General features: G+C 36.6%; 1 protein-coding gene across 1 annotated transcript; it reads left to right on the top strand.

Annotated features, from left to right (window-relative positions):
• The first annotated feature begins 55,796 nt into the window (after positions 1–55,796).
• On the top strand, positions 55,797–59,899 carry LOC132606668 (NAC domain-containing protein 6). Its single transcript, XM_060320263.1, has 3 exons — positions 55,797–56,046; positions 56,316–56,584; positions 59,102–59,899. Exons 1-3 carry the CDS (start codon positions 55,899–55,901, stop codon positions 59,537–59,539), a joined length of 855 nt encoding a protein of 284 aa, XP_060176246.1. The 5' UTR covers positions 55,797–55,898; the 3' UTR covers positions 59,540–59,899.
• Positions 59,900–60,948: the final 1,049 nt, after the last annotated feature.

Genomic DNA, 60,948 nt, shown 5'->3' on the forward strand with positions numbered 1-60,948 from the left:
CGCCGAATTGGATTAAAATTCTACAACACACAGTGATATGTATATAGGAACGATTTCCATATTAAATTTTAAGGCCTTTAACATTAAATTTATTATATTTTAAAAATTACCTTTTTTATCCCAATTTATGTGATATACTTTCCTTTATAGACTGTCTAAAAAAGAATGATACATTTCTATATTTAAAAATAATTTAAATTAAAACTTTCTCTTTTACCATTAATGAAACGATTTATAACCACACAAATATCTATGACTTATTTTAGATCACAAGTTTCAAAAGCCATCATTTTTTTCTTAACCTCCGTATTTAATTATATTATATCACATAAATTGAGACAGAGGAAGTAGTACATTACAAATTTAATGTATCTACACATAAATGTTTATACGTTAAAAATACTAAGTTCAAATAAATAGTTGACATAATTGATGGTGCGTCTACCTCTGGTGACAAGGGGGCTAAACGACGTTTGCAGAATGACATAAGCAGAATGACATAAGCAGAATGGAAACTTCGAAATCTCACTGACCTTGAATAACAAATGATTATTGACATATTTTTATTGGAAAGTTATTCTTAAGAGCTGTTTGAACATGATTTGAAATCATGATTTCAAGCCATGATTTGAAATTGTGTTTGAACGTGTAATTTGAATAGCTTAATTTGTATTTTCTTTTATAGGCATAAAAACCCCACAAGTTGTGAAAATCATCAAAATATTCTCAATTTTTTTACAATCTTACCAAATGAGCAAGTCATAGTTTATAACAAAATTAATACGTTACTAGAAGGCCTTTCTAAAAAATATAACATCAATTGATCAAACTTAAGTTTAATAAAAACGAAAATTTAAGATGAATAGTAATGTAACTACACTTTAATATAATCCTCCCCACATGATAAATATAAATAAAAGTTGGTGGAAGTTAATGAGGTTGGTAAATGTTTGGTGGAAGTAATTGTTAAAAATATTTATCAACTTATGGGTCTTTTTTTATAAAATATAAACTTATGGGTCAAATTTTATATTTAAAATTTTTAAAACCCCAAATCATGTCTTTTTGATGATTTGGGGAATCAAACCATGATTTAAAATCATGAAATGAAATGCATGTCCAAACGTTTGATCTCATAATTTCAAATCATAGTTTCAAATGCATGTCCAAGCGCCTACTTAAACTTATTGATCGGCCCTAACGTAAGACATTATTATAATGAAACTCATAATATTTCTCTTATTATTTTTAAAAGAACTAAAACGATGTGATTGTGATGTATAAATTATTGGCAAAAGGGTGGCTTATGGTGAAAAGGATAAACAAAAACATTACGCGTCAACCAGTTATTTAAATGCACTGACAGTTGTAACAAAAGCATACGTTCTCCGAATCCGCAACTGAAGTAGTACAAAAAATAAAAAGTTGAACCAAACTAGTACAAAAAAAAAAAGAACATTAGTAGTATTCACGCACGAAATTCGTGCGTGAAAGGACCAATCTGCAAAATTGCACTTTGGGCCTTTCACGCACGAATTTTGTGCGTTAATGATGCGACTTTTTTTTTTTTTTTTTTTGCGTTACCTTTTCAATCACGTTTTTTTCCATACGTTGGGCAAAGATTAGTCATGTTTTAAAATCCCAAAATATCAATATTTTATATAAAACTTAATATCTTTTTTTGCGTATAATAATGTCGGCTCATTACATCAAGTCCACCTAAACGTTTGGATCGTCGTTTTAGGGGTTCTAAAGTGCCCCGAAGCAAGTTTTGAAACTTGTAATATTTACAGGGTTTTGATTTAAGTGTTTTATTATATTTGAATGTACAAATTTAAATATTTGATTTAATAATAATTCATCCAATACGAGAGGTCTATACTAATTAAAAAATAATTCATTCCATTTAATTACAATACTAATTCAAAGCAATACAATAATAAATTACAATAACAATACAATCTTCAAGTTCTAGAGGCTCGATTACTTCGAGACGTGCTTGTACTACCACGGCCTTGTTGCCCACACGAACGATTGTCATGGCCATATTGCTTACATATAGAGCACTTGCGAGAGTAAGTTCTTTCACTAACATCCATTTGATTGGGTCTACGACTCCGTGAGTTAATGCCCAATTTTCTAATGTAATCCTTGTTAGCAATCATCGAAAACTGCTCGTTTGGCCAATAAGCTTCATTACCAAGTGGGTGGAATTGGCCGAAATATGCTCTAAGGTAACTGTGGACCTTGTATTCCCCCGCCACATAATTTGTTACCGTTTTTCTCATTCTCTCGAAGCACTTGACAGCATGAGAACACGACATGTGGTACGTTTGCCACTTACCACAAGTGCATGTTCTTGTTGCCTCATAAACGGTATGCACGTTTCCACCCTTACCATTGTAATAACCCATCCTAACTTCATACACATGTTGAATTGGGTCATACTCGGTCATTTGGTGACGCTCACATTTTTTCCTATAATGCTCCATAGTTTTGAAGGGCTTTGGCATCCATGTCCCGCCGTCAGCTAATATCGCTCTGGCCTGCCTTGTCCTAACAACAAATCGCTCCACCACCTGCTTGAAAGTCATTCTCACCATTGCGGTGACAGGTAGTCCTCGAGCAGATTTCAGCAAGCCATTGAAAGACTCTGAGCTGTTTGTTGTGAGCATGTCCCATATTTTTCCTCCATCAGCATGAAGCGTCCATTTTTCAACATCGAGCTTCATCAACCAAACGTATGCGGGTTCACTCACTGACCTGATCAGATCCATTTTTGCAGCCCATTTTCGTTGTTGATGCTCCATCGCAGCCCCCCACATCAATTTGTTTAGAGTGCCGTTGTGAAACGTTGATTGCAAATTTGCCTTCCAAGTGTCTTAAACAATAGCGATGGTAAACAAAGGGAGGCTGCCACCCCGGTAAATTATCCATATTGTGAAATATGCCTTTATGACGATCAGACAGCACGCATATGCCGGTACGATCCTTAATAACATGAGTTTTCAAATGGGTCAAAAAGATCCCCCATGTGTCGTTGCTCTCGTTAGCGGCAATTGCGAAAGCAAGAGGAAATATTGACCCATTGGCATCCATTCCTATTGCAATTAGGAGTTTGATGTCGTAGGCACCATATACATGCGTACCATCTATGGATATCACTGGTCGGCAGTGAGCAAAACCATCAATGCATGGTTTGAATGTCCAAAATACGAAGTTGAAGATTTTACCCTCTATAAGTCGCCACTCTACAACAGTACCATGATTAAAATGTTGTAGAGCTGCCATATACCTTGGCAGCGATCGAAAAGAAGTATGCCAATTTCCAAAGACCATCTCAAAAGCGCGTCTACGCCCGAGAAATCCCTTTCTGTTGCTTATAGTTTTACTATATACGGCTTGAACGTTTCGAATACAATCTTTGATGGGGAACCTGCACAAGTTTAAACAAACAACATTTAGTCATGATCTTTCAATTAATATAAGACATATAATGTATTAGGTAGGATAAGTTACCTTGGCGTTTCGGCAATGTCTTTAAGTAACACTTGAGCAATCATGTTTGTATCTAAATTATAATGATCTGCTCGATTTTCTTCCATATCACAAGTGTGTCTTTCGCGAAATTTTGTGATAGCCCACATACCATTAGGCTTAACAATTCGGGAATAGGATGGCCCCGAATATGATTAGTAGGTATAGACGCGCACGTCGATTAACATCAGCCTGAGGCGTGTCCTCTCCAATCGGATGCTGCATGTCTGTGAGGCACAAGTGAGCGTAAAGGGCCAACAACAAAAGTCGACTCTGGCCGGAAATATGACCATCCAGAGCCGCGAAACCGGTGAGCCTAATCAACTCACCCCGGTAAAGCGGCAGCAAAGGAGGCTCCTCAATATACACTGGGCGTCCATCAACCTGTAGCTCATAAATGACCTCCACATCCTGGAGGGTAATGGTAGCCTCACCGGTGCGGAGATGAAATGTGTGCGTCTCCGGTCGCCACCTCTCAATCAATGCCGTCACTAGTGACCTATCGTGTTGTACCCGACCAACTTCCACGCATCGGTAGATACCGCCCCGACGTAGTATATCCAGGACACGAGGATGTGGGGGGCGAGCAGCTAAGATCTCCCATGCTGAGTCCCCTAACCGGGTACGGACCTGAGACTTAGGCTGCAGGTCGGATGTCCATATATGTTGCGACCTATTCTCGGGCTGAAGATACGGTAACTCTCGGTCGAAGGGCCCCGGATCAAGAGGGTGGTGATCCATCTATTTTACGCATTTTAAATAAATCATTAACAAGTAGTATTAGTATTAGTTATGTAATCTTTTATCGAATATTTTATTAAAGATTGTGGTGACCCATCTGTTTTACGTATTTTAAATAAATCATTAACAAGTAATATTAGTTATGTAATCTTTTATAGAAAATTATATTAAGGGTTTTCAATCCTAAGCTACGAGTTAAGAATCTTAAACTAAGGGTTTTCATTCCTAAAATATAAAGATAAGTCAAATAATTAACAATTAGTTAGCATACAATTAGTATAAATAATTAATAAATAAACAAATAACTAACTAATCAAATAATTAACAAGTTATTATCATATATTTAATAAATAAACAATTAAGTAACTAATCAAAAAATTAATAAATTATTATCGTATATTTGACAAATAAACAATTAATTAACTAATGAAACAATTAAGAAATTATTAACAAATAAACAATTGGCTTAACAAAAACAAAAGAAATAATTAGCCAGTCTAACAATTGAAATAGCTAGTCTAACAATTAATAAATACTTAAGTCGCTAATCCAACAATTAACAAATACTAAATAAACAAGCAATAAATAATTAACTAATTAACAATAGATAAACAAATAATAAAAAAAAATGAAAAAATGGGCAGTCCCAACAGTGCACGGACTGCCCAAAAACGCAAAAGAAAAAAAAAAAGCAAAACAAGTAATCCACCACAGTTATACAATGATCATGCTTAGGGTAATGATATATTTAACAATGTAATAGAAAATTCATAGTGAAATACCTAGATTGAAGCTTTTTTTGAGTTTTTGAAATGTGCTATACGCCGCTCTATTCCGAAATCCAACCTTAGAAACTTGTTCCTACACTTCAATATACCAAGAATATTGAGTTTTGAATTGAAAAATAACACGAAATTACCGTTTTAAGGGGGGTGGGACCACTAGAACGGGCTTTAATGGCGGTGGGGAAGGGAGCAGGTCGGGTCAGGTGGGGAAGATGGGGTCAATATATGATGACCCCATTCACGCACAAAATTCGTGCGTGAAAGGCTAAAACTATGTTTTTGCAGTTTGGTCCTTTCACGCACGAATTTCGTGCGTGAATACTACTTATGTTTTTTTTTTTTTTTTTGTACTAGTTTGATTTAACTTCTTTTTTTTGTGCTATTTTAAGTCGCGGATTCTACGTTCTCCTGATTACCTCAATTATACCACTTCATTTAGCTCCAATATAATAACTGACCGATGCAAAATTAGCATATAATGATTCATGGAGACACAACTCATTAATGAAATTGATCCCACAAGCAATCCAAAAAGATTTATTTTGAACTATTGAAAGTTAACTTTTGTTAATCGAGATCCGAGTCAATTAATTTGTTAATCACAGTTCAAATACTGACGTGAGTAGTGTTTATATAAGCAATGTTTTAAAAGACAGTTTTGGGACTCGATTCGGGGCAGATCACTGTCAAAACGTCTCGGGGCTCAGGTGTGATACTTAGTTCTGTAAGGCTTACGCCACATTTTTTTGCGTGGATTGCCCTTCTTTAATTTTGGGGTGGTCTTAATTTTTGCCCATCAAATTGGTGGTCTTTAATATTTGCCCTTCGTTTAACACCCAGAGGTCCTGAGTTCGAACCCAGGCTCAGTAAAAAAAAAAAATCACAAGCCATAAGTTGGGATTTGTAGGGCAGAAGTTGGGATTCGCAAGGCGTTGGACCCAACTTAGGTCTTAAGGCCGAAGTTTGCCTTAAGACAAACTATTACCCAGAATTAGGCCTTAAGGGAAACCTCTGCCTTAAGGCTTAACTTTTGCCCAAAGTTAGACCTTAAGGCAGAGGTTTGCAAAATTCCAGCAATTTTTTTTTATTTTTTTTTGCCTTAAGGCAGAGTTTGAAACCCAAGAGGTTTTTTGCCTTGCGATTTTTTAATTATTTTTTTTGACTGGGCGGGGATTCGAACCTGGAACCAAGAGGCTTGTAGCGAAGGGCAAAAATTAAAGACCATTGATTTAAGGGGCAAAAATTAAAGACAACCCCCAGCGAAGGGAAATCCTGCAAATTCCCCTTACGCCCTAAGCGTCCGACTGTACGCCCTAAACATGCCTAATGTTCGACGCTCGGGGCTCACCTAACAGTTCTTACACAATTATGTGTCAAATTTCTTAGTAAACACTGTCGACCCTCGTAATACTTCAATAAATGAATGATGTTTAATACTAGTTTTTTTATCTATGAAAATAAGAAGATTGAGAGCAACTAAAATAACAAGTCATAACTCATACTATTGCATATTTAGTATTTGAGAACACCGTGAGGTGGATATCACCTAATATTTCTTTAAAAATACATAGCAGAATTTTACATATTTACTTGTCACTGGTCATCATATTTTTGTCATATGCCTCAAAATTATCATATTTTATTATTTCACAATTTGAAAGTAATTTTATTTTCATGAAGAAATAATGTTTTGATTATAACACTGAAAAAAGCTTATTAACTATTTTCTTTTAGGAGGTAAATTGGACCATATAATAGTATTTAAGAAATTGTGAGTTTTTTATTATTTGAAAGTTAAGATGTTATAGTTGATTTGGTTTCATCATAGCTTTTATATCATTGCATTATTTATACTTGTAAAATCATGTTAGAAGTTATGTTTCTGTGAGTTTCTTTAGTCATGTTTGTAATTTTTTAAAACTAATAATGTAATTTATTATAATTTTTGTGTTATTATACTATTTTACTACATAATCAATTTAAAATTAAAATATTCATGGGGCTTACGCCTCACTCCGGACTAAATCAGACGCCTCGCCTCATGCTCCGGTCTTTTAAAAATTGGTGTTAAGATATAGAAGTAATTTATTAAAGGCGAAGTGTTTGCGTTTAAGAATATACAGGTTAGATGAAGTTCAAATTTACTTTGGATGCAAATTTATTGATCTTTTGATTGTTAGCAATTCCAAAAAAAAAAAAAAAAAAAAAAAAAAAAAAGGCAATTCCTGGAGGAAAGTCCAGATGGGTATTCCTCAGAATTATTTCCGTGTTTGTTACATTCTCTAATCCATATGCCATCAAATTAAAGAACACAAAACTATTACATATGGATTAAAAAGTTCCTTATTTGATAGTATTATTATGTTTCCGATATAGTTATCAAATAATATTAAATATTTCCTTGACATTGATTTAGTAAGTGTGACCCCTCAGGGTTAATGTTAAGTAGGTAAAAAACTAGTCACACAATCTTATGAGATCTACTAATTTGTATACAATAGAAAGCACCTCATACATATCGATCCATTCAAGTCATTAATGTTCTATTCTTAATCATCCTATTACAATAACAATTAAGGTATCAAAGACTTGATTCTCATCATTATTGAGCATTAATTTCTCTGCCGCGTGAAGTTTTGAGAATTTAATCAAACTTATTATATAAAAGATATCCTTATTTTTACATATAAGAGATCTTTGCATGAATTATTATCTTCTATTCAAATTATATAAAGGGCCATGTCCGCTCATTTCCTCTATATTAATATATAAAATAAATATGATATTATTAAAAAACTAATGCCATATGTTAATAAAAATAAAAATAGAAACTGTTGATTTGGGTGTGTTTAAACCATTACATGATTAGATTGGATCTTAGGCATATCTTGAATACAATCAGCTTTCCCATTCAACAATTTTCCCACAACAGTTGAATTAAAAGTTTCTGATGCCAGTCGATGCTGGCATAAAAAAAAATTACTAGTATACGGGGAGGATATACTAGTCAAAACTGGATCGGAGGTCGCTGTCATAATTATAGTAGTTGCCACAATAGCAAACGTGAAACAGAGTTTTTTTTTTTCTTTTCTTTTTCAAATCATACTTAGGTCAAGTTACACGTTCTAGTCGAGATACACACACATTGTGGTTGAACCAATCTTTATGACTTCACATGCAATATGTGATCTTTTTAGTAGGAGATTGGGGAACAGATCATATACTATTGTTGTAGGTTTTTTTTTTTTTCAATAGTCAAATTATAACAGATCATTTCCACGAGAAAAACGGAAGGCTACGACACATGAATTATGGTTGGAATGGTGAGGCTAAATTCATATTCAGCCTAGGTACGATATTTAGGCTGGTAGAAAATGAATTTAGGTCTCATTTGTTTTTATTAAGATTAAAATATTTAAATCGGAATATTAATATGTGTATGATTAAGACGTTTGAATTTGTATATACACCTAAATATTAAGACAATTTATTTTTCAACATCTAAATGTATATACAACTTGTCTTTGTTTAAAATGTAATAAAATTGTAATTAATCTAATACTTATCCAAGACCACCACCATCACCTAATACGATTCCCAATCGACACCCACAACCTCTATCGCTGGCCATCAAATCTATTAAGATATTAAATGGTCGTAACATAAAAAATAAAAAATAAAAAACGACTTGATGATTAGAATTTGAATGTTTAAGATTCAAATCTTAAAAAAAAAAAAATAATGATTGAGATTTGAATAATTTAGATTAAGACTCTTATTAAGTGCAAATAAGGTCTTTACTAATGAAAATGCTACTCTCCGACTATCCATTTCTGATACAATGTTATGGTACAGTTCAACCGCGAAGTCAAGAACCATTCATTACATCCATTACACTTTTGTAACAATAGTGCGCATATAACGTAAATATATGTGAATTTTCAATAAAAAAATCTCAACAAAATATAGAAAGTTCCATTTAATAGTGGATACACCCACGCCAAGTACTTTACACGTACGTTTGTCCCTTGTCTAATGATGCCCAAGTGGAAAAGGAGTCACTATGGAAGAATTGAGTGTTTAATTCAAAGCATGATCAAGAGGATGAACGAAGCAATACATGAGATCGTTATAAAATCTTTTGCACAATTGATATGTGATATATTTGTTATACAATGGTGGTTTATAGATCATACAGTGCTTACAATTTTCAAAAGAGTACTATAAAATCAAATTATAATTTTGAATCTTCCGATCTTTAACCACGCCTGAGTATCTTGATCAATATATTATGCTCGGAAATAGATCCATAATGGAGCTACTTTTTTTCTGGCGATAACAAACATTAAATAGTCTCATAGTGGCCAAGTTTGAATAATTACAAAAGGTAAAGTTGGACAAAAATAATTGCAATAAAATTATGAATATTTTAGTACATATGAGATAAAACATACTATGTAAGCGTCGTCATGTTCATAAAAGAGATTATTTGTACTATCGCTATAACTATTTTCTATAATGCAGAAGTTTACAAAGTTATTTTTTGCCGAATCCAACTCTATTTTCTTATCAGCTGAGCTTGATCAGAGAAAAAAGTTCAATTATTATATACAAAACGAGAATTTAACACATTGAACACCTGAACTAAACATAATAAAATTTAAGTTCATGTATCCAATAGATAAACCTTTTAATTCAAGTATCTAAATAAAAATATTGGGTAGGTTTCAGGTGTCGTATATGTATTCAGCCCTTTTGTTTCATGCTAGAAGCAATGTCATGATGTAAAAGAGGGAAATTCTTCACCAACTTAGTGCTATAGTAACATCTGTCTAAAGATCTTTCTAAAGCTGTAGTACCTCCTTTTCCTTTGTGTTAAGAGTAGCGATGATGATTCCCAGACACACCTAATTCATCCATTTCATCAATGGTAACAGGTAAGTACCCACCCACCAAAAGTCTTCAAAAGTATTAAAAGTAAAACTAGAAGAAAAAAAGAATGATAGTTTCAAGTTTGCCTTCTATGCTCATACTATTTCTTTTGTTTTTAGCAGTAGAAAAATGAAGTGTTAGGCGAAGCTAATTTGAGACCATCCACAAGATTGCCACCAACTTAGTACTTCTTCCTTCCTCCCCTTTGGACAATATGGGTTTGTGTGGGTTGGTGAATAAGTTTGGGGAATCAATGGGATTTGGGTAACCGTTGGGACAATACGCACGAATGCCCTATCTTGGGGTGATTTTTGATTTTTGTCCCTCAAATCGCTGTTGTTTAATTTTTGTCTTTCGGCACTTTAAGTAACAAAAAATTGGTTGAAAATACCCTGACAATGCAAAAACGAAAAAATAAAATCGGATCTATGACCAAAGTTTCATAAGTTACATAGAAATTATGTCTTATCCAGCATAGTTCTGTTATCCGACATAACTTCATTTTACGGAACATGTGTCGGACAAGGGTGAATGTATGCCGGACAAAAGCAAAGTTTTTATAAACTTATGCCGAGCAAATTAGTTACTACACAACTTATGCTAGATTACTTCATTTCTATGGAACTATGTTTCTATGTAACTTTGCCCGACTTGCGAAATACCTTCTTTGTGTTTTTTTTTTTTATTATTCTGTTGGGGATCGAACCCAGAATCTCTGGTTTTATAGACTAGCGAATAAGAGCACTTTGGTCCACAAATTTTCATTAAATAAGAAGTAGGGACAAAGATTAAAGCCCAACGATTTGAGGGGTAAACATTAAAGACCAGTCTGTATGAGGTACAATCCGCGCAAAAATTGCAACCGTTGGCTTAGGTAGTTTAGTTGGTTGGAGCAATGGTGTTCAGTGGGTTGGGTTTTCTTTATGGGATTTGTACCGTTCACAAAAATAGTAGCCGCACAATATATATTTCTTATATCTAATATGTAATATACATATTTTATACATAATTAGTTTAAATTTTTATATATTGAGTTAGTAATTATAATTATTTTTAGCCGAGCGGCCAAGTATGTTAAAAGTCTTTTTTTATTTATAGGCTTCTGTGCTCCTAGTGGGTTTGGGCCCATCGTGGGCTTTGCGAATTTAGGAGAGATTTGGTAAAGATCTTATGGGTGCCCCATTTGGTTTTGGCAAACTTATAGATATAACTACCTTATATGATGCTCTTACTATACGTAGCTAGCATTTGCCAAATTACAATTTATAGCTAATGTATTTGACTTGGCTAAATACACTCATCTCATATTTATTTGGCTCATATGTATTTGAGCAAGCCAAATACACTCATCTGATATGTATTTGGCTCATATACATTCAGAGACAAGACACTCAGGCCAAATACATATGAGATATAATATGAGTCAAATACATATGACGAAAAATACATTCAAATACAAAGAGAAGAAGCTAGGAAAAATATGTAAGAAAAATAATGTTGTTGGCTGGCTAAGTTCGAACCTGGGTGGGAAGGGGCAGAGCCATGCCCAATAACCACTTCATCCACTCCAACTTGATGATACATATGACGGAATACACTTAAATACACTCAAAATATAAGGAGAAGAAGTTAGGAAAAATATATAAGAAAAGTAATGTGGTTGGCTAGGTTCGAACCTGTGTTAAACCACTCCAACTTGATGTATTTTAATATAGCTACGAATGATAATTTACAAAATCATTATAGATACTAAATATAAATAAATTAAAAGATAGTTATTATCAATAATTACCTCTTAGAAGAAACTACACTAAGTAAAAATTCCTTTGGTGGTGATGGCTTTTTGTTATGACTTTCTTTCTTCTCTTTTCTTGATCGTATTTATAATTCCACCATTACATTGTAAATAATAATAATAATAATAATAATAATAATAATAATAATAATAATAATAATAATAATAATAATAATAATAATAATAATAATAAAGTAAATCATGAATAACTTGGGCCATCAGACTTGGACAAACTTGGGCTTCTTTATAATTGAACGTCTGTTCTGTTTATTGTAAAATTAATTGGGCCGGGTTGTACCTTTATGCCAAATTTTCTTGGGTCAATCGCACAAATGGCCCATTTCGGGGTGGTCTCTAATTTTTGGCCCCTCAAATTTGTGATCTTTAATTTTTTTTCTCTTCAGTATTTTTGGCACGGCATACCCTTAGATTTTGCTAGGCAAAGTTTACATTTTGCTTGGCATATGAATCATAACACCTCACAAGCTATGCTGGAGACGGCAAAACTTTCAACACTCAATACAATCTGAAAAATACTAGACAACTTATGTTGCATAATTTAATTCCTACAGAACTAGTGTCAAGCGAGGCAAAATTTCAATTTTCAAATCTAAATGTTACAGAACTTATGTCGAGCGAAACATATTGAATATTTTTATTAGATAAGCAGTAGGGACAAAATTTAAAGACCACTGATATGAGGAACAAAAATTAAAAACCCATGTGTTTGAAGGATAATCCGAGCAAAAACTTCATTTCTCTTGTAAAAATAATAGAGAAAGTAAATCATAAACAAATTGGGCCATCAGACTTTGACAAGACTTATAATGTCTCTTTACGGTGGCTTAAAAGCCTGCTCTGCTTTGGGGTACGAGGACTAAATTTCTCATTTAATTTCAATCGAGCATTATTGTTTCAATCTTTTAAGTATAAAGGTTTAAAATTAGAACGTAGATAAAATACTATATCTGCAATTTGAACATATTTTTAAGAGTCTTGTTCGACGAAAAAGTTATTTAACTCCTCAAAATAGTAGTAATAGTATGATCATATAAAAATGGAACAGAGAGTCTACACTCACCAACACTACAACTAAATACACAAACAAATACACATACATATATAATAGTAGTAGTTTGGGTGTACGCGCTTTGCGCGTGATCAAAGCCTGTACCTTATTTGACAATTAACACTACGTAAAAAAAAATTGGACTTAGTATGGACTTTGTCGTTGACCATTGCTAAATCGCTCGTAGCTAAAAAAAAATTATAATTCATTACTACTCTGTCGCTAAATAGGATTAACGGTCAATTTTACTATCTAACTTTCCATCGATAATTCATTTTTGTTTAGTAGTGAAACAACATAATATATATTAGGAAAATAATTAAATGACAATTTTGTCCAAGATGAAATCTGTTTTCGAAGGATAAAAAAGCGAACAACATTTCGTTAAGGGGCTTTGTGCCTTTTAATATACATGAATAAGATGTCTTAACTTTTTTTAGTTAAATTAAAAGTTTAATTTTGTTCTAGAACAACAATAATTATTTTTAATTTGAAAAAAAAAAAACTGTTCTAAAAAAGGTGTTATCAAAATTAATTCTAAAAAATAAAAAATATTAACTTTCGGTTACTTAAAGGCTCATAAAGTGACATTAATAGCTGGGTTTTATTTTTTCCTCTGTATCCAAAAGTAATTCTGGTAAAACAAAAAATCCTAAACCTAAATGACAATAGTTGCCGGGTTTTTTCCGTTTGTATGATACGGCCATTTGGTAAAAGAAATCCAAAGTGAAAGTGATATGAAAGAATCCGATCTTTTTGCATTATTTTCACAATTTTGTTTTTCCAAAATGAACAAATTTAATTTGTAGTGGAGTTTCCTTGTCCTAATAAACTTGATAATGCTCAAAATGCAAATATGCTAAAATATCATAGAAAGAAAAAGGAGTCCTAAATCTAACAATTATTTTGAAAGTGGGAAAAATAAAAAAGGACCCAATTTAATTTGTTAAACTTTTTCATATATATTTAAACTTTGTTTAAAAAAAAACCTTTTTGAAAGAAAAAATGCCTGTAAAAATATATCTACTTATATTTTTTATAGAAAAAATATATATTATCATGTTAAAATTTTAGTTTGAATCATAAAATAAAAGTTTAGATTATTGAAAATGATCATTATTGATCATAAAAAGTTAATTCAATGAAGAAAGAAACTACAAATTAACTTTTTAGTCATTAATTATTATATTCTACGTACAATTTTTTCTAGTAATTTAGCCAAAATAAAGAATTGTGCCAACTAAAAATTTATGGTTATATAATCACCAATTAGTAGATGAAATAACATAGAGTAGCATGGCGGCATAGACTAAAAATAAAATACATAGAAGAAATCAGATCGATTAAAGAGACTTACTGCACTGTACTTCTTCTTGCTATTCATAATAGTTTTTGACCTATTAATTCCACAAAAACATAAAAGATAGATTTGATCATTTATGTATCATAATAACTGCATACACACATAAAGGGGTTAGATAGAAACATAAGTTAATGAAGAAATTTTCCGTGAATGGATGAAACAAAATTAGTTTCAAAGATGTTACTAACCCTCATCTCATTAGTATTTGCCATGACAAGACAAATTCTGCTAACAAAAAAGATAAAGCAAAGGCAAAAAATAATATGATATTTTATTTTCATGAACACAAACTGATTAAAAGCTTCATGTTTGGACAACAAACCAACATAAGAGAGGCAGCGATGATCTAATTCAACACATATATCTTATGATATTACCTAAAAAATAAGGAAAGAAATAAAAGATCAAGGTATATTTAAGAACGCAAATTGTTTCTATTGTTCCACACCAAGACCGATCTTTGCTATCAACTCCTTGATCAACGGAACTTGCGAACAAATTAGTTTAAAACTCTTTTGCTGAAATTTTTCTCAAAAATCCCAACTCACAACAAACGAACTCTTGATTTGGTCTAATACTCACACACTTTCAATAAAGTGTTTTTCTCAAATAATAATTAATTATTGACGAATATAGTAAATGACGATTTTGTCTATTCTAGATTCTTTTAATGAAGGGTAAAAAGTTCAATCAACATTTCTAAGACCCTTTGTGCTTTTAATATAGTATAGATTACTACTAATAATAATGGTCAAATAGCAATATGCCCCATTGGTAATCTATATAAAATAGGAGAGGCAAAACGCTCTGAGAATGCCAAGTGTAATCACATTATGATACCAAGTGTTAACAATTATTTAAAAAAAAAAAAAAAAACTCCCGATTAAAAATTGCCAATGTGTGATTACAACAAAAACCGAAATTAAAAAAATTAAAAACTGCCAATTAAAAAACTGTCTGTGTAATCAGCATTAAAAACGTAACTAAAAAAAATAAAAAGTAAAAACTGCAAATTTGATAACTGCCAAAGCGTAATCACCATTCACCATAATAAAAAGCCACATGATTTTCATTTCTAAAAGGAAAAATAAAAAAGAAAAGGATTAAAAAAGACCAAAGAAAAATTAACTAACCCAAAGCCCTTGCCACCTATGTTACCATCCCCAGGCAGTTTTTTAAGAAATAAAATACGTATGGATCTGTTCATTTTTCTTGATCCTTTTCTTTTTGCACCCAAGTAAGTGAGAATCTTCTTCATTGTTCTTAATATCTTTTTTATGCATATAATTACTTCATGAACTTGTGCTTTCCAACATGGGCAAACATGCATGAGGGATCCTCTCAAGCAGATACTAATTGGGGAAGACGTTGTACAGGTTAGATCTGAAGCTATTTGTTATGACATTATCTTTCGTTTTTTTTTTTTTTAAATTCTGGTAGTAAACAAATTAAATACCCAAACATACATTTAAAGGGGTAAAGGAAAACGGAAAAAAATAGAGAGACATATAATATAACATTAAATGAAAAATCATATTTGATAAATTTAAATAACAAAGAGAGTGTGAGGGTATTTATACTTTAACTTAATTTTTTCAAATAAAATAAACAATAATAATAAAAAATATAATTGATAAATTAAAGCAATGAAATAATTTCGAGCAATAGAGTAAAAGCCGACAAGAAAAGTCATACTAGGTAATAAGATCACGGAAAAATTATTAGATAAAGCTAAAATTGGGACGTAAAGAGTAAGAGATAAACCTAAAATACAAATAAAAAGAAATTGAACATTGGAAGAATTCTACATAACAAGTTAAAATATAAAATTGAAACTCTCGTGTACGTAAATTTAATAATTAAAATTAAGAATCAAAATTATACGTTAATACTAAAGAGAATGAAAATGTAATTGCTTATTACACGTAATGCTAAATGATCAATTATTTGGCTATGTAGAAGGATTAACACTTATTACAATTCACAATGAAAATTGGTTGATTGTTTTTGAATTATGGTGACAAAAGTCATACAATAAATAATATCATGTAACTAAAATCTTAATAGATAATGAAATATTTCCAAACAATGGAATAAAATTTAACATATAGCATAAAATAAAAATAAAAATTATTTAGAATATTAGTAAATTAACAAATTATTAAAAATACTTCTCTCCTAGGAGGAATTAAAAGTCACTTTTAGTATTAAATACATTATATTGTAATATATATTAAATACTAAATGAGAAAAGCTATTGAAAATGTCACAGTAGAAAAAAGGTACGGGGCGGGGGTGGGGGAGGGAACTGAGATAATTTAAGATTTTTAAAATTAGAAAAATAAAATATAAGGATAGAATTATTTAAATTTATGATGTAAAACATTTTTGACTTATAATGATAAAGGCCATATTATGAATAATATATAGAGAAAGTAAATATGAAAAAGAAATTAACAATGAAAAACTTCCAGCAACATATGTAGATAACGAGTTCCTATTCATTATCAATTAATATACTTTCTCGATTCACGTACGTGCATCGCGCGAATATTAATACTAGTATTAATAATAGCGACGAAAACAACAACAAAACTAAAAGTATATGAGATAAAATAGCTAAGTGAAAAGAGGAATGCCAAAAATTACGCCATTTACAGTATATAGGCATATAATTTTATAATTCTAATTTGTATTTGTAAACATAGAAATTTAGAAATATCCGTGGCTCGATCCAAGTCAGTTTTGTACCCAAAAGAACAAAAAGAAGACAAATTAACTACTCAGTTTGCGTAATCATAAATCAATCAAACTATAGGTAGAGTGTTATGAAATAATAAGTGTGGATGTCCACCACTCTAAAAATAAATCCCCACCTTCTCCATGATCTCGAAGGGTTAAATGTGCTGTACATTCTCATATGTTGAATGTCATATTTATGGCTATCCTTTTATATGCCTCTATGCACCACTATAAATAGAGGCATATGAATTCATATTGTACACACTTGAACAACACTTGAAACACATTTGGATGAATAAGAAATCTCTTCTCTCTTGTCTCTCCATTTATGTTGTTTACATCCTTTAATTTGTTACTCTTTTAGCTTAATTTTACAACACGTTATCAGCACAAGTTTCTAATCAACTGCGTTTGTATATATTCCTCTTCAAAAGTTTCTGTTAAAGAAGTAAGAAGAGATGGTCGCATTGGCTAACTCAATATTGGAGTTATAGCTTGTTGCGAGATACATCCATGTGTTAACCAGTCCACTTCTATTGTCCAGAGAGTGATTTTTCCTATGCATTCTAATTTTAACTTATGTTGAGATTCAAAGCTTGGTATAGTTCATATTACATAATAATACAATTATATTTCTGCAGGAATATGAACCGATTAAATCAAGAATGACCATATTTCGTTTCTTCCTCAATTGGGAAATGTTCAAGAAGGATCGTGAGTTCTGTTTTTCGTATGGCAAACCAGAAGGTGGGTTTTAATGGTAAGCACAAATGACCATTAAAATATATTACATACTTAGTATTAGTATGTTCATATGATATGAGTATGAATAAATAATGGCAATCATATGGGATACATGGTCACGTTCATTTACACAACTGTATGAGTATGAATAAAAAACGGCAATCATATGGGATACATGGTCACGTTCATTTACACAACTGCAAAGCAGACACAAATTAAATATGCTCACAATTTATGGTTTCTGCACTATTTACTGTAGATTTTCTTTCCACACTTTTTATTATGGAATTTGCTTATTGACAGTGATGTTATAACCATCAGATGAGATATGAAAAGACGTTTTACATGTCAAATAGACTAGTGTATAATAAAACTTATAAAGGAAACTGCCTATGATTAATAATTAAATAATTGATAAAATTTGAGGGGTTATGATTTTAGATGTATTGCAGATTTGAATGAGTTTTATTTCCCAAGAATAGTAAGCAGTGCTTGTAAGTAAGATGCTACTATGATGTCTAAGCTAATCACAAAATGTCCCTCCTAAGTTTGATTTTTTATCTGCTTGCTTGCATTAAAGGTTTACCATATTCACAATCTGTTTTTTGTGAAAAGTGAATGAGCATGTTTTTATTTTTATTTTTTATTCTTACAATCCTATCAGTTGTTTATGAATTATTAGATCAACTGTAAGCACTAACCGCAGTTTGGCAATATATGAAAATTTTGAATGCGTATAATTAATTGTTGTCAATATGGCTATAAAGATAACGAAAGAAAATCTATAGGGATTTAAATTGGTCTGAAGCATATAATTAGGTTTACGGAAATAAAGCTTCAGCAAATCTTTATATGGTACGATTTCATTGAGTACCCCGATGGTTGTGATGTCGCTAGATATAATAATAATAATTTAGACCTCATGAAAATGATGGGTATTGAATCATGATCGATTATATACTACAAAAGAAATTATTGATATAGATTTGTTTATCCTCACAAATATTATCGAGGTTTTGTTGGTTATGTAAATTACATGAAATTTGTCCTTCAAGCAAGTTACCAATTTTTATGTAAGGATATTGCCATATTATGACGTTTTATATGACAGTCAATTATTAATACTTATTCAAGTCCTGCCAAGATTAGGGGTGTACATGGACCGGGTTGGTTCGGATTTTTTAAACATTAAACCAAACCAATTGTTTCGGATTTTAAAATTTATACACCAAACCAACCCAATAAAATTCGGGTTTTTCGATTTTTTTCTTCGGAATAGTGTTGATACAAAACACATATGTTTTTACTTCAAATATTTCTTTAGTCCTAGTAAGATACAACTATATGATTAAGGTGTTTCTTAAGAAAATAACATAAAATATGAGAAGAGTGATGACATTGTATTAAAATATTCAACAAAAGATAATAAAATCGGTTAAAATAAATATTTGATAATTAATAAGCCATAAAGAAAATGACCATAATCTAAAAATACTAAGTCTTGCTAAAATAAGTGCGGCTAACAAGTATTAGTTACATGACAAAGAAAAAAAAAACTTAAGTTATGTATTTTCACTCTCTAAACCAATTATGCAAAACTAAATAATAGATATCCAACATCATTGTCATTCTTAATGATAAATTGAATTTCTTTTGTTAGCATTAGTGTTGAGTTGGATTTGGTTTGGACTTTATTTGAGTTACTAACATCCATAGGATATAAAACTTATTGACATTCAAAATTCTAAGTTCAAGTTTGAATAATATGATAATAGATAAAAAAGTTATGAAAAAATTTAAGAAATATTTATAAATTACATTACAAATAAATATTTTTATGTATAAAATATTTTTAAAAAATTGAATACATGTAATGTCGGATTGGTTTGGTTCGGTTTGACATTTTTTAGATAAAACCAAACCAAATTAATTATGGTCCCTTTTTTTTTCCAACACCAAACCAAGCTAAACCAAACCACTAGTCGGGTTTTTTTCTCGGTTTGACTCGGTTTATCAGTTTAGTGCGGTTTATCGGTTTACTTTGTACACTCCTAGCCAAGATGATAGCTACTTATAAAGCAAATTGGGAATGTGTCTGGCTCAGATCAATAACTCAACACATTTTGCAATAGTATGGTGTTTATTTGAAGAAGAAATTTTCAACAATATTGTATGAAACTTGCATAGCTCAACTGAAAGAAGGGTATATCAAAGGAAACAAAATAAAACACATTTCGCCAAAAATCTTTTCCAGACAGAAAAGTGACATAGATGTTCAACAAACAACACTTGATACTTGGAAGAAATAAGAAATGGTCTCTTCTCTTGTCTCTTTGTCTGTTTATTGTTCTCGCTTTCATCTTTTGATATATTATACTAACTTTTTTAGATTGATTTTACAACACGTTATCAGCATGAACCTGTTGAGACCGGCATGGGCCACTAAGTCTCAAACCTGTTGAGTTGCATACGTCTATGAAATTGTTCTACATCGAACTGTTTTTCTCAAAGCTATGATTCGCTCCTTCATCTGGTGCGTAAGTCTAATTTTAAATTTGTCATGCCAGTTCTAATTTGATGCAAAACTCTTTTGCTATTCTGTGCCTAACTATTTGTTAGTTTAAATCTACCTTTTGTGCTATTAATTTTAAAGTTCTTATAACCACTGTTTGTAACCACAAGTTTTTAAGGATCGAATAAAAATTTTGTTTCAAAATTAAAAGAAAAACGTGACACATATATGGATGCGTTATCATTTCTTTTACATGATTGTCCGGTAGAAATTCCATATATTCTAATATTGATGATATTCTATTCTTTAAGGGCCTGTTTGGAAAGCCACCCAGGTAATTGGAATTGGGTGTAATTGGGTGTAATTACACAGTTTGGCCTGTTTGTTTGACCAAGTAATTACACAATTAGGTGGGAATTGAGTGTAATTGACAGGGTGTAATTGCACTCTCCAATTCTCAAGGGGGGGCTGAGAATTGAGTGTAATTACACCCTGTAATTACAGGGTTACTTTTTAGTTTGTTTATTTTTTCACTTTAATTTATTTTTATTTTTAATTTATTTTATTTCTATTATTTTAATTTTTTTGATTTTTAATATTTTTTTATTTCTATTATTTTAATTTATTTTTTATTTTTACTTTTTTATTATTTTTATTTTTTAAAATGTATTTTTCTTTTTATATTATTTATTTTTCACTTTCTTTCTTTTCATTCCCAACCTTTACTTCTTGTGATTCCATGTAATTGCTCGTATTTTTTTATTTTTTTATTTTATTCATTTAGCATAACCGTGTTATTATTCTAATATTTAAAACTACACCTCTTAATATTGGAAAGAATGAGTTATTAACAAACTTGACATATAACGGGTGACGTTATTAAAGTAGAATTTCATTGTGAATGGGGTTATAGACTTATATTTTCCCTTTCTTTTGAATTATTTACTTAAGTTACGTTGGAACTTACTTATGTAATGTTGGAATTTGACATAAGAGTATTATGTTGAACTTTTTCTTTTGGCTTTTGAATTTAGGTTATATTTTCAATTTTAAATTATTTGCTCTCACACTGCATGTTGTTTATTTTTCACTTACATTTGATGGATTTTTTGTGTCAAACATTTGAATAATGTTATGGCATTATATTTATAAATATTATTTTTTTGTCAAACATCCAATCCATGATGTTCTCACAAAAAAAAAAGTCTTCTTTTAAGTTTTATAATTAATTAAATATTAATTTGAAAAATATATATCAATTATTTTTGTTACAATATTAGTTACAAATATATGATTATTAATTAATATATTTTCAAGAAACAATGTGTTATTAAATAACTAATTTAATATCATTTATAAAGGCAATATTTTTTAAATATTAATTTTAATTTTTTTGTAATTAAATTTTATTTTTAAATTAAACTGACTGTGTAATTACACTTGTGCAACCAAACAGCACGCTTGTAATTACACTGTAATTACGTTATGACAAACAAACAGGTCGTTGTAATTACACTACTGTGTAATTACCACCCTAGTAATTACACCAATTTCAATTACCAGGTGGCTTTCCAAACAGGCCCTAAGGCGATTCTGGCTTATAAACTAAGCAGAAACCATGACACTATGATGTCCCATACATATATGTTAGTAAGTACTCATCTAAAAGATTCTACTTTTATGACAATTATCAACCACAATTTGACAAGTTATCAGGCTATATAATAGGTAGATTGTTTATTAAACGTTTGGTTGCTTTTATTTTCCCTGTCTGCTTGGCCCTTTGTCAACATATGCACATTACAATGATTTAGGATTGTTAAGTGGCAGTAGATTATATAATCTATGGAAAGAATTCTTTATTAGTTATGTTTATTAACTTTTTGTCGATTACACAGTTGATATTTAATTGGTATACCTGGTAATGTAAATATTACTCTGCTTATGATTAAAAAAATTCGTTAATAAATTTTCTCTCTGGTTGGTTGATATAATTGAGACTGCTTATATAATCTATGAGTAATAAGTTTTCTAATAATTGAGACTGCATAAGTTACAATATTGATATCCAAAGGATGCTATAACATCAAGATGATGAGTAAGTGCGAGATTGAGAGGTATGTTAATATCCACTATTTCCAATTAAATGCCTTTTACGTGTTGGTTTTCCCATCGAGAAAAAAAAAATTGTTACTGACACTTTTTGATGAATAATTTACTGATCTTGAAGTTCCATATTTTAGTACAATTTGTGGACATATGAGCATGACAATTTGTATAGATCCTTGTGTATGGATAATCTTCCCTTCCGAAGAACTTATTAGTAACTCTTCAAATAGTCAATTAGATGTGTTAAATATTTTGTTTGTTGGTACAAATGTAAATGGTTATATATTTATTAACTTTGTTTATGTTTATAATCGCAAAGTTGTAATATTTTTTAAAATGTTGGAGAGTGATCTCATCGTATTTTGGCCTATTATGCCATTAGTTTAGGGCAGGACAGTGCATTCAAGTCTCATCGCACCAAGAGAGTAAGACATCGGGTTTGAGTCCTGGTGCACTATGATGATAAGATGTTGGGTTCAAGTCCCATCGTATTATGTCCTAACACGACTTATATGGATAAGACGTTGGGTTTGATTCCCGATGCACTACATTGATGATATAATGATGATTAAGGTAAAATAATGTGTATTTGATGAAAAACGTGAAGCCCCTCCCACTTGATATGCTCCATTCTGTGAGGGGTGTTGACACGCAATTTTGTCCCATCTTTTCTTCAATTAATTTATCTGCGTTTCTTGATCGTTAATAAATTTGGACGAATTATTTCAAATTTACTTAACAACGCACTATATTAATACTTTCAAATATTTATTGCACGGTTATTTATTTGAATAAGAAGTTGTATTATATATTTGAAAGTGATTAATTCTAGTCCAAACTATTAAGATGAAGATGTCCAAATAAATTAATTAAAGGAGGAAAAGGACCAAAATTCAGATCCCACCAGCCCACAGTTTACCTCAAAATGAGCCCTTACTTTCGGACCAACTGAGCCCATTATAATTAGCCCACTACCCGTTTTAATTAATCCGACCCGGCCCGTTTCGCGTCTTATTCACCTCAGACCTAAAGTGAACCCTAAACGGCGCCTCTCTCTTTCTCTCTTCCTCTCTTCTCCCTCTCTCTTCACCCATTCTCTCCCTCCGACGAAAATAGTAAATTCACAGTAAGCTTTCGTTGAATACAGGTCATGCATGGCCATTTGAGGAATAGGAATTAATTATCCCAATGTTTCTCCTTCAGAATGGCAGCCTTGAAAGGTTTGTTTTTGTTTTCTTCCCCTCTTCTCTGATTGCGATCTGAAACAAGTTTTAATGTATTTAGTCCATTTCTCCATTTTCTGATCGAGTAGGTTGAAATACACATGAAAAATCCTTTTCTCCTCTGAACTTTGACCACAAAAAATAAAGCTTTACCAATTTGTTCAAACCCGTGACACCCTTTTTGACATTTTCGAATTTGAAATTTGAATACCCAAACCCTAGCCTTTATCTCCTATAAATACTATCTTACGTCCTTAGCCGAGGAGGAGATTTTTTTTGTATCCGTAGCTTACCCCTAAAATTTCATACTACTTGATAAGTCACTCTGATTTGCTCTTTAACACTTCTCTAGATAAGAATTTCTGGGTTTTGTTTCAATCCGAGATTCGAAATTATTTGTGAGTAAGAGAGTGGATTCGACGCCGACGACCCCTGTTCACTGTACCTAAGAAAGGTAATCTTTCTTCCTTTAAGTTCTTTTAGCGTGTATTTAGTTCAGGATCATTTGTTTTTTTTTTTTTTTTTTGTGTTTGTGTTTGTGCTTAGGTTAAATTTGGTGTCATTATCTTTTCCTATTGTGATTATTAGTAGTTTAGCATGTCTATCTATGCTTTACTTGTTAATTAATAGGGTACGTGACGATAGTAGTTTATCTGTCCCGTTAGTAGAATGTTCAACCTTGTTTAAGTGTTGTAGTTAGATTAGGCATGACTGATGGGTAGACCTTTGTCTAATCTCTGTTTGCTCATGGTTATGTTAGTGAGGAATATTTCTATAATGTTGTTTAACGTAGTTTAGTGATGGCACAGTAACATGGATTGCTGAGATTATAGCATAGTGAAGGCATATTCAGTTTGTTATTGTGATAACAATATGGTTCTGGTTTGTTTTTGTCTTGAGGAAGGCCAAAGCTGGAATTTGTTGAAGTTATGAATGAGTCCTTTAAAAATCTGGCCTAGTGTCATAAGTAAAGCTATAAACTAAAAATGGATAGCGTAAGAGACTCTTGACCTTTTTGGCTTTTGAAACTGTAAAGATCAACCTTATCTTGGGATTGTCTTATAAAACAACAAAGCAACTGTGTTTTAAAGGATTAAAAATGACAAGTATAATTTATGCAATTTACTTGTGTGAAGAGTGTCGTTTGAGTTTCTTTTACTGCATTACAGATTAAGCATACAGTTTCAAAATGCCTCTAAATACACCTCTTCTCTGTATGGATTATAAGTCTGAATGTTGAAAGTGTCAATACAGCTTAAGTGTAGATGAGAAATGGTTGTTTGCGCCATGGTCCTCTTTATTCCCTTTCCTCTCAAGGTGTTTGTGTTATCTGTACTTGATATATAAGAATGGGTCTGAACTTTTGACACAATACCTTCCTGTATTACAGTTTACTTGATCATTTATAAGACTATGTTAGTGTATAAGTGTTGAACATGTGTATGGTGTACTTCTATTTTGAAGTTGGATTTCCCCTGTGCAAATCAGTCATTTCTTTGTGCTTGTCCTTTGTGTGATGTTTGAGTGTAAACTATCTCATCCATTTCCTTTTGGACTATATGTTTGGGTTAAGTATAAACTGCTTACCTTACTTTGCCTTTGGATTTGCATAGTCAAAACCTAGCTATGATTATTGTATTGTAAACTAAGGGTGATAAATACATGTTGGGGAATCTCTATATATAGAAATGAAGTGTTTTCCTTGCATGTTCTTCTTTGTCAATGCCTAGTAAATGATTGAATGAGAACCATATATATTAGGTATATGTTGTGAAAGCAAAGGTATATACATACCTTGTATAAGTATACAAGGGTATATCTTCTGTATATCAAGCGATACTTAGTATATATTGGGATGATTTAGTATGTATGAACAAGTCACGTGTTCCCCTTCCTTCTCATTTTCTTCTTCTCAAAATAACGGTATGACATGCCATGAGGTATATAGAATATACACCCTTTTGCATGTTGTGGTATGCAAAAGGTGTATACAACATATACACAAGGTATATCATGCCGCCTTAAGAGTAATTCATGTTTAAGTTTGCTTGGGCCCAAGCTGTGTTCCTTTCCCCATTTCTTTCACTGCCTTTATGCGAGTATGTTGGGCTACGAGCTATTCTTTCTTATCTATGATTGAAGGTGCTGGGCCTGTTGGGTCGCATGTACATTTTTTTTAAGCCTTAACAGCTTGTTTGTCATCATGAATTATTTCTTAAGTCGTGTTTAAATTGATCATCCTTGCGTTAAGCTTTTTTTTTTCCTTGATTGATTTTGCTAAGCATGGATACCATCTAACCATTATTCCCCTATTTCTTTTGCATGAACACCGGAGCCGAAGAGTTTCATTTTGAGACTCAACGACACCTCTTACGGAGTCCGCATATCACTCACTGCCTTCGCTCTTACTTCGCTCAAGTGGAGGATTGCAGAACATCATTACCTCTTCGTGAAAGCCGAAAATGGCCGAAATCATTTTATGTCACTTTTGTTTATTCGTTGGCGTGATTTAGATCTCCTGTGACTAACATTCCGCTTCTGCTTTGTGTTATTGACTGTTATGACTTTAGTTACTCCCTACGTAGCTTATAGCTAAGATCAACAAATATTTTAAAGGACTATTCATCAGCTTTTCTAAATCTGAAAACATTTTTATTCCAAATCAGATTTTAGTTCTTAGAGTTCCAGTTTGACAAGTGATAGGTTGAAATGATTTTTTAGATACAAAATAATCAATCTTCTTAAACATGAATTAGATGCTTGTAATCTAGCCCCATTTAAGTCACAAAAGGTTTGAATTCTTTCTACACTCGTCATGAGGGGTTTTTACAATTATTTTAACTAAGTTTAACTATTTTTAAACTTACTTTGCACCTATGTTTTTAAAGAAGTTCAAAACACGAAAACTTTCGTTTACCTTGGGATTCTTATGTAATTAAGTGTTTTGACTTACTATGTTATACACACTATTTAAATCAACGGTTTAATTGATTAACTATTATCCTTACTCACTTGGTTGTCTTGTCATTTATTAAGGAATTATACTTAGCCTAATTAATTGTAAATCCGATCGGTTAACCATTTTAATGGATCTTAAAGGGTGCTTAATACCTTCCCTTTAGATTACTTGAACCCTTACCTAGAATCATTTGGTTTCATAGACTTTAAAACGGAGTTGACTTTAGAAAATAACTTTAATGAACTTTAGGTGTCCTAATTCACCATAAATAATTAGGTGGCGACTCCCTAACTTTAATTAACCCCGGAATTACCGGGATGTTGTAAACCATTTTGACTCCGGTTAAAATGGGGTATAACAAGGGGAATGTGGTAGCAGTGCATAATAAGTTCAAATGAAAACAAGTGGTCAAACGTGGGCGTGGCAAACGAAAACAATATTAATCATTCTAAAGGTGAAGGTATTTTTGTCATCAATATGTTATGAAAGGTCATTGACCCGCGGTTGTCGTGCGACCGAATTTGATAAAACTTTATAAATCCTCCATCAAAAGAAAAGAATACGATTTTAAAGTGATGGCGAGGTGGGTCTATGAATATGATAAAGACAATGGGCTTATAATGACAATTTATGAAGCATACATACATATGATTATAGTCAATTACTTGAAGAGAATGTGACTTGTGATAAGCATCGTGAATGCTCGCCCATTTTTGGAAGTGAAATGTGTAAAATTATGGCCAGGGGTGTGCTCATGTATGGCTGAACAAATATCACAGCTCACCTGTACGGGAGGTTTGAGAGAAATTTTGGCACTCATTTGGTCACGTAATTTTAGTACGTCACAAATATTATGGTATGTCTTATTATGAAGTACCAAAAGGTAAAAGTAAGAACTAAATCTTGCTTAAAAAAGTTTTGGCCATGACCATAATGACAATTACTCCCTAAAAGGAGATGTTTTCCACACATATGGTATTATGAAATATGTGGTTATACATAATTAATTGGGAGCTCTGGAAAAACTAATTTGTTACTACCCGATGGAATGAAATTGTTCATAATACTAGCGTTGTAGTAATTCTCAAAAGAAATTTTTTAAGTTTCAAAGGCATTCGTCAAATATGAATTATATTGAGACTATAAATTATGAGAAGGTTTAATATCTTCATATTACTACGACTATAGCGGGTACACAAAATGTATGTAAACTGTTGTCCATTTTTTCCTCATGTTTGCAGTACACTAATATGGGCAAGATGATGGAATCACATGCTAGAGGTTTACTGAAGGAAATATCAGTTGGCATGACCGTTTGGCCATCCCAGTTCAAATGTGATGCAAAATAGTTTAGAATTCATGTGGTTATACTGTAGAAATAGTAAATTCTTCATGAATTCTCTTGTGATGCTTGTTCTCATGAAAAATAATTATTGTACCAGCTCAGGTTGAGATTGTATCACCTGATATGTTGGTTTGTATCCAAGTTGGTTTAGGAGAAATTGTATGCCTCTAATTATAGCTAAACAACTGGTTATGCGAACAAATCTTCCAAAAAGAATTTTGATATGAGATGTGTTTTTAGTATGTAGCGGCACTTTTATGCATCAAGCCAACAAGTTATAAAAAGTTCCCCTATCATAATTGGTTCAGGGTTTGGAACCAAATAATTCCCATCTGAAAATTTGAATGTGCAGTATATGATTTAATTGGTCCACCACAATGCACAAATATGGGTCCCCAAATAAGGTTAGGGGAGGGATGATAAGCGGCTGGAAAATAAGGTGTATGTAATGAATTATCACTGGTACGATCCTCGTTGAAAAGATAATTCAAGTTAACTGCCAGACGCATTTACTGACCCAAAATGAATATTACATTCCGGCTGCAAATGCTCCAATTAGAGTAAAATTCCTTGAAAGACACCGTCTATTGTGATAAACCAATCAGTTCCAAAAGTAAAACTCCTTGAAGAAGGAGAAAAGCAAATGATTAAAATGGTCATAATAATGAGACAAGTGTTATAAAAGAGTACTATGACATAATACTTCATAAAATCTTGGGAAAAGTTCAGGTACCTGAAAATAATGAAAAATGAAGAGATCTCGATAAATTATGTCGTATTGGAACTGATATCAAATGACCGTCGACGGTATCTTTGAAATAATGTAGCACTCAACGTTATAAATGGTGATGAGGATCTTGAATTCAAATCTGTCAAAGAATGTAGACAGATTAAATGATTGGTCAAATGAAATACGCTTGATTGACAATTTGACGGATCTGTTCACTAAAGCATTACCAACCTCGACATTTGAGAAGCTGGTATACAAGATTGGGATGTATCGTCTCCAAGAATTAAATGATGTTTTCATCAGGGGGAGTATAATAGGTGGTGTACTCTTTTTCCCTTAGTGAAGGTTGTGTCCTACTGGGTTTTCCTGACAAGATTTTTAATGAGGCAGTTATCAATGCGTATTACAAGATCTGTGTACTTTTTTTCCTTTACTAGGATTTTTTCCCACTGAATGTTTCCTAGTAAGATTTTAATGAAGCACATTATTTATCAAGACATGGACATTTAAGGGGGGGTGTTATGAAATAATAAGTGTGGATGTCCACCACCCTAGAAATAAATCCCCACTTCCCCCATGATCTCAAAGGGTTATGTGATGTCTCCCACCTCCCCCATGATCTTCCCAACATTCTCATATGTTGAATGTCATATTTATGGCTGCCCTTTTATATGTCGTTATGCACCACTATAAATAGAGACTTAGGAATCCATATTGTACGCACTTGAACAACAGTTGGAACAAATTTGGATGAATAAGAAATCTCTTCTCCCTTGTCTCCCCATTTCTATTGTTTTCATCCTTTAATTTGTTACTCTTATAGCTTAATTTTACAACATAGAGTTGATTTTTTTTCCCATTTTCTTGTTTCTTTTTTCTTGTTGAGCTTGTTTTGTTTTTGTTGGTGTTTTTAATCACGTGAACTATAAATATAATATTTAGTATAAATTAAAAACACACGAACTTAAGTTCCACCAAAACATTCTTATATGAGAATTTTTTAATATGAGACATCATCGTTTATTAACATGAAAATTTATAAATAGAGAATCATTAATCAATTTGATTTTCGTGTAAACATGCCAATTGGGTTAAGCGCGTCGATGGTCATTTTTAGGGATACTATTTAAAATGTATCTAAATTTGTAATGTATTTAAAATTTAATTGGATGGGATTTCAGACCTGCTTCTTTTTTGGGCTGCTTCTTCTTCTCCTCCTCCTTCCCCTCCTCCTTCTCCTCCTCCTCCTCCTTCTGCTCCTCCTTTTTCTTCTTCTGCTCCTCGTCCTGCTCCTGCTCCTTCTCCTTCTCTTTCTCTTCCCCCTCTTCTTCTTCATCTTCTTCTTCTTCTTCTTCTTCTTCTTCTTCTTCTTCTTCCTCTCCTTCTTCTCCTTCTTCGTCTTCTTCCCCTCCTTCTTCTCCTCTTGTTACACATTTATTGTTGTTACAATTTCAAGAGCCGAAAGGTTTATTAAAATTTAATCTCAAAATTTATTAAAATTCAATATCATACATCAGTTAAAACTTGTAACTGCCTTGAGTATCCTAGGCTTTAACCATCAATCATACTAGACTCTCCTTCTTTAATGTAGGAAATTTATGAGTGTTTTTTGTATTTATGAAAATCACTATGTCATGTAGTATAAAGGAAATTGTAACGTTATAGTTTTTTTCGCATTTCTTCCCCTTCCAAGCTTGGTTAGCTTATCTTTGACCCGAGGGGACTATTGACACATTTTTCGAGGTGTCTAGATTTGATTCCGACAACTTTTTGTGAAATTTGGTCTTTCAGCAAAAAAAGAGTTGACTCAAAGTTGACTTTTGAGTAAACGGACCTTTTTCAAAAATCTGTCAATTCCGAGAGGTCCAGATGATCGTTTAGAACTTGTGTGTATCTCTGGTTCGGCTCCTAATGCAGTCAGATGCATGTTAGGATGTGGGGGTTGGGACATTGGTAATGAGGTATCGAGGGTTGATTCAGTCAATGAGACCTCCGTTGGAAATTTCGAGACCACGAGTGCGTTCGTAGCGTGTTTTATATAGGTCTGTGTATGTGGTTTATGAGCAGATGGCCTCGAGAGTGGTTCAGGATCTCGGTTGAGACTTAGGAAAATATTTGGGTCCTGGTATCTGGCAGCCCGTCCCGAAGGCCTGTGATGGCGCTGAGGCGGTGGCGCTATTGCGGCCCCAATGCTGCCGTGGCGCTATCGGGCTTGTTATTTCATTAAGTGTGTGTTAAATAAGCTCTTAATCTATCATTTATTCCCATTGCAAAAATTGAGCTCTTGGGGACTATTTTAGAAGAATCTTGGAGAAAACTCTTGGTGGTAAGTCTTGCTAACCTCTTTACTAATTCCTTGTTCCTAATCATCATAGATTCCTCTTTTCTTAGTAGTTCCTTAGTAATGGAAGATAAAAGTGGAGTTAATGAATATTCTATCTAGGCTTATTAATGATGAAATTAATTGAGATTATCCCAGATTATGATGTAACTAGGGTTGTTAATCATACATCTTCCTTTATTAGTGTTGAATCATTGAATCAAAGAGTTAGGGTTTATACCCAAAATTGAGAGTTTTGCTTGAAAATCGAAATAAGGTGAATCCTTGAGTTGAATTAGCAATTAGTTGTTGGGCTTTTGATCACCTAGTGTTTAATTTGATATTTTACCCCTGAGTTTCCTGTTTTGACCTTGTAGGCCCCGTTTTCCTAAATTCTAGGGTTGGTTTTGACCTAAATTGAATGATAGCAATATTAGTATCAATCCTCAAGATTTCGAATATGCCTAGACTTCTTTGATCTTGAGGCTCAGCGGAAGGGCAAGGCAAAAGAGTGATTGTGGTGTTTGCAGTTCGGCCATCCAGGTAGGTTATGGCTTACCCTTGTTGAAACTTCGTGTAGCGAAGCATATGTTTAGATTATATTGCCGGAAAAAGCATGTAAACCTTCTGGTAGTTGGGTTAGATATTGCCTTGGGTTGGGCCCTGTTACCTGATTGGGGCTAACTACCCCGTTGTGTTGTGACTTGATTATTCTATTATGTTGGCTTGATGCCACGTGTTATTAGTAGATAATGGGAATTGTTGTTACATTTTGATTGTGATATGATGGTACCTTACTTTGACGTTGATATGAGGATAGAGTTTTGTAAGACCTGTGTAGTTATTGATGATATTATTGGCGTACCCATGTTGGTACTTGTGGCACTGATATATTATTAGCGTACCCATGTTAGTACTTGTGATATTGAGCTGATTCTTGATCTTGAAACATGCATTGCACTCATTCTCATTCTTTATTATATACTGTTGGTACTTGGTGAAACATTGTGATAAGCTTGGTTCGGTTTTTAAAAGAGAGTGATGTGAGAGTCCGATATCCAATGTTAGTCCCGGAATCGTGGATTGAGTGAGTGCATGACTCCGCGGGTCCCCCAGGGTGGTGCCGATGAGAACCCCCGTGGGCAAAGATTTGGGTCTCGTTTGTCTGTTGGGCAAAGATCGGGGACGAGTGGCACTTAGACTTTGCGAGTCACCTTGGGTTGTGCTACCAAGATGTCGATACCTCTGTCTGGAGTACATGTGTACACTGCATTGCATTGCACTGGCATTCATACATCATTGCATTGCAATGCATCTTGGATTATATTGTGATGGTCCGGTGTTGTACTTGTGTTGTTTGATTTTCGGATTGAATATATATTGAGACTTGTCATACTTGGGTTTAGACGCTTCGACCTAGGTGGTGACGGATACTTGACTCTGATTGTGTTTGACTTATACTTGTTGATTTATCTATCTATCCTGTTTTATTGTCTGAATTATGTTAGCTATACTTAGTCGATCGATGATACCTACCATTACTATGGTTTTGTACTGACATGCACTTGCCGCATTCCTTTATGAATGCAGAATTCCAGGTTGGATTTGCTTCCATCTCCCGTGGCTGATAGTCACCATCAGCATAGCATCGAGTGTCCACTGTGAGCACGAGTTGTTCGCTGCCTTAAAGACTCCACCTATTATCATGTCTTACTTTTCTATTCCGAGACATAGACAGATTGATGTATTATTATATTATTCCAGACTTGTATATTTTCAGTAGATGCTCTTGTATAGCTTAGACCAGACCCTGGGGGTATTTTTCCTTATTTCCGCACTATTTCTATTATATATTATTGTGAGACTTACGTAATTATTCTTTTCCGCTTGATTGATTTATTTATGTCTTTACTTATCTTTGAGTTGAGGGTTCGGTTATCGAGGTGAGAAAGATAAGTGCCCGCACGACTTAGTTGAAATGGGTCGTGACAGAAAATTTCCCCTTGTTACTAAATTCAAGGAAGCAAATGGAGAATCAACATAAATCTTATTATAAGGACTTATTTTAATGGGTTGTACTTTTGACTTTTAGGTTTGAAGTTAGGCTTAGCCAATTCCTAACTTTAAATGTTTGTACGAACGTCTTCAAACTTTAATTGGGAGGTCTGAATTTGAGAAGTGGTCAAGCCTAACCTGAGATTTGAGCATCTATAATTCGAACTGCTATTCAAACTTTAGACCTTAGGTTTGGACTTTGATTATAAAATGATTAAAATTTAAATACTTGATAAATCTCAACAATATTTGCAATAGAGGTCATTCAAATGGCTATTTGTGCATTCCCCCCGACTTAAAAAGGCTTGGATCATTATTTTGGAGGCAATCTGTTACATCAGGCATTTTCATACATTAAATACATCGTGAGTCAATTTACTTGAGCTTGAAATGATATCATCTTTGAAATTTTATAAAGTAAGTTAATCATGATACTTTGGAGGTTACAAAGATTTAAGATCAGGATCAGCAAGTACCAAGAAGGTTGGAAGGTTTAGAAGTTAAATGAATGGAAGAAAATAAGCTTCATCTAAAGTCGGCAAGATTGGGAATATTATAACCCGTACTTTTAGGGTAAGACTAGGAGTTCTTAACATGATAATAAGGTCGTTTTATGAGGTATTTGAATCGTATAATAATCTTATGTTAATTTTTGAAGTCAGGCGAGTTGTCAAATGGTAGTTGACAAAAGTCGTCACAAGTTACGTTCATAAGTTTGCTGAAATTTGGGTCAAATGTCACTGAACTTTTCTCCTAATATATTTGGAGTTACAGGGTGATCCACCTACCAAATTGAAGGTCTATGAGTCTAATTTACAACGCATTAAACTGTTCGTTGATACAATGTCGGAGTAGAGAGATATTCGCGTTTTCGCAAGACTGCTCAAGCAGCTCCCTTTGGGACCGACATAGCTGGTAGCTGACTTAACTTTTTATAAAATGAACTGAGGGCTCATTTCTCATCATTTTATGCTCAAACTTCGTCCCCACACCCCTTACAAACCCTTTTAGCAGTTCATGAAGATCTAAAGGCGAAACCAAGTGTTTATACCCAAGTTCAACACCAAAAGTTAGCGGAAGGTAAGGATGACTCTTGTATGAAGTTATTATGGTGTTGAGGGTGATTTCAGGTGACTTGGATATCAAGTTGTTCTTGGATATCAAGTTGTTCTTGTTGTATAAGGTAGATAAATCGTGTTCTTGGTTGTGCTTAAGTTCATCTAAGTATATTTAAGTGATTTGAAGAAGAAAAAGCCATAAAACTACATGAAGGTTGTTTTTGTTGTTGTTACGAAATTGTTAGACTATTTTCTTGTTGATGGATATAAGGCTGTAAAATTTTATGAATATGTTGGTTATCATGCTAATTATGTTGTAATGTTGAAGTCAAGGTAAAAGAGGGGTATAAGGGCTTAAATGGGTTTCAATCCAAGCTTACCGCTCGTCGTGTTGAATAATGGTATTGTTAATGGTGTTATTGATGTTGTTCTGGTTGTTGTTGTGGTGGTTTGGGATCAGAGGAAGTGACAGTTATAGGGGAAATGTTGTCTGAATCCCTATAGACTAGTTGTTAGTTTAGAAATGAAACTAAGTCATTTCATGATATTTACCAAAGGTTCTATTATCCTTATTGTAGATCACAAGGCTTCGGAGGATATACGTTGAGTTGTTAAGTGAACGAAGAAGGTTAAACTATTCCTTCTTTTGGCATGTTCCAAGTAAACGAAATGTAAGCGGATATTTTATCAATATGACTCCATTCATGTTAAGCTAAAGGTGTTTTTGACTCTTGTTTATCCCAGGTTGGGATTACTTTCATGTCATAAAGATTTATCCTTCATGTCTATTGTGATCCTTCTTGCGCTGATAATGTTACACATGATTGCTTGATAGTACATAACGACAATCGGAGGTGTAACGACCTAACGTCACTCCGATAGGTTCAGAAATGTATTCTTATGAGTCTCATGCATTAGATATGTATGAATAGGTGATTAAATGACATTGTATATTTATATAAAGTATCTATAAAGACATGGTTATGGTACTCTTATCTTACCACCGAGCTACGGCCGGTTGGACAGTTATGTATCCCTATTTACCATTGAGCTACGGCCGGTTGGCAGTTATGTATTTACGACCGAGATACGGTCGGGCAGTTATGTATTTACGACCGAACTACGGTCGGTCGAGCAGTCATATATTTACTACCGAGCTACGATCGGTCGGATAGTTATGTATTTACCACCGAGCTACTCCTGGTCGGGTAGTTACCACTGATCAATTGGGAGTCGAGTAGTTAGAGTTACGACATGGATATAGTCTCATAGAGTGACATTATAGATAAGTATGATCATTGTGCATATCATGGCCCTTAGTGACACTTCAAAGGTTCAAGTTGACTCGTATCTCTCTCCTTTATGATGTCTTACTATTATGTTTCATTTCCTCTTTACATACTCAGTACAGTATTCCTACTGACGTCCCTTTTCCTGGGGATGCTGTGTTTCATGCCACACAGGATCAGACAGACTGGTAGAGGATCCTCCACAGTAGGCTATCTCCAGATATCCACTTTTGTTGGTGAGCTTCATTTCCTACCGGAGCATTACCGAGTCAGGGTTATGTATATGTTATTTTGTCTTATAGGTATGCCAGGGGCCCTGTCCCGACTTATGTATGAGGACCATGTTTCTTTAGAGGCTTTGCAGATTGTGTCCTGTGCGTAGTTATGGTTATGTCAGACTTGTGGGTCCTATTTAGTAGTTGGTCTATCACGACGGCCTCATCTGCCCGAATATACGTATATATCCTTTTGGATTGTCTTTCATGAGTTAAGGTTTTATATTCCCTTTATGGATGTTCATTAATGTGGCCTTATCGGCTTATGATAAGTCTAACGATAATGGATAGTAAAGCATGTTGACGCTCGGCTGAGTAAGACATTGGGTGCCGCTCGTGACCCTTCGATTTGGGTCGTGACACAATTCATGCAATATGACAGGAGAGGAATACCAGAGTTTTTGAGAAAGTGGAAAGGACTATCAACATCATGGTTAAGAAGATAGCTTGTGCATGCCATGCCAGAGCTTCTGTCTAAACTAGAAATTTAGCGCTACATTTATCTTTCGAAGTGGCTTCCCTCCCGAGGAGGTGACTGCAGTTCAAGTTCCTTCTTTTGTAATAGGATCAGGGAATTTATCCTTTCATTTTCTAATTGTCAGCAAGATGTGATGTAGCTTGGCTAAAGTTATGTATTTCTCACTTGGTGATTAATAAACAAGTTAGTTACCCAAAAAAAAAAAAAAGGTACTATCTTTCGTTCGTTTTAAACATTATTTTAGTCATTTAAATTTGGTTCAAAATAAGTATCACTTTTAAAAAATCAAGAAATATTTTATTTTCAAGTCTACGCGTGCTCCAATAAATGATCTAAAAAAGTATGAGGATATAAGATAATTTGAGATATAAGTAAAGGGTATCTAAGTCAAGTTTCTCTTGTATATGTGCTACTCTATTAAATAATTTTACTAACGGGTGTATCAGAATCTTAAACAACATTTAAAATGAAAAGAAGATATTAGAAACGTAAAAACCGAACCCAAGCCAACACTTTGCTCATTTGTATTCTAAATAAAGTTTTTGATATATTATACAAATTGTTTTTGATTTACTTGAGTGATTGGGTTGAATCTTGATGGTTTTGTGCATGTTTCCCATCAAATTGAAGGTAGAATCTAGATAAAGTTTAAGTATGAAACTAATAAAAATGTGATAGATTAGGAAGATTTAGCACCTCAAAGTTCAGGGGACAACGTAAATTAGACATAGTTTAAGGATGAAACTAATACAAATGTAATAGTTTAAGATGGGGGGTTTAGCACCTGAAAGTCGTAGTTCGGGTGGGGGGGGGGGGGGTAATATCAACTAGGCATAATTTTAGTATGAAACTAATAAAAATGTGATAGTTTAAGGGGGTTTAGCACCTGAAACTTATAGCTCAGGGAGGTAGTGTAAACTAGTCATAGTCTAAGTATGACACTAATAAAAACGTGAGAGATTTGGAGTAGAGGCAGATTCAGAATTTGGAGGTTGCGGGTGCCACATTGGACAACTTGATCAACTTTTGATTTTAGTTCGGTTCATTCGTCTTTTACTGTTTATATAGACAACTTGATCAAACAAAAAATTGTAATAATTGCAACAACAATGGCGCAAAAGAATAAAACTTGCAAATGAGATTAATAAATAATTGAAGCTAGTCAACAATAATTAATGGATTAGTTAAAAGCTAGTCAAAAGAAATTAGGGAAAAAGAAGGAAAAACAATCTACTGTATATTAACATGTGTTATCTGTGTGATCGACAAAATCAAAAATCTAAAAATATGCTGCTAGCCAGGTTCGAACACTTGTTGACAGGGAGGCACCTTCCACTCGGTGCCACTGACATTTGTTACTTTGGGTGGCAAATATACTATTTATATTATTTCTTATATATACACATATACATATATAAACTTTCGATCAAAGCTTGCGGGTGGCGTGACATTCTCACGGACCTTAATAAATCCGCTCCTGATTAGTAGTGTTTAACACCTGAAAGTTATAATTCAGAGAGGTAACGTAAACTAGTCATAATTTTGATCACTTAAAGAATCTTGAGTGTACAGTACAAGAAAATGAATGGAAATGGGAGGAGAATATAAATGGGGAAAGTGGGTCTGCATCATGGTAACAATCAAGAGACATGTGGCCTCTCCAATTTTGTTAATTAAAGCGATAAGGGTGGACTTCAAAGTCAAGTTTTCCCAGTTTTTTTCTACTACCTATTTCAATATTCCTCTGTCATCTTCAAACTTTAGTTTTAACGCGCATTTGTAATTTTGTACTTTGAATTTATCAACATGGAACGGGAAAACATTCATATTGATTGCTCCATTTCCTTAGGAAAATATTTGGATGTAAATTCATTGCTTAAATTGAATATCATTTCTTTCTATCTCACTTCTTTTATGGAATTGATTTTATTCGGGCGTTTGTAGGTATCCTGAAGCAAATCATTTTTTTTTTTCACTGATAATTGCAACACAATTAGATGGAGTACTAACTAATCAAAAAAATTAGTTGATTATTGAAACACTGCTAAAATTACTCAAAAAGACAAGCAATTTCAACCAAAATAAACTTATAATTTAGGTTATGACTCACAAATCACAAGAATTTAACATATTTTTATGGATTTAACTTATATATATAAATACTGAAAACATATTTTTAGGTAACATATACTATATAGACGTTTATAGTCTTTTTTTATTTTACAAGTTACTAATGTCACGCTTGTATGTACAGTTAAATGTAACATTATTTAGGAAAAACTACATAAATTGCTGACTAAGGGTGTGTTCGGTATAGAGGAAAATATTTTTTGCAAAATGTTTTTCAATTTTCTCATGTTCGTTTAATTAAAAAATTTGAAAAATATTTTCTTTAGGAACACAAGTTCCTCAAAAATGGGGAAAAATGACTTCCCTAATAAAAGTAGGGAAAACAAGTCTACAAGTGCAGTCTACCAACCACCCTACCCCCACCCAACCCACCCCCAAACCTCAACCACTCCCACCACCCCACCACCACCCACAACCCCCACCCCACAACCAAACACCCCCCCCCCCCCCCCCGCCCCCAACCAAAAAAAAAAATTGTTTTGAAAAAAGAGTTTTGAATTTTTTTTTTTTTTGGTTTTTTGCACCATCCCCCCCCCCCCCTCCCAACTACCAAATCTCAACCACTCCTGCAACTCACGCATCAACCAACCACCCATAACTACTCCCACACCCCAACCCCACCCCACCCCCACCCCATGACCTAACACACACCCCCCCCCCCCCCCAAAAAAAATTTTGTTTTGAAAAAAAGTTTGGAATTTTTTTTTTTGGTTTTTTGCACCACCCACCCCCAACCACCAAACCCCAACCACTCCTGCAGTCCACGCATCACCCAACCTACCACCAACTACTCCCACACCCCCACCCCACACACCCCACCCCACGACCCAACACCCCTCCCCCCACCCCCCAAAAATTAATTTTGTTTTGAAAAAAAAGTTTTGAATTTTTTTTTTTTTTTGGTTTTTTGCACCACCCACCCCTAACTACCAAATCCCAACCACTCCTGCAACCCATGCACCACCCACCCCCTAACCACTCCTGCAACCCATGCACCACCCACCCCCTAACCACTCCCGCAACTCATGCATCAACCTCCCCCCCCACCCCCACCCCTAATTGTTTTTAAAAAAAAAAATTCTTCTGGATTTTCTACACCAACACATCACCCTGCGCCACCCCCCCCCCCCAATCCCCCCCAATTGTTTTTCTTTAAAAAAGTTTTAAAAGTTTCTTTTTTTTTATTTTTTCACCCCACCCACCCCCACAGCTCCCCCCCCCCCTTCCCGACACCCCACCACCCCCTCCAAAAAAATTAATTTTTTTAAATGTTTTGAAAAAAATTCTTTCTGGGTGGTGTAGAAAACCCAGAAAGAAAAATTAAAAACTTCAAAAAAATAATTGGGTGGTGGGGAGGATGGGTGGGGGGGTTAGTGTGGTATGGGTCCGCGCGGGGGGTGGGGGAAGATGTGGTGGTTTAGAAAATCCGGAAAAAAAACTTCAAATATTTTTTTTGGGGGGGGGGGTGTTGGGGGGGGGGGGATGTTGGTGTGGTATGGGGACTTGGGGTTGGGGTGTAGTTGACAGGGCTTGGATGAGTATTTTTCGGAAAATGTTTTCTACCAACCAAACAAACATGAGAAAATAAGTAAGAAATTAACTTTTTTTTTCACTACCCAAATGAACATGAGAAAATGAGTAGAAATTCACTTATTTTTTAATAACACATTTTCCTCCATACCGAACCCCCCCTAAAAGTAAAATAATTACCTGAATTTGCCCCTACACACACTAATTAGTAGCTACCATTGTTTTAAAAGGCAGTGTCAGGACTCGCCCCGGGGCTCGCCCGGGGCAGGGCAGTGGCAAAACGCCCTGGGGCTAACGTGCGGGGCTTACGCCCTAAGCGCCCAACCGTACGCCTTAAACACGCCTAACGCCCAACGCCCAGGGCTCGCCTAACAGTTCTTACACAAATTATATTTTAAATTCCTTAATTAAAATCATTCACCCTCATAATTGTTTAACAAAATAATGATACTTAATAGTTTTTCATCTATAGAAATAGAAGATTGGGTGTAACTCATATAACAAGTCGTAGTATTGGATATTTACTATTTGAGAACGTCGTGAGGATGAATATCACTTAATTTAAAAAAAAACACATAGCGGAATTGTACATTTTCACTTGTCATTGGTCATAAGTCCTATGTATCAGAATTATCATATAATTTTATTTTTCGTTCATGAAGAAGTTATGTTTTAATTGTAATATTGAAAAAACTTATTGATTATTTGCTTATAGGGAGATAAAATGAATAGTATGATAGTAATAGTGTTTTAAGAAACTGTGCTTTTTTTCCGTGTTTGAAAGTTAAATGTTAGAATTGATTTGCATTTCATAATAGCTTTTATTTCATTGTATTGTTTATACTTGTAAAATTATGTTATATATAATTACAAGTTATAAGCGGTGTATAATGGATTGCTTTGATCATTTTTTGTGAGGATCAAGCGCGCGCGCGCGCTCACACACACACACACACACATATATATTTCATTTATTTACAGTTTTCTTTTATTTTATATGTAATTTTACCTATTTAAAAATATTTATTGTAATTTTACCTATTTAAAAATATTTATTGTAATTATATTATTTTAAAAAATACTGAAAATTAAATATCTATGGGGCTTACGCCTCGTCGAGGCGTATGTAAATCGTCCCGCCTTTTAAAACACCGGTAACTATCCCCCGCCCCGCAAAAGAATTACCCGGATACCACCTCCTTTGCATATCTGCAAGCCTGCCGCAGCACATGTGCATAAGTGGCCTTTTTTTTGGGGGGTGGGGGGTGGGGGTGGGGGGGTCGTTTTGTAGCTTTGTGTTTTATGTTTGAATTGTGAATTATATTTCTTTATTTTGGTTTCTTTAATTTTTTGTATTTTGTTTTTATATTATTTTTTCTCTTTTTTTTTTTGTCTTTTTGTGTTACTTGTTAAGAATAAAAATAAAATATAAAGATGAAAAAAATTGCTAACTGTTATTAGACTAATAAAAATATAGAAAAATTAAATAATTAGATTACACTAAAAAACAATTAAGAAAAAAACTAAAGTTACTAGCTTATTTATTAAAATCTAAATTATAAACAAATATTTTTATAATGTTTCTCTCTTGCAAATGAAACAAAACTTAAATCTTTTTTTTTTTTTTGTGATTTGTTTTAAAAAATAATTGTTGAAAATGATCTAAAACGAAAAAAATAAAATTAAGCTTAAACTCTTTTTCTATCCTTTTTCTCAACATGTGGTATACCATGGAGGATTGAGGAATGTCATTTGAAGGAATGAAGCAGTCCTCCATGATACCATCTCAGTATATGCATATATCATGATAGTATCACGAAGAACTCTCTTTATGACTAAAGCAGTCCTTCATGATATCATCTCAGTATATGCATATATCACGATGGTATCATGAAGAACTCTCTTTGAATGACTAAAGCAGTCCTTCATGATACCATTTTAGTATATGTTATATACCATGATGGTATAATGTAGGACTGTTGAAGAGAGTCTCTTTGAAGGACTGCAACAATCTTGCATGATACTATCTCGGTATATGGTATATACCATGATGGTATCAGGCAAGAGTGCTGACACATGTGAAGGACTAAAGAAGAGTCCTCCATGATACCATCTCAATATAATTTTTATACCCATGATTATATCATGGAGGGCTGGAGACCGTTTCATTCAAGGATTACAACAGTCCTTCATGATACCATCTGAGTATATGGTATATGCCCTGATGGTATCATGTAGAACTCTCTTTGAATGACTAAAGTAGTTCTTCATGATACCATCATGGTATATCCAGTTCTTCATGATACCATCTCAATATATGGTATATACTATGATGGTATTATACAAAACTACTGATACAGGTGAAGGACTCAAGACGTTCTCCATGATACTATCTCAATATATGTTATATATTGCGTGGGCATCATAGAGTACTGAATAATGTTGGAATGAATTTGTCATCTATGATACCCTATTAGTATATGATATATACCAAGTTGGTATCATAGAGGTTTAAGTGTCTTTCTTGAAGGAATGAACTGCCAGTCCTCTATGATACCATTTTAGTATATGATATACTATGTAGGTAACATAAAGGACTGATGAGTGTTTTTCTTGAAGAAATGAACCAAACCTCTATGATACCCTATATGTATATGATATATACTGTGTGGACATCATAAAGGACTAAGTAATGTTGGAATGAATCTGTCCTCTATGATACCCTATCAGTATATGATATATACCTAGCTGGTATCATAGAGGTTTGTGTGTCTTTCTTGAAAGAATGAATTGTCTGTCCTCTATGGTACCGTGTCCGTATATGATATATCATGTGGGTATTATAGAAGACCGAATGTTTTCTTGAAGGAATGAACTGGCAATCCTCTATGATAACCTCTAAGTATATGATATACCACGTGGGTATCATAGAGGACTGAATGTTTTCTTTGAAGGAATGAACTGACAGTCCCCTATAATAACCTCTCAGTATATGATATACCATGTCGGTATCATAGATGACTGAGTAGTATTTTATTTATATATAAAAAAAGAAGCAAAAAGGTGTGTAGAATTAGATTATAAAAAAAACAGAAAATAAAAAAAATGATTTTAAATAAATGAATGAAATTAGAAAAGAAGAAAAAAATTATTGAATTATAAAAATATATTTTCTATTAATTTAGATTTTAATAAATAAATTAGTGATTAGTATCTTTCTTAATTGCTTCTTGTTATAGTCTAATTAGTTAATTTTTCTATATTTTTATTAGTCTAAAAATAGTTACTTAGTATGTTTATTTTTATTTTAGAAAGTGAAACAAAAAGACAAAAGAAAAAGGACGAAATTAATAAAATGTTAAAGTAACAAAATAAAGCACCGTATGAATTGTCAGAGGAAAAAGTGAAGCCTTGCACGTGAAAAGACAACAAAATGTAGCGCTGATATCATGATGATGTCGGCGCGAAAACGAGAAAGAAAAATGGGGGCATAGGAGTAAATATTTTGGAGGCATCAAAAGTGACGGAGGCATGGGTGCGTAAATAATTTGTTTTCAAGGGACATTCATGTTCTTTCCCCTATTCTTCAAGTGATCGAAAAACTTTAATTTTGGCCTGGGGTTTTTGTTTTTCTTATTTCACAAATTGGTGAACTTAAGTATACAAACTTTATGTTGTGTTTGGAACATGTCTTCATGTCTAAACTGTGTTGTGTTTTTTATGTATTTTTAGGAGATTTAATGTGATTGCTCATAACCTAGCAAAATTTGTAATTTCTTCGTTACAAGATTTTTCTTGGGAAGTAATATTTTCAAGTTGGATTGTAAAAGATGTTGTATGCTCATTTGGACATGTCATGTCTGTTTGCCCCAGATTCGGATAATCAATTGAATTTATAAGCGGGTATAGGATATGTGTTTTGTTCTTGATGTATGTTAGATAAAGAAAATAAAGATTTGAGGGCTCCTTAGTAAAACGGCTAGTGATGATAGTTTGCTAGGGATGTAAACGCTTATGAACAATATATGATACTTGATGGAGGGAATGCAATAATAATAAAAAGAGGTGGCCTTGGCCAAATCGAATGAGAGAGAGATTGTACATATATGATTCTTCTACTACATGTGTTTTTGAAAAATAAAAGGAGCCAACCCCACAAAGGAAGGGATATGCCCTATTTATAGTGGCACTCCCAAGGTTATCATCCAATATGGGCTAATAAAATAATAATAAAAAGGACTGCTCTGCACGGATTTGGTGGGATTAGACTGACGGCGTCGTCTGACACACGCATGGTAGGTAGTTGACCGTGACTAGACGTTACTGGCGCGTGACTCGTCTGCAACGGCCACACGGACAAACGGCCACTCGGGCTGACGGTCGTGCGAACCAACGGCCATGAAAGCCCGGGTCCTCGGGCTTGGCCGTTTCAACGATGCAGAAGGTAGATCGGTTGGTGCCCTTGCTCAGCTTCGGCCCTGGCACTGTTTCGGACAAGGGCGAATAGCACCGGAAGCATTCTCATTTCCTCCTCCGGTTCCGGTTCCCGTTCCACCAGTTTGACTCACATCCGGTTTTTACCGTATACAGATAGCCCCACACTTCCCGGATCTGCGATCTATCGGAGTAACGGGAAGTGGATAATTCTCGAAAACCGGTGGTTCCGGCAGCTCGTCATTGTCTTCTTATTTTGGTGGAAACGGTTGCGCAATGCATCCCCTTTTATCGGCCACGTGTCCTGCCCCGAATGGCTCGTCTCTGCCAACCGCCTTTTTCACATCGTTTCAAGTCACTTCGATTTAATGACGGGACACGTGGCACCCCTTGATTGGCCGTCCTCGATAACCGCTCCTCCTCTTTGCCTATATAAAGCCCTTCACCTCCTCATTTTTCCATTTTCACGCTTTTTGCTCTTCTTCAACTCCACTCCACTTTCTGCTCCTTTTCACCTCTACCACACACAATTAACTTCCCATTTGATCTGCTGCTGCTTCATTGATTCATACAGCGTGCAAAAGGACCAATTCTGCTCCCCTTTCTCTTAGTTATTACCAGTCTCTTCATCTTTCTTAAATCCCTCTCTTAGACCTTCCCTCTTTCTCGTTAGCTCGATGTCTGAATCCACTTCTCATGATGTTCCACCGGTATCTTCCCCAGGGGCCAAGCCTGCGACTCCAGTTAAATTCGAGCCCACGGCCTCGGATATCATACCTACTAAATTCAACTTTAACAAGGACCTTGAGGTCGAGAAGCCTTCCTCCGTTACAGACAGGGGATTTGACGTGAGGCGGTATCCCTCATCTATCACCGAGGAGAGGCTCGACATAGTCCGGGCCGACTGCGGGTAGGACACCAGTCCGGTTCGGGTTTTCGCCCCCGGGCCAGATGAATCCGTTACCGACCATCGTGAAGGGTTTTTGTATGTTTATACATACCCCTTCACTCTCAAACTCGACCCCCCGGTGGACCCGGTCATTCTCGACATATGCCGGGTTTACGGCGTTACATTGGCTCAAATCGGCCCAAACGTTTGGAGGGTCGTAGCGTGTCTCCGGATGTTGGCCAACAACGCCGAGGAGGAGTTCACACTGGACCATCTGATACGCCTTTACTCCCCGAGGCTGTTCCGGGGTGGTGTAATGAAACTGGCCAAGCGGAGCCGGAACCAATTCTTCTCGAAAATGGATGAAGATCGAGACCGGGGATGGTTGGAGCGATACGTCCGGGTGAAAACCGAGGACATAATTCCAGCCGAGCACATGCCTTTCCCGGAGAAGTGGAATAACAAGGGTAAGCCCGAAGTCTCGAACAATTGCGTTAGTATTGCCTCGTCAAATTTTGATTCTCCTTTCTCACCGTTTCTTTCTTACTTTTGCCAGCCAATGGGTACGTTCCTCCAGTCATCCGGAATCTGAACGATTGGGTCACCGTGCTCTTCGCCCAGCATCCCTACGACGACCGGACATGGGCTCACCTGTCTCGTGGCCAATGGATTGCCCAAAATTATGGTAACCCTCTATTTTTATTCTGCTGCATTCCCCTTTATTCGTTTCATCCTTTGATCTTTGCTAACATCTTGTCTTTTTAGGTTTGCCTAAGGCCTCGGTAGCAACCAGATCGGAGTCGGGGACCGCCCCTCCAGCACCGGCGCCCGAGTTCGACACAGCGGGTTCTTCCCGTGTCCTCTCCGAAGCTGCAAAAAGAAAGCGGCCCTCCGAAAAGATGCAGTCGCCGAAAAGGAGTGTTGCTCGCCCTTCGAGGGAAGAGACAGAGCCCGACATCATTGTTTGGAGAGTCGGCTCCGTTCCCACCGTGGCTTCAATACCGGAGGAGGCGGTCTCCGTTCCGCCCCTTCCTTCCATCGGCGAAGGTCTCTTGATTCCTGCCCCACATTCTGGTGCTGAAGAAATACTTTCACCAGCTCCTCTTCGGTCGATTGACTTTGTCGACATTTCAGGTGAAACTTCTTCGGAAGACGCTCCCCTGCAAAGAAAGAGGCCCCGGGAAGCGGTTGTCGTTGAAGCCGATAAAGGGGTCGCCCCGGTACCGGAGAGCGAAGCCCCCACGGGCGCTCGTCCGTCTCCTGAGCACGAGCCTGCTATAATTGTGGAGCCTTCGGCCTTTGCCGAAAATATTGAGGCTGCTCCAAGTTCATCTACCCCGGCTCTGCGGGTGGATGACTTTGACGATATGTTCTCGAGCACCCCCCTCCCCCCCGGTCGCTACCGGAGAAGCAGCGGGCTTTGGTCATCTGCCTATTCCTCGGGCCACAAGGCCGGCTAACCGGATCTCCGATTCAGGGGCCAGGGACAGCTTGGTAAATATCTTCCCGGCCCCGAGCGTGGAGCCAAGGAGAACCAGATCGGCCGTAGTCACCGTACCCGAGGACTGCAGCTTTCTGTCGCGCCCGGTGTGCATAGCGAGCTATTTGCGGCCCCTTGTCTCTGAATCGGATAAACGCCAAATGACCGGGCTCACTTGGCAGTGCCTCATCAACGAGGGTATGCATGCAAGCAACCGGGTAAGCCCTTCTGTCATCCTTGTTCAATTTATTTGCGGATTTTACCCTTACTTCGCCTAAGCCTTCTGATTTGTTTTACCAGTAGAGTGTGGTGCTGGTTAATGAAGCTTTCATCCGTGCCCAACATGAGATAGATGATCTTCGAGGCCACTTGGACGCCCAAGGCCGAGAAACGGAGAAATATCGGCATCTCCTTCAGGAGAAGGAGGAAGAGCTGAATCGGGCGGCCGTGTTGGCCAACCTTCGTCCCGAGCTCGATGCGGCTAAGGACGAAAACCATCGTTTGAAGAGTGAGCTGGCCGCTATGACCGACTATAACCGGAGCCTCGAGGCTGAAAAGATCGGCCTTAGCCGGGATAAAGCCCAGTTTTCTTCGAGGCTAGATGAGTTGGAGACCACGGTTTCCCGACTCCGGGGGGAGCTGGACTCGGTGAATGCTGATGCAACAACCCTGACCGAGAGGAATCGGCGGCTCGAGTCCGAGGCCGCTTTGTCCGACGAGCGCAGGAGGGTGTTCGAAGATAAAGCCGAGGAGCGATCTCGGATGTGCCAAGGCCTAAGAACCGAGCTCGAGGAGGCGGCTAACGCCAACGATGCCCTTAAGGCCGAGCTGGAAGCAACCACTGGTAGGATAAGTGTCCTTGAAGGGGACCAGACTGATTTGGAAGCAAAATTGGCCAAGGCTGAGGCCGACTTGGAAGAAACATGGAGAAGTGTTGAGGCGGCCGAGGCTCATACTGCTATTGTTGCCGAGTATGAGAAGTGGAAGTCTCGGCGGATCAGCCTCGAGCAAGCCGAGCATGGTCTCTCGGATCTTCCGGCCGTGATACTCGAGGCCAAGAGGATGGAGGAAGAAGCCAACCGAGCCCTCAGGTCCGAGTCAGACGACTCCGAGCGGACTGAGTCCGAGCATTCAACCACCTCTAGTCATGCCGGATAGTATGGGACTTGTGCCTTGCTTTTTGTTTTTACTTTTTGCCTTTGTAGGACTTTGTTTTTCTTTTGATGTAAGAGACATCCGTTGTATAAATGAAAAGTGCATCTTTCTTGCTTCTTTGTTTGAATGTTTGCTTACTGCTTTTGCTATAGCTGTTTATCCGTTCTAGGACCGGTCGACTCATAGTCGTTAATTCATTGTGCCCACCGGTTTTATCCGAAATTTTAGGGCCGGTGGCTTTATCAAATTTTGGCTTGGATCATATTGATCTCGTTGCCTTTGTCGAATTTCGACCAAGGTACCCGGCGTAGGGTATGCGAATGAGGCAGCGTCGAGATACGACGGTTACCGACTGGGCAAAGTATTTTTAACAGAGAGCAGTTTTCTCAACTTTTGATAACTTGTATTCGCAAAATGTTTGCACATATGAGAATTTTAACTCTTTCTTGCTTAGCCGTAGCAAATGTAAAATGGGACACGATTCATTATGATCGTTTGGTCCTTACATCGGAGGCTATGGCCGGTGGCCGGGCCTTAGTTTTGCCGTAGCAAATATTGAATGGGACACGATTCATTGTGATCGTTTGGTCCTTACATCGGAGGCTATGGCCGGTGGCCAGGCCTTAGTTTAGCTGTAGCAAATGTTGAGCTTCTCCGTTTGTTTTAATCGGTGTCATCTTTGGTGTAGCATAGTACTCCCCTAGCACTCATCCGATCTCCGAGGTCGGGTGAGTGCTATTATGTCCCCAATCGGACGATGCGACACCGGGAGTCCAGGTGCTTGCCCTTCATATTCATCAAGTAACACGTTGTACTCGTTGCCTCGTTAAAAACCTTGTCGGAAAACCCATTTTGGGACAAAACCGTACTAAGGAAAAGAGTGCAACACGTGTTTTCAGATCTGGGTTCTAATTTTGTCCCACTCTTGCCTTTCTGCAAAAAAGAGAAACGTTAATGAGAGAATACGGGGGGACCATACCTTAGCAGTAGTATCTCTTTACGTGGGCCACGTTCTAGTTATTACGCAGACGCTGCCCGTCCACTGACTCCAATTGATACGACCCTTTGCCCGTTATGCCGGTTATCTTGTACGGGCCTTCCCAGTTTGGACCCAGCTTTCCCTCGTTGGGGTTCTTGGTGTGCAAGGTAACCTTTAGAAGTACTAAATCCCCAACTTGGAAATGCCGAAAGTTCGCTCTCCGGTTGTAATATCTTTCCATCCTCTGTTTTTGGGCCGCTATGCGGACCGACGCTCTTTCGCGCAATTCGTCCGCGAGGTCGAGCTTCACGGCCATGGCCTCCCCGTTTGACTCTTCAGTGGTATACCTGAAACGGAGGATCGGTTCGCCAACCTCCACGGGGATGAGGGCTTCGGCTCCGTAAACCAATGAGAACGGGATTTCCCTCGTGCTCGACTTGGACGTGGTTCGGTAAGCCCACAACACCTCTGGGAGTATCTCCCTCCAATGATGCTTCGATGCTTCAAGTCTCTTCCTCAGATTTTGGATTATTGTTTTGTTCGTTGATTCTGCCTGTCCGTTTGCACACGGGTGATACGGGGTTGACACAATTTTCCTGATCTTCAACCCCTCGAGGAAACTGTTGACCTTGCCACCCACGAACTGGGGGCCATTATCACAGGTTATCTCGGAAGGGACGCCGAAACGGCAGATGATGTGATCCCATATGAAGTCGATGACTTCCTTATCTCTTATCTTTTCGAAGGCCTGTGCTTCAACCCACTTAGAAAAATAGTCAGTCATAAACAAAATGAAACGGGCCTTACCTGGTGCCCGAGGTAACGGACCCATAATGTCCATTCCCCACTTCATGAAAGGCCAATGTGAGATGACCGAATGCAGCAACTCCTCGGGCTGGTGAATCATCGGAGCATGCTTCTGACATCCGTCACATTTTTGGACAAAACTTTTCGTGTCCTCGTCCATCCGGTTCCAGTAATAACCGGCCCTGACAATCTTTCGAACCAAAGCTTCTGCACCGGAGTGGTTGCCGCAGGTTTCCTCGTGTACCTCTCTTATCACGTATTCCGTTTCACCGGGGCCCAAACACTTAGCTAGAGGACCGAGGAAAGAGCGTCGATACAGTTGACCGTCCACCAAGCAAAAACGGGCAGCCTTGGTCCGCAGTGATCGTGACTCCTTCGGGTCATTTGGGAGTTTGCCATCACGCAAGTAGTCGATGTATTTATTGCGCCAATCCCAGGTCAAGCCCATTGTGTATATTTCGGCGTGCCCGGTTTCTATGGTCGTGTTTGATAAGTGCATTGTTGCCCCGAGGTTGATTTCCTCCCCCTCAACCGAGGATCCCAAGTTTCCTAATGCATCGGCTTCGCTGTTCTGCTCCCTCGGTATGTGCTGCATGGTCCATTCTTTAAATTGATAAAGTACCATTTGGGTTTTTTCAAGGTACCGCTGCATCCGTTCGTCCTTTACCTCGAATACGCCGTTCACCTGGTTCACGACCAAAAGCGAGTCGCACTTTGCCTCGATTGTTTCGACTCCCATGCTTCGAGCCAATTCCAAACCTGCAATCATAGTCTCATACTCGGCTTCATTGTTAGTCAATCTAGCAGTTCTAACGGACTGTCGGATGACCTCCCCGGCCAGGGTCCTAAGGACAATCCTAGGCCGGAACCTCTAAGATTCAAGGCCCCGTCCGTATGTAGAGACCAAATTCCCGCGGTCCTTCCCGAGGTCAACAAAAGTTCCTTCTCGACCTCGGGGACCTGGCCGGGGTAAAGTCCGCCACAAAATCGGCCAAGATTTGGGATTTGATGGCCGTCCGAGGCTTGTACTCGATATCGTAACCGCTGATTTCTACAGCTCATTTTGTTAATCTGCCGGATAACTCAGGTTTATGCATGATGTTTTTTAAAGGGTAAGTGGTTACTACACATATGAGGTGGCATTGAAAATAAGGTTTGAGCTTTCTAGAAGCACTTACCAATGCTAATGCCAGTTTTTCCAAATGGGGATAACGGGTCTCTGCATCCCCCAAAGTTCTACTTACAAAATAGATAGGGAATTGTGTACCTGATTCTTCTCGGACCAAAACACCGCTTACCGCCATTTCGGAGACTGCTAGGTAGAGGAAGAGTGGCTCATCGGTCCTCGGTGTGTGCAGCAACGGGGGCTGGATAAATACTTCTTCAACTCCCTTAGGGCTTCTTGGCACTCCGGTGTCCAAACGAAGTCGTTCTTCTTTCTGAGCAAAGAGAAGAAACGGTGACTCCTGTCCGAGGACCTCGAATGAAGCGACTCAGCACCACTATCCGCCCGGTGAGCTTCTGTACCCCCTTTATGTTGTTCACGACCTCGATGGCCTTGATCTTGTCCGGGTTGATTTTAATTCTCCGGTTTGACACCATGAACCCCAGAAATTTACCAGACCTAACGCCGAAGGCACACTTCTCCGGGTTGAGTTTCATGTTGTATTTGCGGAGTACATCGAAGGTTTCCTGCAAATGCTTTAAATGGTCCTCTGTTTCCAGGGACTTAACAACCATATCGTCAACATAAACTTCCATTGTTTTCCCTATTTGTTCTTCGAACATCCCATTAACTAGGCGTTGGTAACTTGCACCGACATTTTTTAATCCGAAAGGCATGACGTTATAACATTAAGTCCCATAACGGGTGATGAAGGATGTTTTCTCTTGGTCCTCCGGGTGCATCTGGATTTGGTTGTACCCGGAGTAAGCATCGAGAAAACTTAACATTTCATGCCCGACCGTCGCATCGATCATTCTGTCGATGTGAGGCAATGGAAATGAATCCTTCGGGCATGCCTTGTTTAAATCCTTATAATCGACACACATTCAAAATTTATTACCTTTTTTAGGCACCACCACCACGTTAGCAAGCCAATCCGGGTATTTCACCTCCCGGATGGAACCTATATTCAAAAGCTTTGTTACCTCGTCTTTCACGAAGGCGTGCTTTGGCTCTGACATGGGCCTTCTTTTTTGCTTGACTGGGGAAATTTCCCGTCCAAGCTGAGTTTGTGTGATGCTATTTCCGGTGATATACCTGTCATATCTATATGTGACCATGCAAAGCAATCGGCATTAGCTCAAAGAAACTCAATTAATTTACCCCTGAGCTTCGGGGTGAGCCCCGTGCCCAGGTATACCTTTCTGTCCGGTAAGAACTCGAACAAGATGATCTGCTCCAGCTCCTCCACGGTTGACTTGGTCGCGTTCGAGTCATCTGGCATGACAAAGGATCTGGGCATCCCGAAGTCGTCCTCTTCATGCACTGGATCCGGTCCAGTATACTTTAGTTGCTATTGGGGGACCTCCCCTCCAGTTGTACCCTTCTCTTCCTGAGCCGGCTTCTCGGGCCGGGGAGCTGCCTCATCTACTGCGAACATTTCCTTTGCTGCGGGCTGCTCGCCCCGGATGGTTTTCACCCCCTCCGGAGTGGGGAATTTCAGCAACTGATGCAGTGTTGAAGGAACTGCCTTCATGCTATGTATCCAAGGTCTGCCCAATAACGCGTTATATTTCATGTCCCCTTCGATCACGTAGAACATTGTTTGCTGAATGGTGCCATCCACGTTCACGGGCAACGAGATCTCTCCCTTCGTGGTTTCACTAGCCATATTGAACCCGCTGAGTACCCGGGCCATCGGTACAATCCTATCGAGCAACCCTAGTTGTTCGACCACTCTCCATCGGATGATGTTGGACGAGCTACCTGGGTCAACCAAAATACGCTTAACCTTAGTTTTAAAGACAAGTACAGAAATTACCAGTGCATCGTTGTGTGGCTGAACGATGCCTTCCGCGTCTTCGTCATCGAAGAAAATAGAGCCCCTGGTCGAATGGTCTCGGGTGCGTTTTTCACGAATAATTGAGACCTTGGTCCGTTTCATTACCGGTCCTCGATGGACGTCAATACCCCCAACTATCATATTGATTGTATGCTGGTGTTCAACCGGTTCGACCCTTCGATGAGCTTCCCTTTCTTTGTAGTTATTTTTGGCACGCTCGCTCAATAGACCTCGGAGGTGGCCGTTCTTTAACAACCGGGCTACCTCTTCTCTCAACTGGCGGCAATCCTCTGTTTTGTGACCATGGGTACCGTGATATTAACACACCACGCTCGGATCCCGCTGCCCCGGGTCTGACCTTAGTGGTTTCGGCCATCGCACATCCGGGACGCGGCCGATGGCCGATACAAGGCCCGAGGTATTGACGTTGAAGTTGTACTCCGAAATCTTTGGTGGACCCTTATTGTTGACGGAACTTCCGGCGTCGCTTCTGAAAGAGAGTCCCCGGCTGTTTGACGGGCGCTCGACCCGCTTGCTACCTCGACCGGAGAGGTGGTTTGGGCTTTCCCTTGGCCTTTCCGACCTGAAATTTGGTCTATCCGAGTGGGAGTATGGCCGGAACCTTTCTTTCGACGATTCCGACTTCACTTCATAACCTTTCCTCGACTTCTCAAACCCTCTATCCACTTTTAACTTTACAGGAGAGAGCTCGAACTGATCATCTTCTACCCGAATCTTTGATTCATACCGATTGTGGACATCGGTCCATGTCACGGCCTCGTATTCCAGCAAATTTTCTTTCAATTTGGCCGAGGCAACTGAACTTAGCATGTTGAGACCTTTTGTGAAAGCTTGTGCGGCCCATTCTTCTGGCACCGGGGGGAGTTCCATCCATTCCCTTTGGAACCGGGTAACGAACTCCCGTAGCAGCTCATCGTCCCTTTGAGTTATCCGAAAGATATCGGCCTTACGGGCCTGCACCTTTATCGCACCGGCATGTGCCTTTACGAATGCATCGGCGAGCATTTCGAAAGAAGTGATCGAGTGCTCGGGTAGATGGTCATACCACGTCAACGCTCCCTTCAACAGAGTTTCCCCAAATTTCTTCAGCAACACCGACTCGATCTCATCTTTTTCCATATCATTGCCTTTTATGGCACAAGTATATGAGGTCACGTGCTCGTGCGGGTCCGTGGTGCCGTCATACTTCTGTATGTCGGGCATTTTGAACCTCTTCGGGATCAGTTTCGGGGCCGCACTCGGTGGGAAAGGCCTTTGGATGTACCTTTTCGAATTCGGCCCCTTCAGTAAAGGTGGAGCCCCTGTTATCTGGTCCACCCGAGAATTGTATGTCTCGACCCTCTTTTCGGTCGAATTCACCCGTTTCGCCAAGGTTTCGAGCATCTTTAGGACCTCAGTTGAGGAGCCGGCTCCGGAGCCGTCGCTCTCAACCATTCGTGCTTCGTTTCTTCCGGTTTCGACTGTATCCTTTGCCTTCACCGACCCTGCTTCATCCTTTCCGCTCTGCAGTTGGGCAATTGCTAATCCTTGCTCGGCGATTGCCGCCCTCTGCTCCTGCAACATTTCAAAAATTAAATGTAAGTTAATGCCGTCGTTTGGTGCGTCCAGTTCTCTCCGGCCCCGATCCCGGGATAACGTAACGGAATGGTGAGTGTTTAGAGGATCGGTGGCCGGTGGGGCGGCGTTCTCTTGATCTACGGTATTTTGCCGGTTGAGTCCTTCCCTTGAATCAACGGGGTTCGGATCAGCGGGGTTCGGCAATGCCCGCAGTCCGCTCCCTTCGTTTTCCGCCACGATCTCGGTATTATTGACATGACCGGATTGTTTGACGTCAGCCATTTGGACCGTTTTCACAGAGATGGGTAGGGACGCTTTCGGTTTTGATGAATATGGTAGAAATCAAGGCCAAAGACCACTATTATCCTAGCCCCACGGTGGGCGCCAAATTGTTTATCCCGGATTCGGATAATCAATTGAATTTATAAGCAGGTATAGGATATGTGCATTGTTCTTGATGTATGTTAGATAAAGAAAATAAAGATTTAAGGGCTCCTTAGTAAAACGGCTAGTGATGATAGTTTGCTAGGGATGTAAACGTTTATGAACAATATATGATACTTGATGGAGGGAATGCAATAATAATAAAAAGAGGTGGCCTTGGCCGAATCGAATGAGAGAGATTGTATATATATGATTCTTCTACTACATGTGTTCTTGGAAAATAAAAGGAGCCAACCCCATAAAGGAAGGGGACATGCCCTATTTATAGTGGCACTCCCAAGGTTCTCATCCAATATGGGCTAATAAAATAATAATAAAAAGGATTGCTCTGCACGGATTTGGTGGGATTAGTCTGACGGCGCCGTCTGACACACGCATGGTAGGTAGTTGACCGTGACTAGACATTACTGGCGCGTGACTCGTCTGCAACGGCCACACGGACAAACGGCCACTCGGGCTAACGGTCGTGCGAACCAACGGCCATGAAAGCCCGGGTCCTCGGGCTTGGCCGTTTCAACGATGCAGAAGGCAGATCGGTCGATGCCCTTGCTCAGCTTCGGCCCTGGCACTGTTTCGGACAAGGGCGAATAGCACCGGACGCATTCTCATTTCCTCCTCCGGTTCCCGTTCCACCGGTTTGACTCACATCCGGTTTTTACCGTATACAATGTCCCTGATGAATTAATAGTTGAAGTTTTTCTGTTGAAAAAAAAAGTATACAAACTTTCGGTCCACATAAACAAAAAGAAACCACACACGACTTGTGTCAAAACACAAAATATTTTTAAAAAAAATAATAGATACAGTAATAGGTCAGTAGTATGACCGATTCAAACTAAGGAAAATTGGTCACAGTTGATCGAAAATCTTGACCTTGACAGTTGCTAATGAATGTTGAAACTGCTCAAAGATTTTAAGTATTTTCAGATACTATTGGTAAAAACACTACCATCTTGCGTGGTTGTTCGCTATTTGATTCGGTATTTTTAAATTTCGATTTCAATAATTTGGGGATTTGAAAGTATATATCAAATATGAAATTTTCAAAGTGCAGTCGTACGGTGAAACTTTGGTAGGTAAATCTCTGTTATGCGCACCTCCAAAATTAAGCAGTTAAACAAAAACCTGATAGAGAAAATTGATGCATGTCAGTGTCCAGAATATGCCCCACAGGCATGACAGCAGTGCCCATAAACGCGTCATTCTAAGTCTTGAGGAAAGACTCGAAGACTTGAAACTTTGACTCGCAAGTCTTTCTTGTAACAAAAACTACTACTATTCTTCTTTCTGTTATAAATATATCCCTTCGTGTGATACGTCTTACTAAACTTTTCAGTACTCATCAGTCATCACTAACTTGATAAACAAAGTTAAATCAAGAAAGGTGATCAATCATCGGAATAATGGAAGAACTGCCAGGCTTCCGCTTTCACCCGACTGAAGAAGAGCTTCTTGAATTTTACCTCAAAAATAAGGTCCTCGGTAAAAAATTGCGCTGTGATGTAATTGGTCTTCTCAACATTTACAGTCATGATCCTTGGGACCTTCCAGGTATATATATTACCTTCATATTTTATGGAATAAAGTTGATTTCTCATATGACCTGGTCTGTCAGCTAATTGCTATTATCTCAGAAAGTCATTGAAGAAAAAAAAAAACTTTACGAGATAATAACTATTAGTTGAGTGACCATATAAGAAATTTGACCCAAAAAAATTCCCAACATACTCCGACATTTAACTTGAGTGCTAAAACAAATGTCCATAAATGATTTTGTGACACTTATAGTAACTCTGTTATGTGGTTAATGAATTGAGCAGGGCTGGCGACTATTGGGGAGAGAGAATGGTACTTTTTTGTGCCAAGAGATAGAAAACATAGCAGTGGAGGGAGGCCAAACAGGACTACACAAAAGGGATTTTGGAAGGCAACTGGTTCCGATAAAAAGATTTTTGGTTCATCACATCCAAAGAATTTAATTGGCCTCAAGAAGACACTAGTTTTCTATACTGGCAGAGCACCTCGAGGCTCTAAGACAGATTGGGTCATGAATGAGTTTCGCTTGCCTGATACTCTCTCATCACCTCAGGTACTCCATACTTGAGTATAATCTCTCTCTGTTTCATTTTATACGACAGTTCTTGAATAAGCAGAGTTCAAGAAAGGAAAAAAGAAAAAAAGATCTTTGACATATATCAATTTGAACTCAGTAGGTTTGGCTTGGATCATGCATGTTTTAAAAAAAAAATCACTAAATTAGTACAAATGATAGATTTCGAACCCAGTAAATTGGATGGGATATGGTAGAATTTCGAGTCTGAACCCAAAAAATTTAAATTTTGAATTCGTCTTTGCCAATATTTCTCTTAAAACTTGTAATTTTGAACATAACATGAACATTACTATAGTTTATAAAAGGCAAAATCAGTGTTTTAAAAGGTGAGGGTAAGGTGGGGCGTTTTACGTATGCCTCAGTGAGGCGTAAGCCCCGAGGCACGGAGCGTAAGCCCCATGGGGTTTTAATTTTTAGTATTTTATAAAATAATATAATTATAATAAATACTTTTAAATAGGTGAAATAGCGTAAAAATTGAAGAAAACTATAAATAAGTGATATATATATATATATATATATATATATATATATATGCTCCGCCCCCACAAAAAAAACTAATTAGAACAATCTATTATATGCTACTTATAATTAGGGCTGTTCACAGTTTTGGTTAAAACCAAAACCAAACCGAAAATTTAACCAAACCGAATAAAATAACCGACATTTGGTTTAGTTTGGTTTGGTTTGGTTTTAAATTTGAAAAACCGATAATATTTGGTTTGGTTATGGTTATAGTAAAAAATAACCGAATAAATAACCGAACCAAACCGATAATTATATACATAAAATTTATAATTATTTATATGTATAATATTAGCTTTTCATAAATAATTAAAGATATTTTATACCTTTTAATTATTAATTTAATTTTGGTCTACTTATTTTTAAGGCCCATGTCTTAAAAGAATATGTCCAACAATCCAAGCCGTTGTCTAATAAGTCGTAAGCATAAGGGTTGTTTGTATTTTGAAACCTCTGTTTGACTTGTTCTTTTGAATCTAAACTGCGTTGCAAGTTTGGTCCACCTGATTTGCCAACAGCGTGTCTTTCCCTCAATATGCAGCAAAGTTCACCCTTGTGGGCCATGAGGAAAAAAAAGCTTCATAAGAAATTTGAAGAATGTAGAGAGAGAATATTTGAATTGTCACGGCTAGTCATAAACCGAAAAACCGAACCAAACCGAACCAAACCGACAATAACCAAACCGGTGGTTATTATTTTACTTGGTTTGGTTATGGTTTTAGACATTTAAAAACCGACTAAATTGGTTTGGTTATGGTTTTAACCAATAACCGACCCAAACCGAACTATGAACACCCCTACTTATAATTACAAGTGACTGCTCGTTACTTTTTTGAGATAGTAGAAGACAAGATAAATAATTGGAAAAGAATATATATTAGGCATCCTAGCAATAAAAAAAGGTCTTGACTTTTAAATTTAATGTTCCAGTTCCTTTTTATAACATTTGAGTAATTACATGTTGACTTTTGAGAATTTGGGCATTATATTAAGGACTTATTTAACAAATTTCGTTTTAGTTTGAAGAAGTTTTCTGGGCTTACGCCCCATAAAAAAAACTCGCTCCAAACGCCCGGGCGTACGCCCCGAATTGCTGGGCGTATGCCTTTGGAGACTTTCGCCCCGACCCATCGCCCCGGGGCATTTTTGGTACGCCCCGCCCCAGGGCTCGCCCCGAAAACTCCTTTTAAAACACTGGGCAAAATACATCAAATCACCCTTAAACTATACCCAAAATGTCGATATCACACCTAAACTATACGGGCGACCTATTACACACCTGAACATCTAAAAACTGAATTTATTTGCACCCTGCAAGGCATTATACCACTTTTGCAGTGTGTGGTGTTCCACACGCGCATCCACGTCAGCACCACGTGGAAATAAAATAAATTTTATTCTTTTTTCTATTTTTTTTTTGCAACTTTTTCTTCTTTATTACCATCCCCCCAACCCCTCCCCCTTCTCCTCCACATTCCCGCCACCCCCAACCCCACCCACCCCCTTCTCCTCCATGCAATTTCTTCATTGTTGCCCATTGAAGGGCCGTCTGTGCAATTTCTTCACTGCCATTTGAAGGGCATTGCGCGCAATTTCTTCACTGCCATTTGAAGGCAGTCCGTGCAATTTGAACGCAATTTCTTCATTGTTGCCCATTGAAGGGCCGTCCGTGCAATTTCTTCACTGCCATTTGAAGGGCAGTGCGTGCAATTTCTTCACTGCCATTTGAAGGCAGTCCGTGCAATTTGAATGGGCAGTTCGTGACAGGAAAATTTCCCTTTTGATGCAAATTTCTTCAATATTTCCCATTTTATTTTATAGATAAATACAGTTAAAAGTTAAAAGGTTAAGTGTTTATAAATATAAAAAGATATCATATTCATGGAACATAGAGTTAACTACTATTTTCACTCACAAATTGTCTATGTTATCATATTGAAGATACTGAATTCACAATTGTAAATGCAGGACATAGTGTTGTGCAAAATATACAGAAAAGCAACCTCTTTGAAGGTGTTAGAGCAGAGAGCTGCAATTGAAGAGGAAATGAAGACCACAAAACACGTACATGGCTCTCCTAGTTCGATAAGCCATCCCCTGGACGCCATGTCATTTTGCAATGAACATCATGAACTAATGGCGGCGCCAATAACTGATCAGAGCCCCAAATTCCTTATGTCAATCGCCAAGGATGAAGTAGAAGACGATATCTTATCAATTACTGAGAACAACCAGTACCAAGTTTCAGTAATGCCAAAATTACTGAATGGTAAAGATAACCTGGCTGATTTGCAAGTCCCCAAATTCAGCATGGACTTTAGTCAAGACCCTGTTTGGATGCAGCTGCGTAGTCCTTGGCTTGACAATTTTAGTCTGACACCTTCAGCCTTTGTGCATAACTTTTAGGCAAATCAGTCAGTAATTAGTTCTTAATCTTGTCTCAGGAATATTCTTAGACCAATCTCCCACTTCCCTAGGATTTTTTCAAGAATAATAGTGCTATGCTCACTGCCAACACCTAACCAGCTGACCACCTAAGAGGTGTTCATAGTATCCTTAATGGTCCCAAAGTAGTATAGCAACTGCCTTGCTTTTTTTTTTTTTTTTTCCTCTTTACCTTTTTTTCCCAAGAAGTGGTTTGATGTCTTGGCTGATAACTCTGTGTATCGACAAATGTGTTTATGTTTGGATTGGACAAAGTGTCCATTTGTAACAGAAACTCGAGCGTTAATGTAAATTTTCAAATGGTAAATTCTAATTTGTAAACTGGCGATTGTTACAATTCACTACTACTCCTATATTATTCAGTCCCTACCAGGACATCCGATAAAAGCTGTATTGGCATAAATTTGTAACGTTGCTTAAGTAGGCGTTTGGATATGCGGCTTGAAATCAGGATTTGAAATCATGAGATGAAACCAGCGTTTGGACATGTATTTCATTTCATGGTTTCAAAAATTTTAAATATAAATTTGACATATAAGTTTATATTTTGTAAAAAAGACCCATAAATTGTTAGATATTTTTAACAATTACTCCCACCAACCATTTACCAACCTCATTAACTTCCATCAACCTTTATTTATGTCTATCAATCTCATTACTATTCATGTTAAATTTTCATTTTTATTAAACTAAGGTTTGATCAATTGATGTTGTATTTTTTAGAAAGCCCTTCTAGTAGCGTATTAATTTTGTTATGTACTATGACTTGCTCATTTGGTAAGATTGCATAAGAATTAGGAATGTTTTGATAGTTTTCACAACTTGTGGAGTTTTTATGTCTATAAAAGAAAATACAACTTTAGATATTCAAATTGCATGTCCAAACATGATTTCAAACCATGGTTTGGAGCCATGGTTTGAAACCATGTTCAAACGGCTCCTTAGGAATGTGAAAAAATACGTTATTAACTTTCATATTTAAATCTAATAAAGAAGAAACAGTAATACTAGTAAGTAGGGGTGTTCATAGGTCGGTTTGGATGGGTTTTGGGTTCAAACCAAAACCAAACCAATCTAGTCGGTTTTTAAAATTATTAAAACCAAACCAAACCAAACATAATACATATCGATCGGTTTGGTTGTAGTCGGTTTGGGCCGGTTTTTCAGGTTTTAAGAAAATTAACGGTATTTCTCTCTTTCATGTTTTTTACTTACAATTAGGAGAGATTTTCTATCCTTTTCCAACTTATAATCCGTTATTACCCTTTTATTGTGGTAGCTATAGTTTCTTGCACTATGGAGAAAATGTCTTAGGATTTATGATTTTAATTAAGTGAATAAAGTTTATAAGAAATACAAAAAATAAATCT

Source organism: Lycium barbarum, chromosome 8, assembly GCF_019175385.1.
Source record: "Lycium barbarum isolate Lr01 chromosome 8, ASM1917538v2, whole genome shotgun sequence".
NCBI classification, from domain to species: Eukaryota; Viridiplantae; Streptophyta; class Magnoliopsida; order Solanales; family Solanaceae; genus Lycium; species Lycium barbarum.

Coding starts and splice junctions, on each gene's coding strand:
- LOC132606668 (XM_060320263.1), top strand. CDS start 55,899: ATGGAAGAACTGCCAGGCTTCCGCTTTCACCCGACTGAAGAAGAGCTT. Junction 56,047..56,315: donor TGATCCTTGGGACCTTCCAG/GTATATATATTA, acceptor TGAATTGAGCAG/GGCTGGCGACTATTGGGGAG. Junction 56,585..59,101: donor ATACTCTCTCATCACCTCAG/GTACTCCATACT, acceptor TTGTAAATGCAG/GACATAGTGTTGTGCAAAAT.